The sequence below is a fragment of the Mytilus edulis genome, chromosome 4 (genome assembly GCF_963676685.1).
Source record: "Mytilus edulis chromosome 4, xbMytEdul2.2, whole genome shotgun sequence".
Lineage (NCBI taxonomy): Eukaryota > Metazoa > Mollusca > Bivalvia > Mytilida > Mytilidae > Mytilus > Mytilus edulis.
In genome coordinates, this window is record NC_092347.1 from 89919375 (window position 1) to 89991463 (window position 72089).

At 31.8% G+C, this 72089-nt stretch overlaps 4 protein-coding genes across 10 annotated transcripts; 1 reads left to right on the forward strand and 3 right to left on the reverse strand.

Annotated features, from left to right (window-relative positions):
• Nucleotides 1–397: 397 nt before the first annotated feature.
• LOC139520963 (long-chain fatty acid transport protein 2-like) lies at nucleotides 398–17233 on the reverse strand. Of its 6 annotated transcripts, none has more exons than XM_071314078.1 (11): nucleotides 17160–17233; nucleotides 14235–14663; nucleotides 12981–13091; nucleotides 12408–12620; nucleotides 11743–11898; nucleotides 7315–7439; nucleotides 6666–6857; nucleotides 5531–5630; nucleotides 3976–4174; nucleotides 3429–3526; nucleotides 398–2157 (listed from the first exon to the last, which is right to left on the reverse strand). In XM_071314078.1, exons 2-11 carry the CDS (start codon nucleotides 14605–14607, stop codon nucleotides 1847–1849), a joined length of 1878 nt encoding a protein of 625 aa, XP_071170179.1. In that variant the 5' UTR covers nucleotides 14608–14663; nucleotides 17160–17233; the 3' UTR covers nucleotides 398–1846. The 6 variants fall into 6 exon arrangements, with proteins under 6 accessions (XP_071170179.1, XP_071170176.1, XP_071170174.1 ...); XM_071314075.1 differs by having other exon boundaries at nucleotides 7315–7435; nucleotides 11739–11898; nucleotides 17160–17226; XM_071314073.1 differs by lacking the exon at nucleotides 17160–17233 and adding an exon at nucleotides 15576–15616 and having other exon boundaries at nucleotides 7315–7435; nucleotides 11739–11898.
• A 21-nt stretch (nucleotides 17234–17254) lies between these two features.
• On the forward strand, nucleotides 17255–26760 carry LOC139520965 (uncharacterized). Its single transcript, XM_071314081.1, has 3 exons — nucleotides 17255–17549; nucleotides 24396–24568; nucleotides 26512–26760. The coding sequence occupies exons 1-3, from the start codon at nucleotides 17353–17355 to the stop codon at nucleotides 26703–26705; spliced, it is 564 nt and encodes a 187-aa protein (XP_071170182.1). The 5' UTR covers nucleotides 17255–17352; the 3' UTR covers nucleotides 26706–26760.
• Nucleotides 26761–28058: 1298 nt separating this feature from the next.
• Nucleotides 28059–47843, reverse strand: LOC139520964 (sorting nexin-2-like). 2 transcript variants are annotated; one of them, XM_071314079.1, is made up of 13 exons: nucleotides 47729–47843; nucleotides 44780–44809; nucleotides 43162–43243; nucleotides 41824–42047; nucleotides 40040–40141; nucleotides 39336–39477; nucleotides 38881–38959; nucleotides 38328–38520; nucleotides 35458–35551; nucleotides 34139–34344; nucleotides 33457–33600; nucleotides 32714–32866; nucleotides 28059–31391 (listed from the first exon to the last, which is right to left on the reverse strand). In XM_071314079.1, the coding sequence occupies exons 1-13, from the start codon at nucleotides 47807–47809 to the stop codon at nucleotides 31341–31343; spliced, it is 1581 nt and encodes a 526-aa protein (XP_071170180.1). In that variant the 5' UTR covers nucleotides 47810–47843; the 3' UTR covers nucleotides 28059–31340. The 2 variants fall into 2 exon arrangements, with proteins under 2 accessions (XP_071170180.1, XP_071170181.1); XM_071314080.1 differs by lacking the exon at nucleotides 44780–44809.
• Nucleotides 47844–55290: 7447 nt separating this feature from the next.
• On the reverse strand, nucleotides 55291–62911 carry LOC139520967 (cAMP-regulated phosphoprotein 19-like). The gene is made up of 3 exons (XM_071314082.1): nucleotides 62750–62911; nucleotides 58420–58518; nucleotides 55291–58068 (listed from the first exon to the last, which is right to left on the reverse strand). The coding sequence occupies exons 1-3, from the start codon at nucleotides 62822–62824 to the stop codon at nucleotides 57877–57879; spliced, it is 366 nt and encodes a 121-aa protein (XP_071170183.1). The 5' UTR covers nucleotides 62825–62911; the 3' UTR covers nucleotides 55291–57876.
• Nucleotides 62912–72089: the final 9178 nt, after the last annotated feature.

The following is a 72089-nucleotide window of genomic DNA, read 5'->3' on the forward strand; positions in this document are numbered from 1 at the left end:
CAATGAGACAACTATCCACAAAAGACCAAAATGACACAGACATTAACAACTATAGGTCACCATGTGGCCTTCAACAATGAGCAAAGCCCATACCGCATGAATTGTCATTGATATGGTTATATTTATAAATTTACTGTTTACAATTTTTTTAATTTTTTGAAATACTAAGGCTTTTCTACCTCAGGCATAGATTACTTTAGCTGTATTTGGCAAAACTTTTAGGAATTTTGGTCCTCAATGCTCTTCAACTTCGTAATTTATTTGGCCTTTTTAACTTTTTTGGATTCGAGCGTCACTGATGAGTCTTTTGTAGACGAAACGCGCGTCTGGCGTATATACTAAATTTAGTCCTGGTATCTATGATGAGTTTATTTACACATGCTTCACTAACAAGACAAACATGACTATTTGTTTTAATTTATTCTAAATAATCTATAAAAATCAACGACTTACAAAATAACAACAATATAATTAGACCCTGCAATTAGTCATAAATTATACTGCTTTATACATAATATTGTTCATGCTTATAGAATGTAGAAGATAATATGGCACCATTTTATTCAAAGGTGTAAATCTGATTTAATCAAAGTTATTACCACACAAATAAGTGTATATTTTGTTCAATACACTTGTGTTTTCCCTCTGATCTTATTATCTCTCCTTGATTATAGTGAAGACCTATCACTTCCTTTTAAAGGTGTAAACTGGTCTAACAAGTGCCATGCTTTGTAAGAAGCAGGCAATTTTGGAGAAAAAAAATCAAAACATGATCGGAAAAATACCAGACCTATCTAACCATTCTATTTTGTAGTAAACATCATTCTGAGTTATCAATGGTGTTTTGTTTCTTTTCTGCTTGTCTGGTAATTGGAGAAATCTGTAGATTAATTTGGAAGGAATTAAATTGATCGTTCTAAGACTAAAGTAATACCTGTCCAACATGTTAAGTTGCTTATCTATTGATAAATGGGACTTTATACATGGTAATGATTTTCCCCATTTTAATTAAATAAAATGCCCATATTTTACATTTTAATAGAAGAAGATACTAATTAAACATATACAGAAAATATTGATTTTTATCATGGTAATAGCATAATTATGAGGTAAAAGTCGTTTTAACGTCATGCAGTGAGTCCTACTGATTAAAATAAAGGAATGTACCAATAGTATAAACATATACAACATACAAATATAAATTATCCAGCAATTTTTCACATGTTTTTTCTTCAATAAAAGTCATATATAATATTAAATAAATTTATAAAATATATTTCTAGAATGTTATAAAATTTAATTCTCATAACTTGCGTAAAAATTCTAGTCTTCTCCTAAATTGGAGTTATAGAAGACACAATCATAATGATATAATCATTACATCTGCATCTGATATATTGTTTTTAAATGACTGGCATATCCAAATTCGGATTTGTTGGTTAAAGGTTCATACAGATATATGTATCAGATACCATTATGCAATATATTATTGCGAGACTCGCCTGTAGTCATATCATAAACATTAATAAAAATATAATTCCTGAATTAATGGTACATCAATTAACAACACAATTGATTTATTTTTACAAAATACTCAAAACACAAGAACTTTCCCCTTACAATAGGACCATTCATTGTATAGTTTAAGATTTAAAATATAAAATATCTCAAAGAACTTATCCTTTACAAGAGGACCATTCATTATATAGCTTAACATTCAAAACATAAAATATCTTCAAGAACTTTCCCCTTACAACAGGACAATTCATTACATAGCTTAATATTCAATATGTTCTACTTCCTGATTAATAGCATTAAACAACCTTTTTGTTCAGTAAATTATATATCAAAGTCTTGATTTGAGCACACTTCCAAAACTGCTTGCATCTAATGGGACGTAAGTCTTAGCATCATTTGACAAATAATACAGAGGATCAGATATGATACTGGGGTCATATCCTTCCTTGACAAGGTCAACCTTGTGTTGTTTAAAGGTCACTGTGACTCTTGTTTGTTCCTCCAATCGTAGAAACAATGGTCTGGCATAACTGGGTAGATTTTTGAAACAATGATCATGAATTTGTTTCAGTCTTTCTTTGGTTAACTTCTCACTTTCATTTAAATGCAATGCTGCCATTCCTGCTCTTCCATCATGACCTACAAAATAAATCTTGATTTTAAAAATAAGCCTATATGTCTGATCTATTTCAGTAAAGTTAGATAGTCACACAGTTTTCCAAGTAGTAACAAAGTGATTTTGTGTATTGAGGTCACCAGAGTAAAATAAGACTTCAACTTAAGTCATCGACTGACCTCCATAACTGACCTCAATGAGGCATCCCAATAACTGACCTTCATGAGGCACCTCTGTTAGTGACTGATGAATCCAAATAACTGACAACAATAACTTAGATCACCAACTGACCTCATTAACTGACCATAATAGCTGACCTCAATGATGAACCTCAGTTTTTTTTTTTACTTCAATGACACATGTAAGTATTTGACCTCAATGACAAAATCAAATACAGACCACAGTTATCAACATGAAAAACTGATCAAAGTAAACAATCTCAATAACTAACATCAAGAATGGACCTCAACAACTGGACATAAACAACATAAATGATCCACATTAAAATTCACCATCAATTGCCATAATATTGAGCTTAGAATTTACACGAATCTCCTCCGCTTAGTTGCTTACATGTTACCATTTCCTCTAGTTAGACTCCAATCCTAGGTATTCATTTATCATTTTGGATATATTTTTACAATTTCTGCACTTATCAAGGTTAATATTTAGTAATTTATAGCTATGTTCTTGACAGATTTACCTCAATATAAAAATAAGAAGGGGGCGTTTGATTGCCAAGGAGACAACTCCCCATCAGAAACTAAATGAATTGAAAGGTTAGCAACTATTGGTCACTGTACAGCTTAAACAATGAGCAAGCTATTGAGGGCAACATTTGATCTACTATCTGTAGTTAATAAAGTGGCATATGGTATAGATAGACAATAATTATAAAAACTGATTCAACCATATCACATTACGAGTTTGTAGTATTGTATGTGACTGTCAATTAAGTGAGAGGTTAGATAGCAGTTTAAATTAGGTTTAATCCAACATTTAATACATAAGCAAATGCCTGTACCCTGCAAGGAAAATGACAGTTGTTTTCCATGTGTTTGGTGTGTTTGAGCTTCTATTTGGCTTTCCTTGGAGTTTGTGTTTTTTGTTTTTTATTGTACAAAATCAGGCTATATTGTTTGTTTGTGGGTTTTTTTCATAGGAGTTACTAGTTGGTTTGTATGGTCTGTTATAACATATGTATTTTTGACTACTGTATTCCATTTTGTGTATTATCATTATGCATTTAACCCTGAACTTATCAATTTATGACATCAGAATAACTGACAGTTACCTGGAACAGTTACACCATAAACATTAGCATCATGAACGAAGTCCATGGAAGTTAAAATATTGGCTACTTCATTAGTGGACACGTTCTCTCCTTTCCATCTGAAATGTAAAACATAAACTGAAGAAGGATTGAAAAACCATGTACTCTATTTACAGATTTAAGAAACTGACCAGGGTAAAATAATTCCCTCCCCCCCCCCTTTAAAATTTTGATTTTTTTTTAGCACAAAAAAAAATTAATCCTGAAAAATGAAGGGGCATCAAAATAACCTAGCAAACTTTTATTATTTGACATCTACTGTCTTATAATATAAATGGATTTTGTGCAAAAACTAAAGCCAAATCTGTGTTGAAGACTGTACCTTGACCAATAATGGTTTACTTTTATAAATTGTGACTTTGATGGAGAGTTGTCTCATTGACATACATACCACATCTTCCTATATCTAAATTAAATCAATATTTACTGGATACAGATCATGTATCACTTACAACTTATCTACTTGGTGTTAAAACAGACATTGACATCTTTGCTTGTAACAAAGTACCTGAATGTATCCCCCACTCTGTCTTGAAAGTAAATAAAGTAATCTTTGTCCATGTACATCAAATCACCAAAGTTAAAGAATGAGTCACCGTCTTTGAACACATTTCTCAGGACTTTCTTCTCATTCACTTCTTGAGGACCTTTGTAAAATTTATCTTTATAATATTCTGGTATTCCTGCTATAAACAATCCTGGTTCACCTAGTAAAAAATATATATATATATATATACCTTGTCAATACAAATAATAAATATAAAATAGCCATCTGGGAAATACTTAATATAAAATGTTCATATATAATATCTAAATCATCATAATTATGTTCGACACAACATCTACTCATTCCAGTAACTGAATATTTGGATAATGGCATGTCAACAGTCAAAACAAAATATTGTCACAAAATATCTTGGGAGTTTGTCATATCAGCAAAAAAAACCAACACAAAACCCTGTATTACAATCACTTGCTTTATGACATGTCAAAAGACAAGGCAACAAATAACCTGCACCACAATATTTGGATTATGATACCTCAAAAGACAAAACAAGACAAAAAATTGTAACCAATTTTGGCTCATTGAAGACTCATTGGTGGCCTTGGGCTGTTTGTACTGTTTGGTTGGGTTGTTGTCTTTTTGACACATTCCCTGTTTCAATTCTCAATTTTATAATAACATGTCAACAGACATAAATCCAAACAATACAATGTCACACAATAATTTGCTCTATTATTACTCAATGTGTACTTTTTCAATAAAATTATAGACTATAAGATAACATTTTTTTATTTTTGTTTTGGACAAGATGTTATTGAGTTGTAAAACTTGTGTCTGATCCATTTGTCATTTTGACAATAAAATATGGGCTGCGTACGATAGAAATCGACCTTATACAAGTGCATGTATAATGCACATGTATAAGACTTTGATAGATTTTGGAACTTTCATATACGAACTAAAAGATGAATTATGTTGGTTTTTTTTAGATTTTCTTAAAACAATAAAATTTGAAACAGTTACATATTTTCAATAGTGATTTTTCCACCCGAAATAGATTAATAAGAGATGTATATGATGTTTTGATATTCATTTGAATAACGTTGATTTCTATCCCACACAGCTCATATTTTTAAAACAAATATTTTCAAAAACTATTTGTACTGGAAACAGACAGTTTCCTGTACTATCTCTATAATTTATTGGCTTTTACGAACTATTTAAAGTTTATTTTCCCCTTGACACCCACTACTTTCCTCCACCAGTTAGTGTCTATGGAACAAAAAACTTGATATTGTCCTCATTGCCAGCAAAAAAGTGTATATTATGAGATATCAACAGACAAAACAACACAATAACATATAACATAATAGCTTGCTTTATGACATGTCAATAGAAAAAGCAAAACCAAATTCTTATAACCAAATACCTTGTTTTGTTACAAGTCAAAAGGTAGAACAACACAAACCTATATTTGTTTTTTATATGTGAAATTAAAATTCACATTAAACAAAATACAGATTTTGGACTACTATATGTGAGTTATGATAATTCTTACCAAATTCTACAGGAAGACATCTGTTATTCTTATCCCTGTATGGAGCATCCTTCAAACGATCATATTTGATAATAGCCATTCCTGAGGGATGTAGTTTTGACTAAAAAAAAATTGAACAAGAAAAAAGTTTATTAAACTATAAGGGAAAATATTTTCTTGCTGCATTGACGACCCACTGATGGCCTTTTGGCTGTTATATACTCTTTGGTTGGATGTTGTTTCTTTGACATATTCCCCATTTCCATTCTCAATTTGATGGTATTAAGCTGAATGATCTTTCATACAGAACTATAATTACTGAGGTTTGCAGGGTAAAAAGATAACATTAATAACAGTTTGCTTTAAAACAGCATTACACATGCACAGTCTTAACTCACATTCATGTGAGATCATTATTACTAAATATGAAGAGCATGCAATATAACAGAAACATATGTAAGTAAAGTGTTGCTCATCAAGATAAGCTATGTAATTTTAAGTTAGAACATGCATACTTATGTCAGTGTCTAAAATTAATTTTAAAGTCAATTTAAATTCATATTATACATGTATAAGAAAAATGTGACTTTTTGGGTTGCCATAACTACTTTGATTCTGATGCCAAAGATTATATGCTTACTGGTTTTTTTTTATTATTTACCTCTAAATTAGAAATATACACAAATAGAAATCCAATTTTCAAGTACAATTAGTTTTTTATGGCTGTTAGTCCTTTTAACTTATGAATTAAGATATCCAGTACTAGCTAAGTCTGACTGAAAGTTGTGACAATAAAAAAAAGCTGAATGTCAAAAACTCAATAAATCATATTATATACAGAAAGTATGACAGCACAGAACATTCATGTCAGTCAGTTTTATACTGAAAACTACATTTTTTTAAATGGTTTTTAAACACACAAACATTGAGAACAAGTCTCAATCCAGTACATACTTCACAAAATGATATTTCTATAGTTTGCATATCAATCAAAGATTTGCAATCTGATATTTGAAAGCTTTTATAATAGATAAAAACAAAAACCAAAAAACATTGCACGTGAGTTCTGTGTACAAACAATAGTCCTCTATAGTGCATGAAATTACAAGTTGATGGGGTAATGATTATTCTATTGTCCTATTTGGGTCATACTTACAAGAAGTGGAGAAAGTCTTCCACAAGCACCAACCCTACCATTAACGTTGAATGTGGCAGCTGTCCCTTCTGATGCACCAAAAAATTCTACAATTTGAGGTATATTAAATCTATCCCTAAACTTCTCCCATATGTCTTTCCTAAGTCCATTACCCAAAGCTACCTTTATCTTATGGACTCTATCTTTTGGATGCTGAAAATAGAAAAAGAAGTTAATTTATGCAATTTTGCAAATATTTTCTGATCAAGTATATGAGGTATATGATATTGTGATCATTATCTATCTCCAAAATTTTTGAGACTATGATTACAATAAGAAAATTACTTTAATTGATCTAAATTAACTGCAGACACCATATATCACTGACTGTGTTAACCTTAATGCAACAACTAAACAGTTTTTACCACCTGAAAGGAAACAAAAAATATCTTCATCAATCTAAAAACTATGTTCACTTGTACAAACATACAGTTTGAACTTCAATTTTATCATAAATTAAAAAAAAATTAAAATGGATCTTCTTTAAAACCCTTAATACTGGAAGTATAACAAACTATACTGGATACCTTGATACAAAAACTTTCTGATTTTGGGGTCATGCTCAAAGTTATTTACTCTAAAAACTGTACAAAACTACATCAAAACATACCTCAGGTACAGCTAACAAATATCTACAAAGTTCTCCAATATACTGAATGACTGTGACATTGTGTCTCCTGCAGTCCTCAAAATAATGATGAGCAGAAAATTTTGTCCGCAGTAACATTGTACTACCTAAAAAGACATGACAGAACTTTACATAAAATCCAGCTGAAGCATTCAATGTCACCATATACCTGGTGATCCATTAGAAATAGTCAATGGCACAAAATACCTTGGGATTACATTCACTATAAATCTTCACATACAAAGATCAATAATACCAAATATCAGATAAACATCCACAAATCTTAGCATACAATGTCAAAAATACCAATAATCTCATCAGTCAATTAACATGATTTATACCAAATAGCAGTTTTCAATGGCAATTCACATTGAACAGTCAAAAACATTTTAGTATCACCTTTACCATTGTGTGATCTCATCGAACAGTACTAAACACCAAATATCACCTTTAAATTGTATTATCTCATGGAACAACAGTCAAACACCAAATTTCACCCTTATATTGTCTGATCTCATTGAACAACAGTCAAACACCAAATGTCTCCTTTATATTGCCTGATCTCATTTAACAACAGTCAAACACCAAATATCACCCTTATATTGTCTGATCTCATTTAATAACAGTCAAACACCAAATTTCACCCTTATATTGTCTGATCTCATTGAACAACAGTCAAACACCAAATATCGCCCTTATATTGTATGATCTCATTGAACAACAGTCAAACACCAAATATCACCCTTATATTGTCTGATCTCATTGAACAACATTCAAACACCAAATGTCCCCTTTATATTGTCTGATCTCATTGAACAACAGTCAAACACCAAATGTCCCCTTTATATTGTCTGATCTCATTGAACAACAGTCAAACACCAAATATCACCCTTATATTGTCTGATCTCATTTAACAAAAGTCAAACACCAAATGTCTCCTTTATATTGCCTGATCTCATTTAACAACAGTCAAACACCAAATATCACCCTTATATTGTCTGATCTCATTTAATAACAGTCAAACACCAAATGTCCCCTGTATATTGTCTGATCTCATTTAACAACAGTCAAACACCAAATATCACCCTTATATTGTCTGATCTCATTGAACAACAGTCAAACACCAAATATCACCCTTATATTGTCTGATCTCATTGAACAACAGTCAAACACCAAATATCACCCTTATATTGTATGATCTCATTGAACAATAGTCAAACACCAAATATCACCCTTATATTGTAAGATCTCATTGAACAACAGTCAAACACCAAATATCACCCTTATATTGTCTGATCTCATTGAACAACATTCAAACACCAAATGTCCCCTTTATATTGTCTGATCTCATTGAACAACAGTCAAACACCAAATGTCCCCTTTATATTGTCTGATCTCATTGAACAACAGTCAAACACCAAATATCCCCTTTGGATTGTCTGATCTCATTTAACAACAGTCAAACACCAAATATCACCCTTATATTGTCTGATCTCATTGAACAACAGTCAAACACCAAATATCACCCTTATATTGTATGATATCATTGAACAACAGTCAAACACCAAATATCACCCTTATATTGTCTGATCTCATTAAACAACAGTCAAACACCAAATGTCCCCTTTATATTGTCTGATCTCATTTAACAACAGTCAAACACCAAATATCACCCTTATATTGTTTGATCTCATTTAACAACAGTCATACACCAAATATCACCCTTATATTGTATGATCTCATTGAACAACAGTCAAACACCAAATATCACCCTTATATTGTCTGATCTCATTGAACAACATTCAAACATCAAATGTCCCCTTTATATTGTCTGATCTCATTGAACAACAGTCAAACACCAAATGTCCCCTTTATATTGTCTGATCTCATTGAACAACAGTCAAACACCAAATATCCCCTTTGGATTGTCTGATCTCATTTAACAACAGTCAAACACCAAATATCACCCTTATATTGTCTGATCTCATTGAACAACAGTCAAACACCAAATATCACCCTTATATTGTATGATATCATTGAACAACAGTCAAACACCAAATATCACCCTTATATTGTCTGATCTCATTAAACAACAGTCAAACACCAAATGTCCCCTTTATATTGTCTGATCTCATTTAACAACAGTCAAACACCAAATATCACCCTTATATTGTTTGATCTCATTTAACAACAGTCAAACACCAAATATCACCCTCATATTGTCTGATCTCATTGAACAACAGTCAAACACCAAATATCACCCTTGTATTGTCTGATCTCATTTAACAACAGTCAAACACCAAATATCACTCTTTCTATTGTCTGATCTCATTGAAAAAAAGGCAAAACAAAATATCCCCTTTATATTGTCTGATCTCATTAAACAAAAGTTTAAACAAAATATCCACTTTATATTGTCTGATCTCATTGAACAACAGTCAAACACCAAATATCCCCTTTATATTGCCTGATCTCATTGAACAACCATGACAACAGTCAAAACCAAATATCACCCTTATATTGTCTGATCTCAGTAAACAACACAAACACAAACAGTTGTCCTGGATGGAGAGTCATCAGACGTTGCTCCAGTTACTTCTGGTGTCCCACAGGGAACAGTTCTGGGTCCAGTTCTATTTCTGGTTTACATAAACGACCTACCAAAATATTTGAAATCCAGTAAACTCAGACTGTTCACCGACGGCAGCATCATTTACAAAAGCAACAAATCTAAAAAAGATTGTGATAGCCTTCAGGAAGATCTTGATGCTGCTGCAAAGTGGGAAGAAGACTGGCTGATGGCTTTCCATCCAGACAAATGCAAAGTTCTCACTGCCTCAAACAAGAAAAATACAATTAAACACAACTGCATCCTTCACAGTCATACCCTAGAATCAGTCACCTCCGCTAAATATCTTGGTATAACACTGAAATCTGACTTAAAATAGACCCAGCATACAAACAACATCATTGGCAATGCAGATAAAAGTCTAGGCTTTCTAAAAAGAAATCTATTAAAAACATCAATCACAAACATTAAGTCTCAGGCATACCTAGCACTTGTCCGACCAAAACTAGAATATGCTTGTTCAATTTGGAATCCTAATGCTGCTGAACAATGCAATAAACTTGAGATGGTTCAACGTTGGGCAGCTAGGTATGTCTGTTATCGTTATCACAACACCAGTAGCGTTACAGACATGCTCAATACTTTAAATTGGCCTACCTTACAACAAAACTAGACTTATAATGCTCTATAAAGTTGTTCACCCGATGATATTGTCGCCGTACCATCAGATTTACTCATACCAACTGACAATAGAACCTGACAATAAATTCATCCACAAACTAACAGACACTTACTGACATTTAAAGACTGTTACAAATATTCATTTTTTCCGTTTACTATTACACAATGGAATGTACTACCTCCAAAGGTAGTACTTTCTCCGACCTTAAATTGTTATGTAAATAGTTTTAACCACATGTCATGTTAGTATCTGTTTATTTTTGACACTACTCTTTTGTAAATATTTATTAATTATTATCCTAAGCATGCGCAGCAGTTAGTAATCATCAAAAATCTGATGGATAACTGGATACCATAAGAAGAAGAAAAACAGTCAAAACCAAATAACTGCTTTCTATTGTCTGATCTCATTGAACAACAGTCAAACACCAAATATCCCCTTTTTATTGTCTGATCTCATTGAACAACAGTCAAACACCAAATATCCCCTTTGTATTGTCTGATCTCATTGAACAACAGTCAAACACCAAATCTCCCCTTTTTATTGTCTGATCTCATTGAACAACCATGACAACAGTCAAAACCAAATATCACTCTTATATTGTCTGATCTCATTAAACAACAGTCAAAACCGAATATCACCTTTATATTGTCTAATCTCATCAAATAATATTCATTAACAGCAAATAAGAATTACCTTGATAATCACCTGCAGGTATCAGGGGCGGATCCAGCCATTTTAAAAAGGGGGGTTCCTAACCCAGGACAAAGTGGGGTTCCAAATACATGTCCCCATTCAAATGCATTGATCGTCCAAAAAAAGGGGGGGTTCCAACCCCCAGTACCCCCCCTCTGGATCCGCGCCTGGGTATCATCAGACATCAGGCTCAGGGAAACACGCACAGATATCAGCTGATATCATCAGAAAAACCGTGAATAACACCAAATATCAGCTAGTATCAACAGTTAAATTAGAACAACATCAGACATCAGACACTGTGAATTAAACATCAAACATGGGCTTGTTTTATAGGACAACAGCGAAGAAAAATATCAAACGTCAGCTGGTATCAGTAAATCACTTGATGATAGTGGTATATATAATGTCAAACATCACTCTGGAAGAGTGTGATAACAATTTAATCGAATGGGATACCTACCACAATCCATAGTTGTAAACAAGGCTAGTATAGCAGCACTGTGATAGAGAGGGGTAACAGTATACACTATATCATCATGTTCCAGTCCACCAAGGTATAGAAATTTGCTCATTCCTAAAGCTTTCGTTTGGCTTATAATAGCTGGCTTTGGTAGACCTTAAAGACAAACACATTTACAATTTATGAACAACAATTAATTGACTTTTAATTGTCAGAATTATATGTTTACCACTAGATTTGTGGCTTTTTTTTTCTTTTTTTTTTACGGCTCAGAGTTGTTTACTCAATTATGCATATCTTTACATACATGAATGTTTTAATTTATACAAAAATCAAGAGTTTCTTCTTGTTTTGTGGACAAAGTAAGATAACTCAAATTTTTAAAGATGATTTTAACACTGACATCACTGAAATTTTATATTCCTGCACTTTGCAAAAGTAATATAGTTTTCTTGACAAGTACCAAAATATTATTTTTTGACTTGAAAATCTGATATTTCAATGATGAATATCTGGAATGATCATGGATAGTAGAATGTCTACACTATTATGATCAATTTTCTGTAATTCAAAAGTAGTGATAAGCCTAATAGATGATTTTGATATCAAGTCAGTCCCATAGGATTTTGATTGCATTTAATGCAATCTTTACCCCAAAAACCTACCAGTAGTTCCTGAGGTGTAGATGTAACAGCAGGGAGTCATAAGATTCATCTCTGATCTCATAGTACGGCTTATCTCTGCATGAGGAGCAGATAACATCAACTGATCCCATGACTGGTATCCCACTGGTGCTTCTCCTATACCTGTTCCCATTAGGTAGACAGGGATGGGCAGTTCCTGTTTTATATCCTCAACATTATGAAACAGATCACTTCCTGAGGAGAAAAGTATTAGTATTTTTTAAATATTTGTCAAAAATATGGTTAAATTTCTGTACTTCTTGAACCGTTTCAAAATAACATATTGCTGAAAAAGATCTGAACCACCATAAAAGTATACTTCTGAAAAGATCATTTATATTGATGTAATTTCTAATGGAGTTATTTTCCTTGTCTACTTTGTTAGAGGGCAACCATTTTGATTTTTATATGTGACTTAAACCACATTTTTAACCATGTAGCACTTGGTCCTTTTTGGTAATAAATTAGCTCCTCAACTGTTTCTGTTCTTATATACTCCCTTAGCTTTTAAAAATAGTACCTTAGCTAAAACTGATGTCATTGTAAAGACATTACCTTGACCAACAATCAGTACTTTTGCTTCACTGATTTCTATGGAATGTAGTAGTGGCTTATGTTTGTTATTTGTGTTCAGCAAAGCAACTGCAACTCCAATTTTCTGCAAACCTGTGGAAAGACAATAATATATCATAGAGATAAGCTTTGCTTTCACTTGTACATGTTGACATGACGATAGCAACATAATAATGAAAATATCTGCATACACGGAACCTGTGAAATTTAATGATAAGTATAAAATTGAGAAAGGAAATGGGGAATGTGTCAAAGCGACAACAACCCAACCATAGAGCAGACAACAGCCGAAGGCCACCATTATGGGTCTTCAATGTAGCAAGAATTCCCACACCTGTAGGTGATCTTCAGCTGGCCCGGCCGCCCCTAAAAATATGTATACTAGTACAGGGATAATGGACGTCATACTAAACTCTGAATTATACACAAGAAACTAAAATTAAAAATCATACAAGACTAACAAAGGCCAGAGGCTCCTGACTTGGGACAGGCGCAAAATTGTGGCGGGGTTAAACATGTTTATGAGATCTCAACCCTTGTCCTATACCTCTAGCCAATGTAGAATATGTATCTAATATAGATAGCACATCTGACATCAATGCATCAAACATGCTAAAAAATGGATAAAATATAAATGCTCTGAAAGACAAACACTTCTTGGTGTAATGACCAGACACTATTACTACATTGTACAAACATTTCCATAGTGTGCTGTCAGATAAATATTAAATTGAAAATCAATAATCAATTATTCTGGGGTTTTTTTACGTCTACATAGTTAATCATGATTTATAAGTCAACGAAAAAGGTCCAAACAACATCTTTGGTTCACATTAAAAGACCCACAAAATGAATGACAATGTTTTGCTTTATAACAGACATAAACATATATCTTAATTAAGCTTTCTTCATTGTTTCTTGAGTCAATACAAAATAGCATCATACTAAGGCAGCAACCATTTGATTTTCTGGGGGGGGGCTATGGTTTTTTTTGGAAAAAAAAGTTTGTTTCCAGGTTTTGGTGAAAAAAATAATTTGTTTTGGACCCTGAGAAAAAAAAATTGTTTGTTTCACCCTCAGCTGCCACCATATGTAATGCTAAAATTGAAAGAAAAAAAATTGTTTTCGGTTTGTCGCTAAAAAAATAGATTGTTCTTCGCCGAAGGCGAAAAAAAAAGTTTGCACAGAAAAAAAAACCATAGCCCCCCCCAGAAAATCAAATGGTTGCTGCCTAACCTAGAAAAGTCCAAACAAATGATGGTTCATTTGATACAAGAATAGCAACAGTATCTCCTAGCTTCAATCCCATCTGTACGGCTATATTGGCTACTCTACATGCTTGTTCATTCATAAACTCATAGGTAAAAATTCTATCTTGAAATATTATAAATGGCTTTTTAGGATTATTTTTCGCAGAGATTTCAAAAAGATCAACAAGAAAGTTTCCACTAAGTGCATCTGCCATTGTTTTCTTTCCATATTTTCTTCCTAGTTTCAATATTGGTAAATCATAGCCAATCCATGGGAACAGAGTTCTCCAAGCCGCCAATGATACACCTACTGCCCCTCCAACTCCTAACAAAGCTGCCTCTTTTCCTGATGGCGGCATAGTGAATCTTAAGCTGTCCCTGTCTTTATTTTACCATATGCAATATACTATGATATCTACAAATTGAAAAGAAATTTTACAGGTATAACCATAACAAGTTAAGAATCAGTATATTTAGGAAAAAAAAACTTTCAAAAAAAAAATCATTATTTTGCTTCCTATGCCATCTGAAGCCAGTACTTATGGTTATGTGGCAGCTAGCTACCTAGCATGTAGACATCAACTGGTAAAGCTTTCTCTCTGGCAATGTTATTCCTCGCTGTGTAGATTTAATAAGCAGTGAGCACCAAGTTAACAAACATTCACTAATAGGTGAAGCAAATCATAGCATAGACTTGCAGGGGACATTTTTTTAAAGCATTTTGGTATAATTATTATAATAAAAGAAAAACAGAAATATCTGATTTATCTGAGACATATATAAGACGTCATAATTATTTGAACTACACAAATATCTGTTTGTAATTGAAATCGTACCTTATAAAAACGTACTGGACTGTTAGCCTAAATGTCCTTATTAATGACTATATGAGAGACATGTTGACTTACGATATGAACGTGCACTGGGCAGGTGTAGTATACATGTAGGTCTACATTGTGACCGCATAATACCTGTGTTTAATTTGTTAACCTATATTTAGTCGAATAAAAAGCAGAATTGATATCTTAGAGTAACAATACAGATACTAATTTCGGAGTCAAATCATATTTTAATCTACTAGTTTGATATTTTAGACAATAAAACACTCGTTTTTATGTCAATTAAAACCTATCAAAAAAATCTTTGTTTACATTTTGGAAAACAATGACCTATCACGTCCTACATTATGACCTCATCTCATGATTTACTGTAGAATAGTTATATGATATCTAGGTAACTATAATATATATTGTTTTTGTATTAACGCCTTTGTGCCTTGCCCTCAGTGGTTGGAACTCTATGTGACTGGAATTTTAATATTTATTACTTTTTGAAAGCACGCCCCTTTTTCTAGGACCGGAAGTCAATAAATATTAATTACAAAATTTGTCCTAGTCGGAACAACTTAAATTTCCGTACATTTTCAGATTACGTTTCAATCAACATTTTCTCTTGATGTATAAAAAAGGGTAAAACTTCACTAGAAATAGAAGGGTATACAATACTTTTTTGTAGTATTTAAGCAAATTTCATAACTTTTTCATTGTCTAGGAGATTTGGTTCGTTAGTTTCCCCAACAATTACCTTAAATAATTTGTGATTATTTTCCAAGGTACAGAACAAAAGCTCAAAAATAAATGATAAAATTTTAATAGTTTGCTACGTATAACTTAAATAACTAATCATTGATAATACCCAGTAATTCACTTGAGACAATAACTGGGGAATATGCAATTACACTAGTACTGGTTAACGTTATGCCGTTGAGTTGAGTTTTATTTGGTAGTATTTGCATGATGCTGCATGTTTTTTATGTGATAGTCGGTTAAAGAGCTCACCAGAGCTCATGTTTTTCTCTGTTATTGTGTATATATATGCCGACTCTAAATAAAATTTACTTACTTACTTACTTACTTACTTATATATTTAATAACTTTACAGAGAAAAAGTACTTAAAATTAAGGTATTGACATTTGTTTTATAAATAACGTAAACATAACATTGTAGATATATTTCATATATCAGAATCAATATATTTTTTTAATAAAAAAAAGTGCATTTATCTAATGATTTAAAAAACTTTTTTATATACTTTTTTAAAATTCATATTAAATGTACAATAATTTAGTTCTTGTTTATTTAGCAAAACAAACAATAGTAACCTTGTTTATCTAAGAACATTTTACTTCATAAAATAATGTGGGACAATCAGAACTTTTCATGTGGGACAATCAGAACTCTAAAATTTTAAAAAGTGGGACAATCGGGATTAAACCGAGATCTTTCTATATGCTTTTTTGAATATCTGTCTGTCTCAATTTTTAAAGAGTGAGCACTTATTGTTAATTTACAAATTGACTGTCTTTTTTTGAAGTCCTGCAATTCTAAATATTTTTCTTTTTTAAAACAATTTTTTATAGAAAAATAAGTACCAAGCTTCCCTTTTTGGGAGAAAAGAATGCGAACGGTGTAGATATAATATACCCAACATTCCAAGAGAAGACGTTTTTTACCTATTCTGCACTGATGTAGAGATAGAAGAACAGTTTTTGATATCTTGTCATAAATATAAAGATATAAGGCAAACCTTTTTTGGAACGGCAGCACTTTGATATATCGATTAACACATCAAAATAAGAGTCTAGAGGTTACCATTCAATGTACGGACGCGGTAAGTTAACAAGTTATAACTGTTTTTCATGTTTGAAATGGGTCGATCATGTCTAACATAGAACATGTGTTACAACAAAATAAAATATTAGAATGAATGCATATAGAAGTGTTCCTGTTTAGCAGTCACGTTTTTGTGATGAATTTTAATACAAACTTCAAATAAGGTATATATACTAGTATTAAGATAAGTCAGAAAGCAAATAGTTGTGCAAAGCAATACACACGAACAATGATTTACCTGTTAAACATGGATTCTATAAACCTGTGTCATAAAGTTGAAATCTAAGAGAGCTTCGTACAAAGGTATATATATAATACTGTTATCAAACATGATAATTAGGTTCAAAGTTCACATAGTACGGACGATAATATAGTAAACACGAGAGAACGACTTAAAATGATATCAATTATTATAAAAAGGACTATGAAATATGCCAAAAAGTCATAAACGATCGCCAATTATAACACGGAAAAGTCTTTATTGGATTCTTAGTGTATCTGTTGTGTGTTATTTATTTCATCTATCTGTTGATGTCCAGAATTTGTCCAGATTCGTTGAAGCTGATCCCAACGATGTTTTCTACCTCCTCAAAGATCCAGTCAACCTTCTCATTCTGCATCCTAAAGTGTAAGTATTTCATTATACATGTATATATCGCCACGACTAGCGGAAAGCTGTGGAAAGTTTACAGAACCTACCTTTGACCGACCGTGCAAGGGCTGTATAGCCAGTAAAGGTCGTTAAAAACTTCCATTTGCTGAACCCACCTTGTAGGCACCCTCTTCTTAAGCATGTTAAGTCTATCTAAGTTATTTAAAGTTTTTAAATTGACAACGACCTATAACTTCCTTGTTCATAACCCACCGTGTAGAACGCCACTTGCGGGGTGTAGGCTATGTTTGACATGGGGTGGCAATTTTGAAGCGACGAAAAAGTAAGAAGGTAAGTTCAAGCATCAAAATTTCTTATTTCTAGAACTCTCAGTACCATATAATGTATTGCACGGAAGGAACCGCAACATAATCTATTTCCTGAAAGCAGAAGCAGTTGTTTTCAGTGCTCAGTTTTCTCAAACACCTCGCCCTAGGTTTCCGTGTTGCAGTTTTTTAGGCTTTATATGCAAATTTCGGTATAAAAAACTACTTCACACAGCCATCCCCCGTATCATTTATATAGAATTGTATTCCTCACATTGACTAATACCAAATACCAGTTTCTTAGTTAAAATTAATTGGTTTTAAAACTGTTATTCATCAAAATATAAAGTGTCGTTCGGGGTGTCAGATTTTGCGTCGCAAGGGGTAGAGGCTTTTTCATAAAAAAAAATACGTATTTGCTTGTAAATTAGTCTTCATATGATACATTTTATTTCAAACACATCTACTTTACCATGACAAAATAAGGGTTTTTCATTTTGCCTGTTTTTGGTCTTATAAAACATGTGCTTTTGATTTCATTCATAGTAAAAAAAATGGCTTAAAATATTTATTTTTCAAGCATGTAAACGATTTCTTTTCCTGTTCAGTCACTATCATGGTAACAAAAAGTCAAGGCTATGGCTCAATAAACCAAAACATCACAAAATAGTCTTCAATACAAGATATGCCCGAAGCCTCCACCAGCCAAAATGCATTACTCCTAAAAGAATTAGAACACTCTCTCCAATGAAACACTCACCGGCATCTTTTTCAGCGAATGACAACACAACTTCAAGCAATCCTGAAGACGATGATACTACAATTGTCAATGAGAAAACAACGACTTGTACACAATATACAACGGAACAGGTTTACAAGAAAAAATGATTCAAGACAGTTATTTCGTTCGTAATCGCCCAGCTAGAACTATCCGTTTTCTGTTACACATCTATCATATCATATCTACTTTGAAGCTCTACGCTGACTATATACATATCTCTGAACGAACCGGAACTGAATAAAATTTGAAGAATTTGATGTAACCTGTGTTTTTCTAGGTTGAATTTCTGTTACATTTATGTTCCTATTTGTGTAGGTGTGTTTGAATTAAAAAGTATCAGATAGAGATCGATTTATACGAAAATGTATTCTTTTTTTATGACAAGCCACTACTAGTACTGCAACTGACATCGAAAAAGACGCTTAGTTAACGAGTTTAATGGTCCGGAATAACACACGGCTGCAAATTGTTTTAAATGATAGAATAATATCTATATTTTAATTTCCGTCGGGTCGTAAAAAGTTTCTATGGTCACATTTTTGTATTTTATCCCTTTAATGGGGGTACCCCACAATTTACGGTTTTGGGTAGTTACCTTAAAATCCAAAAATATATTTTTTGGTTAAATTTCCCGCTATTTTCGTAAATATTTTCTATGCACATATCATAAAGGATAATCGGAATGATGAAGACATAAATATAATACCATCTCCAAGTAAAACTTTCAAACTTAAAGTTAGCTGTTTTTTAGGTAGAAATTTAACGCGTTTTTCTTTGAAAACGAGAAAATATATGATTCAAAAATAGTATTTGACATTTGAGAGGACAAAACATATTATTGCGATACTGCATGCAAATTTTGTTGGGCAAATTCCAAACAATTTTGTCAAAAACTCAAAAATAAAAACATCATTTGTACCTTTTTTAATTACGGAAATTTCCTATCCGTCAATCAGCTCCACCATTTATTTTTCCCTTCATCATCAATTTGATAGTTTCGATGTGATTATGTAGATTTTGTAGGAGAAGTTAATTTATTTTTGAGTGATTTGAATATATATATAGTAGTTCTTTCGTGTATTTTCTGTAAATAAGTTATATTTTTTTTAATAAAATTTTGACTTTATATAAAAGTTAACCAAATCCTTCGGATAAGAGGTTTTTCCGGATAATGACTATAGTTGACATTGTGTGAAAATACATTGTATGTCAATGTTGAACCTCAGAGCAATTAATATGCATGCAAGTGGTCGGGGGAAAAGTACTATTGAAGATCCGCAGAGATTTGGTGTGTGACAAGGTGATGCTAAAACCAACTTCTCTTAATATTCTGCTTTCCGTGGGCGAATCATCAGTGATGTTATGAGACTTGCACCAGAAGGCAAAATTGGTGCGTCTTTAAATTATATTGATTGATTGATTGTTGGTTGCTTAACGTCAAATGACAAATAGTTCATGCATGTTCAGGACGAGAACAAGTTAACAATAAAAACAATATCGGGAAAATTTAGACTGCCACTGGAAAATGATGGTATATTGGATTGGGACAGACATTTTCCATTGTAACAGGCCACCTTCGGACTCCTCAAAGAGTTGATGCAAGGGTTTTAACATGCAAAGAACGTGACACTCCCTTTACACGAGGCATCGGACTTAACGTCCCCATTCTGACCGGACGTGACTGCGAACTTGATACATCCCGCACAGCCAAACGGACGCCCCACTTCGTTTTACTGCCGGTCGGGAGAAGACCAAGTGACCACATTTCGTTTCCCAAGTCACCCTTGGGGAACTTTAGATTAGAAACAACAGAAATCCATACATGTGATCAAACTGATCGACATGTATCCTCACAACCTGACACTTTTATACGATCTCGCGCTCAGTTTCTTCCTTGTAGTTTGGATATGAAAACAGGGTTTTTGTGTAAAAGACAAACCTTTAAAAAAAAACCAAGAAAACTACGCAAAACTGAGTCCTCTAAACGTGTTGACAGTCTTTTAAGTTGTGCTTATTAATGTGAGTAATCATTTATCCATGCATAACCAAGTACTTATTGAAGTCAACACCTGTGCAATTAAGTAAAACAGTTACTGAAAAATTAGAATTTGAACTTGCTGTCAGTTCATTAATAACGATTGTTAGTGATGTGATTTGTTCTTCCATGAAAAAAAAAGCCTTTCTCGTGTAGCACATCCTCTATATATACCGATCAATTTTACCCAATATTGTCTCAGCTGATGCTTACCAAACTGCCAAACTCCAGAACTACATGTAACTAGATATTGTGACACCTTACAATTCAGACACAGTGGGGCCAAGGGATAGGAAATAAAGAGTTTAGCTCTGAACTCAATCTAGGGGATGCCATATCTGCTGCAGGAAAATTGAAGTCTATGTTAAGACCTTCAGAATTACACCAAGGTGTGTCTGAAAATATTAAGGATACATTAAAAGAAGAACAATTACTTCATCCTGCCACCAGTGCTCTTATGAGCTATGTCCTCGTTTTGATATTTCTATGGAAATGCATAGCTTGTTAATAGATATCGGAAGATGTGGTATGAGTGCCAATGATACAACACACCATCCAAGTCACAATTTATAAAAGTAAACCATTATAGGTAACGGTCCGGTCTTCGACACGGAGTCTAGGCTCAAAAGTTCATTTGTTAGTTAATTGATAAAAATAACACAAAGGAGCTTCTGAACCGTATATTGTCTCTAAAGATAACAAAAATTCGTAAATGGATGGCTATTACAAAATCAATCGTTTCTGTAGCAACATTCGCCCCATTACATTTTGGATTGGCAGTGCAGATACATCATGCATATGCATATGGGAATATGGGTCACTAACATTGATCGAAACTTTGTACTCACATTTCTTTTGTGTTTCCTATGCAAAGGTAAGACTATATCTGACGAGTTTGACCGAATCATGACGGTATTTACGCTCCAGATAGCATTTGTACTCAAAAACTGTGTTTGCTTTGAACAAACTCTGTCCTACGCCGAACTTGTTCTTATAAAAAAGGGAAGTGTCTTGTAATGCTAATACGCGTACTGAATCCGCATATGATGACTAAGAGATTGATTCATGTCCCTATTTTATGAATACTTGAGCTATTGTGTGTCACTTTTAAAAGTTATATAAGGACCATGACTGATTTTGAATTACAACATTAGAAAATTGGCATATCATTGTATAATTTTTCATCCTTCCCTTAAAAAATTAATGAGTTAACTTTTTTACCAGGATTATCCCACTAAAAAAATGTTCATGCACCAAACTGACCTTGTTTTACACTCATTTTTTTAAACCTCGCATTCGCCTCGTGTGACTATAGTATAGTTTGTGTTATAACTGCCCTGTCTAGACTTTGCAAATACACAATATGTGTTTATCTATTATAACTAGATACTAATTTTCACAAAATACACAACCTTTAAGATGCAAAATTAAAAACACTGTTTCAGCGCTTGAATTTAGTTTTTTTCAAAGATAGAAAAAATATTGAAATAATTTGATAAACTGGTGTTTTATACTTTAGAAAATAATTCTGTAATATACTATAGTGAAATACTATACACAATATGAAAGTTAATGGATGTGAAAAGTTCAAGGCCACTTCTTCTTTTGCTATGTTTTAAATGGAAAAAAATCAGAAGGTTCCAAATCAACGCCATTTTTTAATGGCAGCTTTTCATATAAGTAGTCAAATTTGTCGTTTTAACATCGTTTATACCATATGCTTATGATTGAATCGTTTTTGTAGCATTCTATTGAATAAATATCAGAATATTTCTCCTTTTTGTCCTTGTGGTTGAAATGTTGATATTTTTAGGTCTGACCTTTGACCTCAATTTCACAAAATTGTGACCACTCTAGATTTTTACGACCCAACTTTTCTTGTTATACACGTTTTCCTCTTTCCATCGATATATAATTTAGGTGTGTGTTCTTCCGGACCATTAAAGTTTTAAAAAATGAACTCTGGTTGCAGTACTATACCCCTTGCGACGCAAAATCTGACACCCCGGGCGACACTTTATATTTTGATGAATAACAGTTTTAAAACCAATTAATTTTAACTAAGAAACTGGTATTTGGTATAAGTCAATGAGAGGAATACAATTCTATATAAATGATACGGAAGGTAGCTGTGTAAAGTAGTTTTTTTATACCGAAATTTGAATATAAAGCCTCAAAATCTGCAACACGGAAAACTAGTGCGAGGTGTTTGAGAAAACTGAGCACTGAAAACGACTTCTTCTGCTTTCAGGAAATAGATTATGTTGCGGTTCCTTCCGTGCAATACATTATATGGTACTGAGAGTTCTAGAAATAAGAAATTTTGATGCTTGAACTTACCTTCTTACTTTTTCGTCGCTTCAAAATTGCCACCCCATGTCAAACATAGCCGACACCCCGCAAGTGGCGTACTACACGGTGTAACCACTCCAATGATCCTATAGCTGGGGAACATTTAAAGAATCTAAACTATCTTCTATAGGTTACATGTATTCTTATATAAACTCTAATGATCCTATAGCTGGGGAACATTCAATGTATCTGAATTATCCGCTATATAGGTTACATGGATTCTTATATATAAACTCTAAAATGATCCTATAGCTGTGGAACAGTCTATGATGCTGAACTATTCTCCACAACCGTAGCCAGGGGGTCGGGTGTTCGTTCTAGGCCCCCTCCTTTTGGAAACAAATTAGCACTGTTAAATTCGACGTTCTGTTTGAATTGTAACTGTAAACATGGTAAAAGTTGAGTATGATTGTATCCAACGCCCCCCCCCCCCCCCCCCTTTTGGAAATTCCTGGCTACGGGCCGCCTGCCCTCTATAGGTTATATGTATCTTAAGTTATTATATCCATAATGATGATTGCGCTACGGAATGTTTTGAATTTGGATATTTAACACCCTTCCCATGTTTTATCATATATATGCTGGATTTTGTCAACGGTAGCCACATGATCGGACAACCGCAAGTGGACAAACTCTTTTTTGTCCTGAAGTCTACGATATGGTGTTGATAAATAGTCGCACATTTTACCAAAAGATTTAAACTTAGGGCTGCATTGAATCAATCTCGCTTCTCTACAACTATACACCATAGATTTTGAATTCGGAGTTTTCTGGACTGCCATGACTTGCTGTATCATCTGTTTGTCCATCTTATTTCTTTATTTCAATCCCAACGAAAACAAACTTTGGATGGAGAGTTGTCTCATTGGCACTCATACCACATCTTCCTATATCTATTTAACATGTTTAATAGGAGGATTTACATCAGTTCCATAGTAGAAAAATTCTTAAAGGTGTTGATTTGATAATGAATAATTTATCGTACTCTAATCATTTTTCATCTTATCAAGTCAGGAATGTGGCAGTTGTTTTCCATTCGTTTGATGTTTTTGAGACTTTGATTTTGCCATTTCACAGATGCTAGATTACAGACTGTCCGTTTTGAATTTTCCTCGGAGTTCGGAATTTTCGCTATTTTACTTTCTACTTGTATGACCATAAGGGACTATTTAAAAATGCATCTCCGTATATTCATGAGGATTTTATTTATTAAATCACAGAATAAGAGAGTTGTTTTGTTAGACCGAAATCAAAATTCGAATAAATTCGTCTGAATAAAACTATTGTATGCAATTTAAAGATAATTGAACTATCTATTTTATAAGTGCTTTCGATTGATGGGATTGAATTTCTTAATGTATAATATGCACTTTACTGTTTATTTTTAGGGTTGAAATACAAATACTAGACAGACATTCCCAGATGACTCTGGACTTTGCAGAATTTTACATGACAGAACAGTTATCCTTCGGAAATTCGACAACACTAGTTAATATGGTGGCAAATCCTGTCGATCGATCCGTGTCTCTCAAAGTCAATACATTCCTCGATCTATTACACAGTTAGTATTCTTAACATTAAAATTGAGAATGGCAATGGGGAATATGTCAAAGAGAGAACAACCCGACCAAAGAGCAGACAACAGCCGAAGGTCACCGATGGGTCTTCAATGCAGCGAGAAAATCCCGCACCCGGAGGTGGTCCTCAGCTGGCCTCTAATCTGACATCACACTAATTAAACTCCAAAACATATAAATGAACTAAAAATCAAAAACATTAACAAATATTGTTATTTTGATAACACTAGTTGAATCCAGTTGACCGGCTGTTATTCATGTTCAAAAACAATTTCTAAATCTATTACACAGTAAATGTAATATAAATGTGGAATTCGTTGATTGCTAAGCAAAAAGATCACTGAACTGCTCCTGAGTGCCGAGTAGGAATAACAAGAATTGCTCAGTCGTTTCCAGTAAAAATTCGTAAAGAGAAATTCGTAAAGAGAATTGCTCAGTCGTTTCCAGAATGATTCGTAAAGAAAATTGCCCAGTCGTTTCCACTAAAAATTCGTAAAGAGAATTGCCCATTCGTTTCCAAAGCAATATATAAAAATTTCTAAAGAGAATTGCCCAGTCGTTTCCAAAGAAATGTAAACATTTATAAAGAGAATTGCCCAGTCGTTTCCAAAGCAATGTAAAAATTCGAAAAGAGAATTGCCCAGTCGTTTCCAAAGAAATGTAAAAATTTGTAAAGAGAATTGCACAGTCGTTTCCAAAGCAATGTAAAAATACGTAAAGAGAATTGCTCAGTGGTTTCCAGTAAAAGACTGTAAAGAGAATTGCTCAGTTGTTTCCAAATCAATGTAAAAGTCAGTAAAGAGAATTGCTCAGTCGTTTCCAAATCAATATAATAGATTGTAAAGAGAATTGCCCAGTCGTTTCCAAAGCAATGTAAAAATTCTTATGAAAATTGACAAGTCGTTTTCGAAGCAATGTAAAAATTCGTTAAGAGAATTGCTCAGTCGTTTCAAAAGCAATGTAAAAATTCGTAAAGAGAATTGCTCTGGAAAAGTTCGTAAAGAAAATTACCCAGTCGTTTCCAAAGCAATGTAAACATTCGTAAAGAGAATTGCCCAGTCGTTTCCAAAGCAATGTAAAAATACGTAAATAGAATTGCTCAGTGCACGTGGTTTCCAGTAAAAAGACTGTAAAGAGAATTGCTCAGTTGTTTCCAAATCAATGTAAAAGTCAGTAAAGAGAATTGCTCAGTCGTTTCCAAATCAATATAACAGATTGTAAAGAGAATTGCTCAGTTGTTTCTAAATCAATGTAAAAGTTAGTAAATAGAATTGCTTAGTCGTGCCTGAGTCCTTTTAACAGTTAGTGAATTGTAAAGGTCATTGCTCAGTTGTTCAAAAATAAATTTACAGGCAGATATAGCGAATTGTTCAGTCGCTTCATATAACAATAAGGATAGAGGATTGCGCGGTCGTTCCTGAATACATTAAAGATTTAGTATAGAGGATTGCTCAGTTATTACTAAATCCATTAATTAGTAAGTAAAGAGGATTGCTCGGTCGTTCCTAAATCCACCAAAGAGTGAGTTAAGATAATTGCTCATTCGTTCATGAATTCATTAAATAGTAAGTAAAGATGATTGCTCAGTCATTCGTGAATTCATTAAACGTTAAGTAAGGATGAACGTTAAGTTATTTCTGAACCCATTAAACAGTTATTATAGAGGATTCTACGTTCGTTCCTTTATCAATTTAACAATAAGTGTATAGTATTGCTCCGTCGTTCCTGAATTAACTAAACAATAAGTATAGAAGATACCTCAGTTGTTCAAGAACCCATTAAACAGTAGGTATAGTGAATTTCTCAGATGTTTTTTAATCCATTAAACAGAAAGTATAAAGTGACATACTAAAACATGTAAATTAATATTATCTAGCACTTTACAATGATAAACTATAACTCATAATTATATCGTTTTTATTTTTAGTATCTATTGATTGGAAAATCCACAGTAAGAACAAAGGAACAAAGACATACACTCAAATAGAGGAAGAAATCAGAATCAAATGTCCACTGTTATTCAAATACGTCATTGGAGATCTGCTGTATGAGTACCATCATATTCTCATGGACAGGATTCAACTGAAATACTCATCTGAACCTAGTATTGCTCTCATGTGATCTAGCATAATCTGTGATATTTTATTAAATTTTTTATTAAATGAAAGAATTAAAATGTTGTGTTTGTGGCTATGTCAATCAGCATAGAAGGCAGATTGGCTTCATTGTTTTGTTTGGTTAGTACATAAATGTAGGATTCAATATCAGATTCTGAACAGAAGTCTGGGACTATTATAATAGAGATATACAATTTGTGCTTATTTTCTGAAATAATTCTTACAATTGATAATTTGATCATTTGATTTTAATATTACATTTCTAAATTATACAAACAAATAAGATGATGTGGAATGACTACCAATGGGACACCTCTATACAAGAGACCAAATGACACAGAAATTAACATAATATGTCTCCCCCTATTGTTAGTATGGTTTTTAGTGCTCAGGCTGTTCTACATAGTGTTTAGTGCACTGTTTGTCTTTTCATGGTTAGTTTTTCTTCAAGTTTATATGAGTCTTGAATATTTCCATGGCACTTGAAGGAGTGCCTCATTCTACAAAATAAAGATCTCCTTTCAGGAGCCAATATGTGTCCTGTTTCAAGGCAACATTTTTTCGCCCCTATTCAATATACCCTTACTATGGGTAGTCGAAATTTCAGCCTTTTATTATAGTAGATTTCTTTTTGGGCAGATGAAGCCATATAGTCTGAGAGAAAACCACAGACCTTTTGATAAAACAGACAATCTTAGTCAATTATGATTGGAGTCAAGTGCACCTAAGTTGTGTGGGATTCAAACTCACAACCTCAGTGTTGACAGGCTACTGAAACAGCAGTTCAACCACTTAGACCCCTCTGACACCGAGGGTCACTAGTTGCCATTGGGCAATAAGCAAACTACAATCAATCAACTGATATATCTTATAACCCTTAATCCATGTATATAATCACTGATGTGTTATATTTTTCAAAGTAGCAATCCTTCTTACTTTGTTTGTGACATCACATAATTTAACCTACACGATTTCATCATGTCACTAGTCATATGTATTACAGATAAAGCTTGTCATATAGAGGACTCCTTATTTTAAGTAGGATGATGCTGTTTTGTACTCTAGTTTTCTGTATATTTCGAAAAATATTTCTTTCTATATTCCTTTTTTTAAACACTTAGTCAGAATATTGTCAGTTTTCATCATTAAATAACCATTTATATAATTGCCCTGTTTGGTTTTCCATTCTTCTACAGCATCTTATCCCTTAATCATGCTCATTGAAGCATGAACTGTAACTTATGCCTGCTTTTGAAGCACTCATTTAATGTTATACCTATTTTAATGTAATAAAGATTGAAATATACACATCTTATATATGCAATTTTAAAACATACAAAAAGTACAAAGATTGGGATAAATAAAATAATCAATTTATTTGCAAAGTTCTTGTTATTGTAAATTGTTGAATACACATATAAATGAACACTTTACATTTCTTAAATAAACAGCCATATTAAACACAATCTAGTGATGATTTATAATCTATCAATTCTGTCTGAATACAACACTTTAATGAATTTTGTATATATTCTGTTTAAATATGATAAAAGTTGGAATTCGATATTTCTGGTAAACTTTTAGCAGATGTGGTTAAAATTGCCAAAAATTATCAAATTTTATATTAATGGCATAGTGTATTGGCAGATATTTATATATATGGTATGTAAGCTTATAACATTGGAATAAGACACAGTCACAACTCAACATGTATAAAATGAAAATCAATCAATCTCATAGTGAGGTTTCCATATTATGGAGATGTGGTTACTATAATCTCAAACTGATTGTTCTACATTGAAATACTAGTATTTTTATGAGGGAAAAATCTTTGTTTCATTACAATGTTGTTTAAATATCAAAGGCAATTAATTATACACTGGTAAAGATTTTTCTTATCAAAAGTTGGGATGCTTTTTACACCATATCTGCATTAAACTAAAAAACTTAAAAGGAAAAAAATCTTTCACTGAAATGTAATGTATGCTTAAAGAGATGACAATCAGAGGCTGGGTATTTTGACTCAAATCTCAAGTGTGAGTTATGTACATACAACCTACTTTTATTTATTATATTGCAGAGCTTCTTGTTTATCTTGTGCACTTAAAACAAAAACAAATCAATAAACACCAAAAAATGTGCATGGTTAAAATATACAGCACCTAAGCTGACTATATATTTTACTCAGAGTAAGGCTGAGTCTGGCATATATTGTATTCACCTTGCCTGTCCGTACGTGTGTCCAACTAATAATTATCAGGTACTAAATAGAAAGTTTTTGGTCAGCAGCTTGGCAGTAAAAATTTGTATCTTGTGAGCACTTTAAATATATGTTGAACATCAATTTCTTGTTTATGTGTGCTTTCTAATGCAATTATATACAATTAAATTAATGACAACTAAATCAACATTTAAACTTGTCTTTACCACAGTTAAGATACTTAAAACAAAATAAAAGTCAGATTTCCTCATTTAATGAATGTATGTTTAATCTAACTATTTCTCCTTTACTGTAAAATTGAGAATGGATATGGGAAATGTGACAAAAAGACAACAACCCAACTTATTTTCGTGGATACTTTATTTCGTGTTTAGCCTTTTCTATCAAAATTTCAATTTAATTTCGCTATATTTATATTCACTTGATGTTGTTAGACGAGGAAAGATCCAGGTTTTAAATTTTCAAGACCATTTATATTTGTGTTATTTTTCTTCAAACGAAAGTAGCGAAAATAAATTGCACTTGTAAGTTAGTTGGTTTACAGTATTCACATGTGCCTTATTATACTACAAAATTATGAAACATCTGTTTAACGACAAAATGTTAATCTAATCTGAGTCTACATACAATTTTTAGCTGAAAAAATAACAATGCAAGTTAAAAAATTGTATTGGTTAAAAATGGGAATATTGGATATCTAGTGTTTTTAATGAGAAAGAAAAAATGATACTTTCAAATTTGTTTTGCCTTATATTTCTTTGCCGTGGTCTAACATAGCTAGTTTTTATGCTTAACTAGTTTTTTGTTCATAGTTGGAAAATAATAAGGTATCCATTAATGAAGAAGAGTATTATAAAGGATAATTATGGCAGTACACATTTAGGCAAAAATGATTCAAATAATCAGTTAGTCTTAGGCCTATGCTTATATAATTTTGTCTTTCATTCAAATCAAGTATGAAATATAAAATATAATAAATTAATAATAAATTTTGAAATATTCAATGTCTACTTCTATCTATTTATGTTGTCACACATTTACATAGGGAACCAAAATCTATAATTTCTACATGTTTTTAGACATACAGTTAATAATCCTTACATACAATGCATTTCCTTGACAATATTTTGTATTATTCAGAACAAAGTCAACATTACTTAACAAACAGTAAACATAAAAACAATCTCCCTAAATAATGTAACAAAATATTCTTCACATCAATTCAAATCCATTACAGTCAGAAATAAATGGTCTAGTTCATTCAAATCCATAAAATATGCAAATTTTACACATGCTTAACTTAGTCCCATTTTGTTTTCCTATTTTCCAAAAAAATATTAAAACATAACGGAATGCTTAATTATACAGAAATAGTTAAAACTTAAATTGTAGAATATCTTCAGTATAACTCATGTCCCAATTGCATGCCTCAAGCAGTTCTTCAAAATGAGTTGCTATTTCACAGAAATATTTTTGGGTATGATTTCTTGATCACACTATTTACTCATCTAACTGAATTCATACCTTTTTCTCTTTATTCATTTCTGTCAATTTAATATATATTATATATGATGATTTTGGCTTTTATTTGCTCTAATTCTATAGCTCTAAATAACACAGCTTTAAGAAAATAATGACATTTATAATCACAGTTTTTTGTGTAATTTCTTTTTTAAATTACTGCTTTGAAAAGTGCTTATTAATGCTGACAAAATATTTCTACAACTAAAGCAATATGTATTATTCAAGGTCACCCATTCTGTATCATAAATATTGTACTATGTATAATAAATCTTATGGAAGATTACAATATTTAACCAGGAATTCTGTAAAGAATATTATAAATAAGGTATACTGCATGCAATAGTCTCTGAAGTAAGGAAATATACAGTTAAAAGAGTCAGTCTTTCATATATTTTCCTCTTCTGGACTTCAATGTGACAAAATTTCTTCAAAAATGGAAATATGCGAATTTAGATATAATTATCTAGTGACATCAGATGGGTTACTGTACAAATTGACAAATCCTTACATCTTGGTCCATTATTGTTCCATCTGTGGTTAAACACATGAAATGTTAACAGTAATACATGTACATGTATCTAATTATTTTAATATAGTGTTTTAGGAGAACTATTTGAATGCAAATTTCATGATTCAAACATATTTTTTCAACTAGTTTATTAAGACTAACATATATATTATATATCACAATATCTTTTATTCAGAAATATTAGCTTTTTCATCTTTCCCAAATGTACCCATAATTTACAGTTCATGCCCATAATTATTGAGACGGGTTCATCTATGAACTAATTGAAAAACTAAATTATAAAAAAAGTTTATCATTGTTTTTTGTTCACAATAGTTCATGACCTGCATGAGTGACCTTTGCACTTCCCATCGCCTTGGTTACTATCATGCTATGGCTTTTGCTTCAGGTAAAAAGGCTTCCCAACATTTGATTAACTGTAAAATAAAGCAAAAGTAAACTAGAAGATATTTTTTTCTTCATACAGTATTTTATGAAGTTAACTATTTACTCTCCATTTGAGTATATATAAAACAGGTTTTAAGATATTAATTAAATCTTTGGTCTAAAATAAATGTAATAAAAACCTGTTGGCTGTAAATAAATGGCTTGTTTTACATATATACAGAATACCAACCGCGCAAGGGCTGTACAGCCAGTCAAGGTCGTTAAAAACTTCCAATTGTTGTATACAGAGTTAAAAAAAGTTTACCAAAAAATATTCAATAAAATATTTCAAATATTTTAATCTTTAGTATTAACCCTTGTCATGCGGGGGCCGTAATATTACGGCCTTGAAACTTCTCCGGTCTCGTGCGGGGGCCGTAATATTACGGCCTCAATGAAAAATGGCGCTTCACATTTTTGGTGTCAGAATTAACAAGTATGAAGACAAATTACTCCAATTTCAAATACTGTCTTTTGTAGAAAAGAGTTAAATCTTTCATCACGATACAAATTTTTAATTTGTGTTGACAAATAAATGAAAGAAACGAAAGAATGTGGGTGGGAATTACCTTGCAGGGTTTCATACGAATAAATCGGGAATCCCCATTTCCAAATAGACGTCATGTAAAAATTGCAAATTAAGATATAATTTAAAATTATCTGTTGCTAAACTTTTTTTTACTCAGTATAAATCTTGTAAATTACATTAATATTCTTCTGTGTGTCTCTGATGTTGTTCATTAGTTTTATAATGTGTACTAAGCTATGTTATCCCTTTTCAGACATTGATAAGAGAATCAAATCTAACATGGTAAACTTCACACTTTCAGTTATAATTGAGACAAGTTTGATTTTGTTACCGCGGTACTTGTTTTTTATTGAAGAGAGAGTGTTGACCTCTTGATGTCTTTCAGCATTTTTGAGTCATTGGGTTGCTGTCTCATTGACATATATTCGTCATTTCCTTTTATTCATATTTAAAAAGGAATTTATGAATTAATTAATTCTAATTTACTCAAATATAAGAAAAATGTATTCATTCATTTATATTTGAGAATGTCTTGAATGAATCTAAAAACTTTGCAGGAGATGCTAAACCAAGAATTCAGTCATGTATACTTGATTTGTATAGGTAATCATTTGCTATATAATTCAGATCAAGTTTTGTAAATAGTTGCTACCTGATCTATATATGTCTCTATTCACATAAAATCTCCAGATCTAAAGAAATAATTTTTTTTTGTCTAACTTATAATAGAACCAATTTCATTGTCATATTTTTAGAAACCCTAACATTTGATAGGCCAGTTACCTTTTGTTGATTTTCCATTAGCTGCTCTAGATATCTAACTACAGTTGTTTTAAAGTCTTCTACTCTGTGTCTATCAAATCTTCCCATTTCTTTCCTTATTGTCTGTGAAATCTTTTCAAAATCTTCCTTTCCTTTCTCAACCTTTTCAGACCACTAAATATAACAAGAGAAATCTTTAGAGTAAGGCATTTTATGACTGCAGTTTTTTGTTCGTTATACTACATTTATGCACTGATATAAACATTTCAAAGTAGCAGTTACTTCCTGTTAAAATTTTCCTCAGAGTTCGGTATTTTTGTTATTTTGTTTTTGACTACCGTAAGTAATATTTCCCTCCTCAATTTGTAGTCTAGTCACCACACCCGCCTTTTGACTGTTGCGTAGTAACCACACCAATTCATTAGCTGTTGTCACAACCGTCAACTAACCTGTACCATGTCAATACTTCCACCCACTTACTGTTGTGAAATTATCACTGCAACCCAGTAGCTATTGCATAGTTATTATTGACATCCTCACAATGTTTGATCTCTTTATTTGTTGTGCAGTTATCCATTTTGATGTCCAATGAACAGACAGGTACATTAGCATGTTACCTCCCCTTCCCTACAACTTCTAAATTGGTTTATTTTTCCTGCTCTTACCTATATTATTTCATTCTGTTTCTGAGGTACTTTATAATTTCTAATGGTTAACTAGAGAGTTAGTATTATTTTCATTTTTTTTTTGGTTTATGGTCTTACCTCTGTAATTTCATTCTGTGCCTGCGGTACTTTATCATTTTTACCGGCCAACTCTAACTTGGCTTTATTTTCTCTTTTCTTGGTTAATGTTGCTTCCGCTTCCTTCCACACTTTGTAAGTCTTAAATCGTTCATGAAAAACTTCCTATAAATAGAACACAAAATAAAGTAAGACCTTAATTGGATTTCTTAATGAGAAAAATGTTGCTATTACATGTATGTGTTCATTTCAACAACTGGTCTGAATTCTGTCTAGAATCTTCTATGTGAGATTGGTTCTTAACCATATTGCTTATAGTGAAATCTAGATACCTTACTTGGTGAACAATTTTGTTGGGTTGCTTTATCACTGACTTTTACCCAACATCAACATTTTCTATACCTATATTATATTTTCTATTTATAATTATATTATGTAAAAAGTTTAATATTTTGACTGTCTTCACAGTATTTGTATCACTTTTCAGAAAAGTTCTGATGTATATTGTTTGTATATTGTTTGTATCCCTTTTTAAAATCTTTTAACTAACAACATATATGTTATTAGACATTGTTCTCATCCTGAATATTCATGTAATAATGAACAATCTAACTATCGCTCATTTATTATTAAGAATAATTTTAAAATATGACTAAGATGAGTTAACAGTATGCATATGTCAGTCACACTTAATTATACCTACTTTTACTGAACCTAACAAAGAAATATAATCTTTCAGTAACTCTGCCATTTGGTAGAAATCATTATCGGCCTGGTCGTGTTGTATTATTTCTATCCTTTCCTCTGTCTCAGCTAGTTGTGATAAGGCTCGTGATAATGCAGTATGCTCCTCAGCGTTCCCTAGCATGGCTGCACTCTTGGAGAAGTGCATTGTGGTTAGGCTTAACTCTGTCAAAAAATAAAATAAATTGTTAGTTGTTGTTTTTGGCACTAACCGTTAAATAGTTTTATCCCAGGGCTTCGGATTTCCCTTTTCCTGTTTCCTGGAGAAAAAAAGAAAAAGGTTTGGTAAGCTAAAACATAAGTACAACTTTCCCATCGGGTCAGTACATTGTCTGTATGTGGTACTTTCTGGTGTGTTGTATTCTTGTTTGACAAAGTCAGTTATTGTACAAAATCTAGTTTAGAAACTTGTTCCCTGGAGTAATCACTTGTTTCCTTGGGATTTCAGCAATGGTAAGTTATTACCAGTAAACAGTAATAGAGGTCATGAAGCTATGAGTTTGCATATAAATATTTAATCTCGGCTGATTCATCAAAGAAAGGTAAATTGTTTGACTTTAACAGTAATTTAGGTTTTCAAATAAAGTTGTTTGTTTTTCAATTGTTCATATTTCAAGCTTTTTTTCACACTTTAAAAAAAACTAAGAATGGCAAAGTGAAAACTGCTGCTGGAAAGTAAAATTGTAACATAAAAACAAACCCATTTATGTCAGTATTTGTGATGTTAAAAATAAATAATATATGTACTAAAAGATATCATTATTAAAATCTAAAAGGTAAATTCTAAACTATAAAATTATAAAGTGATTTTATTGGGTCTAAGCTTTCTATGTTCTTTCCATTTTTTAAAGTGAGAGACAAATTGATTAGTCTGTTTCAAAGAATACAATACACTTCTATATTTCATTATGACCAACGTTGAATGCACTATTCAAGACATATTAAAACGTTTAAACCCGTTACATTTGTTTGCACCTTTCCTAAGTCAGGAACCTGATGTTCAGTAGTTGTTTGACGATGTGGTTCATCAGTGTTTCTCGTTTTTTTTTTATATATATTAGACAATTGGTTTTCACGTTTCAATGGTTTCACACTGGGGCCCTTTGTAGCTAAACTGTTCAGTGTGAGCCAAGGCTCAGTGTTGAAGAATGTACCTTGACCTATAATGGTTTTTCTTTTACAAATTATGACTTGGATTGAGAGTTGTCTCATTGGCACTCATAACACATCTTCTTATATCTATAAGATGAATCCAAGTATATATCTTAGTTTTCTTACCTTTCCGATGATGCACTAAAGTCTCCATACTGGAATGTAATTTTCTTAACTGTACATCTAAGTTTTCTACTTGTTGGTGTCTCTCATCAAACCACTATAAAAAAGGAAACATCTGATGCTTTCAGTACATATACATTTTTTACATTTCAATTTGATATATTATAAGAAAGTTAATTTTATGGTGACTTTTATGGCCTTCTAATTTTACACCAGTACCATGATATCATTATGGATTTATTGTAGTAAATACACAATAGCAAAATTGTCTATTACTGAGGCTACATAAACACAAAGACATGTGGTATGATTGAGAAAGAGACACTATCTACCAGAAACCAAAAGATGAATGATAAGGCCATAAGGCAGTCAATTAAAGTTACCAGAAAAGCAGTTAAAAACAAAAATTAATGCAAAATGGTGATAAAGCAACATGAACTCTATGAAATGACTGTATTATTTCTGTAAAAAAAACGTTTTTAACCAAAATCCACATCTACCATTTCAGGCAATGACCTTTCAAGTATCAGCAAATATCCCCCTTTCAGGACCCTTGGTCCTAATCTCCCAATAAGATTAAAATTGAGAAAGGGAATGGGAAATGTGTTAAAGCAACAACAACAACCCGACCATAGAGAATTAGTATTCAGTAACAATTACAACCAAAGTTCATACCTAGTTTACAGAATTAAGAATAATAGACATTTACTTATAATAATTACAATAACTTTTATTTAAGTTCTTGTTAATTAAGACCTTAATATGTTAGAAATACAAGTATACTAACTTATCTATTGAAGGAACTGTTGGTCAAGTAATGATAAATATACTACCAAATAAATGGGGAACATTAAATGAAAAGAAAAAAAATGTATATAACAAAATAAACAAATACAGTTAGGAAAAGACTAAATACATGTACTAGTACACATAAGATACTAAATATTGATTGATGTGAATTGCAAAGGTTAATGTCATAGGGAACATAGACCACTCTGGCACCAAGGCCTTATAAATTGAAATTTGACATTGTGATCAGATAGTCCCTGAATCGTAAGACTACAGAAGACCACTCTGGCACCAAGGCCTTATAAATTGACATTTGACAGTGTGATCAGATAGTCCCAGAATCGTAGGACTACAGAAGACCACTCTGGCACCAAGGCCTTATAAATTGACATTTGACATTGTGATCACTTAGTCCCATAATCAAAGGACTATAATTCAATCCTCTGGGTGCAGGCTTCACTATATGTTTTATTCTATCATGCACTATAAACCATGTGGTCATGGATAATGTACATATATATTTACAGACTGTAACAACATATAATGTGCAAACTAGGAAATAAATAAAATATATGTAGATTCTACTGTTAATTTGATAATAACTATCACTTCATTGGCTATAATTAGACATGTATCCTTCTTTCTGGTGTAAAAAAGTTATAAATATCTGATAATCAGCATACCTACTTAAGTTTCTTAAGTTTTGTCAAAACAAAGACTAGTTTCACAAATAATAACATGATTTACAAAAAAAATAATAAAAAATGAATTAAAAAAAACAAAGGGAGTGCACACGCTAAAACGGCTCGCCTGCTTTATCGTCAAATTGAAAAAGCCTTCCTACAGGTATAACAGAAACTTAACCTCAACAATGATCCATTAAAATAAGGTCATGGTCAGATAAATGTGTACAACTGAAAAATTACACTATATACAAATAGGTAAATTCCCTAGGGTTGCAAGATGAGTATCCCCATGTAGCCGTTCTGCAACAGGCGAGACAAAAAAAACTACTTAATTCTATATAAAAAAGAGTGTTGACTAAAAATGCAACATAAGTATGGTTACAGCAAACACATAAAACAACAGGTAGGTTTACCTCCATATCCTTATAACACTGGTCATCCATGGGCAGAAATGGACAGAAATATGTCTTAGACAAATACGTTAACATATTCATCATCTATGGAATGGACAGAAGTATGTCATGGGAGAAAAAGTTATATCTTTTTTCTTAACCTTCTCAAGCTACTGGAACAAGAATGGTTCATCTGGTTCAAGTAGATTGAGAATATGATGACAGCATAAGACAACATCATTGAAGTTGCCCAAGAAAAAAAGTGATAAACAGATTGTCCATTTTAGACTGATTTACACTGTTTTTTCTTGTGTGGGTTGTTAGCCTTGTTCATGTTAGGGGAGGCACACACAAATTACTTGTTTAAATTGTTTCAAATTTTTTCAATGAAGAGCCTTTTACAGCTAACTTTACAATATGGATGTTGCTCATTGTTGAAGGACACACAGTGAACTATAGTTGCTAACATGCATGTCTTTTGGATTTTAGTGGATAGTTGTCTCATTAGCAATCATGCTACATCTCTTTTATTTTTATTTAATATATATATATATAAATAAAAATCAGGACATTTTCTCTAAATTGAAAATTGAAAATAAAAAGATTTTATCAAAGAAAATTTAGTTCAGTTACCGTAAAAAAAGTATGTCACCATAACCAAGTTAAATGATTAAAAAGCCTTTTCCGGCTCCAAGTCAAAATAAAGTACCAGTTTTCCTGAATTCAATGCAGAATTATAAGTTTAGTTCAACCAGGAATACTACAGGGCTAGCACAGCACATAAGTAACTATCAACTCTTTATCAATAATGATAGCTTGAGTCACTTTTACTATATTAAATCTCTATCGAATAGATAACAGATTTCAGTGTTTAGATGAAAGGTTTATAGAGAGAACAGTGTAAAAATGTTATTAAAATGTAGCAGAAAAAAGTTGTCTCCCCTATGATGATACATACAAACATGTCCGCCTTTCACTATCTTGTAGAGGTTGTGACTATCCTTACCTCATCTGACTCGTCCATTTTAAATGATATTTTATCGACTGCATCTCCTACTTTATGGAACAATCTCATCACGCCTGCACCACTTAAAGCTGATGTATTAGTAGACTTGGGTAAATCTCCCTCACGTTCTAAGAAATCACGGAAATCTGGATCCATTCTCAATAAAGGATGGGATGCTGTTCTGGTTAGGAATCTATTTTCCAATAAAACATACAATGTATTGATCAATATTAAACATATATTATTTAACAACAGTGAACACACTTTAATGACTTGCCTGCTTTACCATGATGAAATTTATATTGAAAGTTTTTAGATAAATGTTTTTACATGAACTAAGCATAATAAATGATCTATGTAAATAATGTCAAGTTCAAATGAACCTTACCAGATAGACATGTCTCTCTTAAAATCATTCCAAATCTAAACGTAGTTGACATATATTGCTTATAGTATCTGAGAAACAGACCAATGCAATGAACCATGAAAATGAAGTCAATTATACAGAACACTATCCGCCTTGACAATAGAGGATATTTCAGTGAATACTAACCTTTCAAGAGCAGCTCTTCTCTTTTCTATAAAATCTGATGATCCTGAATCATCTTTAGACACCTTTATTTTGGTCATACCTTGAAATAAATAAATAAAATAGTATGTCTTAACAAATAAATTTAGTGCACTGAGAGCTTTTCTAGATTTACATTCATCCAGAATGCCTAAATGATTGAAAGCAAGAGATGTATGAATATGTATGTAGAAATGTTAGCAGCTAAATGACCAGAATGAAACTAAAAAAGATTAGCAAAATTCAGCTAAGATCAGCTTTGCCTGAGGGAGTTTGGAACCTTAGCAATTTTTACTAAAGCTATTGAACAAAATAACATTCCTTAAATGATTTTTTTTCATTCTATATTTTATTTTACATGTTCAAGTTTCATATCTCTTTTCCTAATAACTTATATTTTACATCTGATTCTGTATACTCAATTTTTGTCATGTTCTTACCTATAACACTTTTTTCTGGAGCAGGAGGTACTATAACACCTTTTGAAACATGTTTTTCTGCTAACTTTGAATGCAGTCCTAAAAAGTCACTAAATCTACGTAACACACTCAACTCAGCTTTACGGAAGGCAGGTACTGAAGTCTGAATTGTATAAATTGTTAAGTGTTTATAAGCTTTTTATGTCATACAAAGAAAGAGGTTTTTTTTCTCAATAAATTACATAATGATTTAATTCTTAAAAATAAACTTACTGTTGCCTATAATTGCTTTTATCCACTTTGACTAATATATAAAGAAGCTATGACTTGTAGTTACTGATAAATATATGAAGTAAAGTGCATGTTTGTGCATTTTAATAGAATAAATTTTCACAAGAAACTGAATACTGTCTCAGAGTATGACATATCCATATAAGCTTGGTGTCTTACATAGAGAAGATATGACTTGTAGTTGCTGAAAATGTGTCTAACAGATTTAGGAAAACTTTTAAACTCCCTCCTTTTAAGCTGGTGTATAAATATTGTTGCTTAGAATGTATAGGAATAGCAATATATAATGTGCATTGTTTAATCAAATATTAAAAAAAAAAGTATGAAATAAACTGGATTAAGAAACTATCCCCATCTCAAAACCAAATGGGAAAAGTACCCAGTAAGCACAAATCAAGATAAAATGTTTCTTATATATTAAATGACTATCATACCTTAGTTCTAACTCTGTACACCATATAAGCACCCATACCATCTCCCATTTTCTGGGGATCTGATACTTTTATATCTATTGTGAATTCATCTTCTTCCTCCTCCTAAAAATATAGAAAACAAAATATTTGTCAATGCTTGCCTTTGGTTGTCGCTCTTAGGTTAGTAGGTTGATACATCCCACATTTCCATTCTCAATTTTATGTTATTTTCAATAAAACTTTTATTTAATTTTTCTCAAACAAATGTAAGTGTAACATACTTTTCATGGCTATTTCAGAATGTTGGCTTATAAGTTGTGGATTGCTTATACGGATTAGACTTTCAAAATATGAAACCTCTATACTTATTATACTACCAATTATTCAAAATTATTTTAGCAACTATGATTTTTTTACTTTTTTTTGAAAAAAATATAAAAATTCTAGAGATTACGATATTGAATAACCTGACTGTGAAGGATTTAACACTTGAAGGAAACTTGAATGTTTCAGATAAATCATATAAGTTGTTACTGGTTAGAGGCTGTAACCTTAAATATCCAGATTCTTCTTTGTGATACATTGTATTAAAAGATAAAGGCATACATGTGCAAGCAGTATAAAGTGTTGGTTTTTAAAGCCAGTTTTGACCTACATGTATATTATAAAATTCTATGGTTTTTTTTAGGCCTTGGTTACACCTTACCGGATAGCACAAACGGACGCCTAACGGATGAAAATAAGAGTTGTCCGTTGACAAAATTGTTATCCGTTGGGAGTCCGTTGATGTACTGACCGAATAAAACGGAGGTGTAACGGATGTATAACGGACAGAACGGATGTCGAACGTACATCCAACGGACGAGTACAGCATAAAACGGACACATAACGAAAGCAAAAGGGATGAACAAGATATACGGAAAAATCAAAGGCGACAATAATAATACATGTAAATCGCAGAAATATTCAAAACGTTTCTGTGTAACTGGTTTTGGTTTGTTCTTCAAAATTCCACCAAAGGGCAGTGTCTGGCCTGAATAAGAACTGCTTGATTGTGTTGAAGTGCCTATACTCTAAGATTGATTATGGATAAAAAGTATTCATGAACATTAAGAAATCTGAAATACCAATAATTGGCACTTCTGACATGAAATTTTCAATTGGCATTTATCTGTTTTAGATCCGTTCATCATCCGTTTTATCCTTTATCACCCGTAGAAGTCTGTTTCTCATCCGTTTTATTCGTTAAACGTCCGGTAGAAGTCCGTTGGTGAATTTATCTTCCAGACCTCCAACGGATGTATAACGGACACTTTATGGAAACGAAACAGATGAGTACCATACAAAAGAGACGCCTAATGGACGTTCAATTTTATCCGTTGGACGTCCGTTCAAAGTTTTGAACATGCTCAAAATTTTCCACCGGACAGAACGGACGTCGACGGATAAAACGTACGCTTAACGGACATGCAACAGATATGGACGGACGTCTAAAGGATAAGAACGGACGTCTAACGGACATGAACGGATTGAAAAAAAGTTATCTGTTAGGCATCCGTTCGAGCTATCCGGTAAGGTGTTACCTAGGCTTTAGATCTTCCTAGTTGTAGTATAAATCTTTGATATGCCTTTATGAGCTAAAAGGTTTTGATTGGTATAACACTAAGATTCAGCGGATATCCGGAATAAGTGTTATAACTGATATGGTAGAAATTGAAAAACTATGCTGGCAAAAGAAATTGTTTGTTTTTATAACATGTGGATCAGTTTTCATTGTATATTTTATATATCTATACAACACTCACCTCTTCCTTTGAAGGTTTAGAAGCTGTTACTTTAACAGCTGACGAGGAGCTATGTGAGGACACAGATATTTGTGGAGTAGGTGTTGGTTCCTCTGTAGGCTTTGGAGGTTCTACAGAATTAAAAGGGTTGGACTCATCCTTTTTTGAAGGTTCTGGTTCAGGGACTTCCTCCTCCTCCTCCTCTTCTTCCTCCTCAGAATCAAGTTTGACCTCATCACCTTCACCTGTTTTATAAATAAATACATGTAAAAAAATATGTCAATGCATGTATACCGACTTTAAGGAGGCTCGAGGGTACAAAAATTTCAGAAAAATTTTAAATACTTTTTTTTAATTATAAATTCTAGTTTTTACACTATTAATTGTTACTTTATGATATGGTCAATAATCTACCCAGAAAATCAATTTGTTTTGGCCCCAGGTGACTTTTAAAATATACATATCATTGAAAAAGCTGCAAATTATAATTATCTCCCTTTGATGCAAAAAATGCCATTTTTTGGCATTAATATGAAATATCGTTTTTAACTCATCGATGACCTATATTTCTTAATATTTTTTTCAAATAAGTTGTGCTTGGACTTAACTATTGAAAAATTTAAGCGATTTCTATAATTTAGTTCTTCTTTTATTTCAATATTACCTCTTTTTCTCCTATTAGTTCAACAGAAAAAAAGGACCTTAACACAAATGTATCCTTCTTTCGGAGGCAGATTGTAAGCTTAAATGAATGGTGACCCCATTTTTTTATTTCATTTTTCTATTAAGTATATATGATAAAGTTCATTTATAGAAAAATAAAGCGAAATCCTATATTAAAAAAAAAAGATTTATACCCGCAAGCCCCCTTAAGCAGCTGAGACGGGATTGCTTCACTTGATTGTAAATATTTAGCCAGCCTTAAGCAGTTGAGCTAGGGAAGTACATGTACAATATCTGTAATCATTAACAACTAGCATTACATATGGAGTGAAGCAGATTACAACTGAATGAATCATCAACTCTATATCATTTCCCTCTAAAAATTACCTTTACACTACAGAACTTACCAACAAACAAAGCACAAATAGGCATCATAACATCCATATTTTTTATAAACTTTACTTTCAGTCTTTTGTCAATAACTTGGACAGATTGTAAAATACAATGTTCATGATGTTCAATGTGATAGATTAATTGAGTAAAAACTATGTAAAGCTGCTTCACATTTGTTTATTGATATTTATCATTGTTTATGTCTTATAGCATGTATGGTTCCTTTAAAAGTTGTTTCAGTGACACATATCAAGACTTATTACTTTGTAGTTTGTAAAATATCTTAATAATGTAACAATTTACCACTAAACAAATCATCAGTGTTTATATCTGCTTTAATTGGTACTCTTGTTGGTTCTTGTTTTGAATCTTCATCTGGTTGTTCCTGTAAGAATAAAACCCTAGCCTAAGTATGTTAAGTACCTAATCATGTTAATAGTATAAACTAAAAGGTGTGCTTCCTCCTTTCTATATTTTAATAGCTAACATCTTATTGTCAGTTTGTGAAGTTATTTTTTACAAATTACTTCTAAATCTGTCATATTTTGTCACAATGAATTAGTTAAGTCAAATGTCTAAATTGAATAAACCATATAATACTGTAAAACTAGTATCTACTTATATAATATTTGCATTATGTGTCTTTATGCAATCAGCATGGATCTCTTGTTCCATTCAACCCCAAGTTTAATGAAATGCACACTGAAAGTCTGATTTGTTTCTTTCTCAATCCCAAAGACTTGAAGAAAAGCAAATAATTCAGAATACTTTTAATCATGTTAATTGAACCTATAACTTATATAAAACCATGAAACTTGCATGTATAATTCACAAGTCAGTATTAATAATATTATATTAAATATATCACAAATGAAAAGAAATAACATGAAAATGACTTCTGGTGGTATGTATGGGCAAAGCAATGTCAGGATATCATGGTAACAACAATTGAGTAGAAATTATAATGTAGAATGTGTGTGTCAAAGTGACAACTAACACAAGTCAATTAACAGTAGCTGCATATTGGAGAAACATATACATATAGTCAGATTTTTTATTGTAAAGTAAAACTGTGTACATGTAAAGGAAATACAATATTTTACAATTCTAAAAACTTTAAAATTGTAAAACATACATGTATAGTCAATATATATATGTATATTAATACCAACCAGGCTTTAAAAGCATTATATGACTGATGTTTATAGATATAGGAAGGTGTGGTTACTGTGGTATGTGTGCCAATGAGACAATGTTTGTTATATTATATATTAAATTTAAAAATCATATCAAATCTTGTATACATCTGAGGCTTTAACCTTCTATAGATAGTTTCAATATATCAGTAATTAATAAGTTGTGTTTAATAATGTGAAAATAAACTTTTAAAAAGTGAAAGTATCTAAATAATTTTAGGTTTGATCATGTACATGATGTAAGGGATTTTGTACATGTTGTTAATATAAAATTTGGATTCCTAAAATCAAAGTAATTGTTGGTGATAAATGTAACATATATGCTTTAATGGTTTACCTGTATAAATTGTGACTTGGATGGAGAGTTGTCTCATTGACACTCATACCACATATTCTTTTATCTATTTCCTTGTCACATGTACATTTTTGTGCATGTGTATATGTCATTGTACGTATAGCAATGGGATTTATGATTTTTACCTGCATCTTAGTTAAATCATGATTAAATACCTGCAGCTGTAATTTAGCATGCTGTTATTTATTTAATTATACACTTGTATATTTATAGGAATATAGTTTATAAGTTTCACCAATGAAATCAAATAAATAAATTAGATCTCATATACATGTATAGATCAAGTAATTAAAAATTTGCATCGACTATTATATACATGATAGGAATGTTGGTATTGAGAGGAATATTTGATAGTGCATATTTTTCATACCTCAGTTTTTGATTCATCAGTAGTTTTCTTCTGAAATCAAAGCTTAAAATCAGTATATTTCATGTTTTATTGGCTAAAATAACAAAGGGAAGAATAGTGAACTATAATTAAGTACTCCACTACTTCAGGAAAGTGACATCATATCATAACTTGGTCTAGTGTAATATATATAGCTTGTTGATATTTATATGTCAAATTTATCAATACCATACCTGTCAACTGACCCGTATTCTGTGGGTATGACCTGAGATTTTCAAAATTCTAAGGCATCACCCGGGACACCCGCCAGGTCACTGAATAACCAGTGAATTCCGAAAATGACCCTTTTTCACCTGGATTTCTTAGCCTTGAGATCCATTTCATAAGAGATTTTCCTTAGAAACACTGGCAAATTCTTTCATCAACAGAAGTACAGTTGCTGTGTAAACTGTCAAATTAAGTTACACATTAAGTGCATGGGTTCACTTGACAGCTTTGGTGTCAAACACACTTTTAATTAACACCAATTATCTTAGCTTTAGGTCGTAAATAAATTTCACTGTTGTTTTACAAACATTTTTCAACTTGAGTTAATGTTACTTCCCCTTTTTTGTCTCCATTCAAAATTTTTCCTTACATTTACGTTTTTTGGGGTAAAACAGATTAAATCTATAATAAATACTAAGAATTCTTTTCATCTATACTTCCTTTAACCATGTTAACTGTTGTTAACTTTATTTCACTATACTCTAAAGTCTAATTCCAATCGCACAATGGAATAGATGATTAGCAAAGGCTACATAGCCACTCACAACTTGAGGGTGAAATACTTAGCTTGTAGAAATTTGAATAATATAAATAACAGAAGAAGATAAGGTACTTCTACTTCTACTTCTACCATATAGTGACCGCCTTCAACAAATTGAAGATTATGTCACAGGAGGAAACTTACAACAAGACATAGATTGAAAAAATGTACAAGTTTTTTTTTTTTTTTTTTTTTAAAATACGAAAAATTAAAAATATAAAATGTTTTGTATAATAAAGTAAGATGTTGTAATTAATATTGATGCTTTGAGATTGAGGATTTGAAAGAGTCTACTGAAGTGCAATTTACAATGTTATCTGGTAGTTTGTTCCAGTCGGTAATAGTTCTTGGAAAATATGATTCTTTTCTGTACTGTGTTTTGCAGGATGGAATTTGGAAGCTGTTCGAATTAGAATGTCTTGTTTGTCTTTTTTGAGGAATTAATTTATTATTTTTAGGAATTGCAACCTTTTCGTGTTCAATTTTGTAAAGCATTACCAATCTGGAGTCTTTTCTTCTGTCAGAGAGACTGCGCCATTCAAGATGTTGTAACATGTTACCAACGCTTGAGGTGTTTCTGTATTTGTTGGTAACAAAACGGGCAGCCCTCCTTTGAACTTTTTCAATGCTATCTATGTCTTGTTGTAAGTATGGATCCCAAACAGAGCAAGCATACTCTAGTGATGGTCTTACTAGGGACTTATATGCTTGCTCTTTAATGGATGTTGAACTTATGTTCAGGTTCCTCCTTAGAAAGCCTAGTGTGCTATTAGCTTTCTTGCATATGTTGTTAATATGCACATCCCATTTAAGGTTGGAACTGATGGTGACCCCCAGATATTTTGCTGTTGTTACATGTTCTAATGAATGATTGTGTAATGTGTAGTCAAATGTGATTGGTTTTTTATTTCTGGTGACTGAAATTACATTACACTTATCTGGGTGGAATGCCATTTTCCAAGTAGTTTCCCACGATGCAAGTTTGTCTAGGTCTTTTTGTAATGTTAATGCATCGGAGTTTGATTTTATTGCCAAATAAACTATTGTGTCGTCTGCAAATAAACGTACTGTAGATGTTAGACCAGATGGAATGTCATTAATATAGTACAAGAAGAGACTTGGTCCAAGAACTGACCCCTGTGGAACCCCTGACTCAACTGCAACATACTCAGATTTTTCCCCCTCTAGAACTACTGCCTGTTTGCGATTGCTTAGAAAATTTTGTATCCAGTAATTTAATTCCCCCTGTATCCTGTAATGATGAAGCTTATTAGTTAAAAAAGAATGTGAAACCTTATCGAATGTACATAGTGTGACACAAATTTATCAAAAGCTTTTCAAAGTGCAATGAAATAATGATTAATAAAACTTTAAATTACTTAACCAAGTGAACATGTTTTGGAAACTTTGATTTAAATTATAAAAAAATGTCCCCTAAATACTGAAATTCAGCTTTTACTTCCTTCTTCTGGTCTCGTTGTCAAATAAGTCTGAGACATTAACTGATTAAGTAGTCTGGTAAATATAGGAACTCAAGGAACACAATACCAATTTCATTTTTAATAATTTTTTGTCTTTGATATGAATAAACGTTACCTGATGATCGTGTTTATTTGTTTACATTGAATATGACGTCATAACTTAAATAACGCAACAACTAAAATCCTCATTAAACAACAAAACCAAAATCGAAAAAGTTACAGTATTTCTGGTTTTTTTCTAACAAATTTTGAAGTTAAAATATGTCTGAATTAAAAAAAAAAATAAAAAAAATATAATATATAATTTATCGAGAAAACCTCACAAAAAATACAGACTTCGTCCCCTTTCACAGGTAATGCCTGCCTCATATTATTTTGATACCAGGAACTTGAGAAACAACCTTGCCAATTATTGTCATTCCAAACAAACAACTGTGTCATGGTAATAAATGGTAACTAATATGATTTTTTTTCTTATATAGATAAATATATGTCTTTAAAGCATGATGTGCTTATGAGTAACACCCTAAAATAGTATAAACGTCAGTTTGTCAAAGGAGCCGGTTTGACTATGAGGAAAACATTCGGGTGTTATTTCCTGTTTTTAGATGTCAATTAGAAGTTAAAGTAAGATTTCGTTCTCATGATTAAAAGGGTTAAGATTTGCATCAGTTAAATAACCTCTATAGCTTCAGAAAAAATGTCATCTTCGTTGTTTTCGTTCGATTCCTCCATCGGGGGTGGTTCTCGTTCGTCTGCCATCTTTATTGTCACGTGATATAATCATTTAAAATCCATACAATTTTCGGAATGATAATGCGATACGAACAAGGATGGATTATTATACGGATTAGTTTTAACAAAACGATCATTTAGACGTATTTACAATTTGTATATTAAGCTGACTTTGCACAGAATGACTTTATGTTTTGCAGAAACCTAAAATAGGAGATAATAAAAAAAAAATAAAAACGAATTCTAATTATTCAGTTGTCCGTCTCCGGAAACAAAGCGTGCAGGTGTAACGGTTTATTTCTTCCTCTGTGATATTTTATCCTGAGGATAATTTGTGAAATTATTTCCCATTATAATATATATATTTTTTTAACAATTTCGCTTTATTTCAAATACACTATTATTATTTCATTGTATTTTTAAAGGATAATTTTTTTTCTAATAACTCTTCAATAAGTTAACTACCCAGATAGAATTTCACGGCAAAGGACAAAATATCGCAGGGAAATAGTTTCCTCCAGATAAAAGAATAATAACAACTACTGTGAAATTTTTTCTTCCGGATCAAATTTCACCCGGATATAATTTTGCTTTACACAGGCACTTCAAGTGTTTCTATCCATGTCATCCAGTCAGATACTAAACGAAGTTCCAAACGTTCAGAGTCCGAACATCAGTGATGGTCATGGTAATCTAGTAGGTGAACATTTCTCTGTTCATGTAATGTTAGTATGCCAGAAACCAAAGAGTATGCGCAAAGATATTTCTTTGCCGAAGTGTAAAGAGATCGATATGACGGAACTTAAGAAGAACATTGTAGATTCTTTTTCATGTTCTGGAATAGATAGTTCTGTACAGCAACTAGTCGAACGTTATAAAGATAATTTAACCAATATCTTTGGTAAACACCCCAGTCACGATCAAATCAGTTATTTTAATACCTAATACAGAATGGTATTCAGACGATCTTAAGGCTGCCAAAAGAGATAAGCGAAAAGCGGAGAGAAAATGGCGAGATTCGAAATCATGGAAGTTCATCATCAAATTTTAAAGGAAAAGTGTAAAACTGTTGGTAAACTGTTGTATATCGCCTAGGAAACATATTACGTACTCTTCCAAAATTGAGAATTGTGGAAATGACCACAAACAGTTATTTAAACTAACAAAACATATAATGGGTAAACAACAACAAACCCCGTTGCCAATTCATCTTCGGATTTAGAACTGTCAAACTCATTTGCTGATTTTTTCGTCAATAAGGTCGTCACATGATAAGAGATGGGCTAAGGGACCAAAACGTTGTGAAGGGTGACAACATTGCATTTCTACAGGCTGATGTTGAATTCACTGGTACACCTTTGTTGTCGACATTTAAACACACAACCAATGACGAGATTCGAACTATCATACAAAAAGCACCTAACAAGTCCCGCGAGCTTGATCCTATTCCGTCCAACCTCTTGAAACAGTGTTCCGAAGTTGTCCATGTTGTCGTGCTACTAATTTCAGATATCGTGAATGCATCATTTGACGAGAAAATCGTGCTGTCATACTTCAAACAGGTTCTTGTGAGACCTCGTCTGAAAAAACCGGGACTTGATTCTGAAATTTACAAAAACTGCTATACAGACCGGTGTCCAATTTACCTTTTATTTCAAAAACTCTAGAAAAGGTAGTTGATAAGAGACTAAATGTTCATTTGGACTCTAACTCATTGTGTGATCCAATTGAACAGTCAGCATACATACCACGCTATTCAATCGAAACAGTATTAGCTAGAGTACATCATGATATAAATGCAGCTTTAGACAAACATTCATCAGTGGACTGGTATTAGTATTTTTGGAACTTTCCGCTGCATTCGATGTCATAGATCACAGAATTCTCCTGGAACATCTGTCGTTTGCGTATGGCATAACTGGTTGCGCTCTCGAATGGATTAAGTCGTATTTGACAGATAGACATCAGCGTGTTGTAATTGGAACAACTACATCGAAGAAATGTCATCTTACATTCGGTGTTCCACAAGGTTCCGTGGTAGGCCCGAAATTGTACTGTCTTTTCTCGAAGCCAATAGGTGAAATATGCCGTCGTCATTGCATGACATACCACTGCTATGCGGACGATACACTAGTTTACATGATTATCAAGCCGCAAGACAACTGGGTGAATTATTTTTCAAAACTTGAATTGTGTCTTTCCGACATTAGTTCATGGATGTCAACAAATATGCTAAAACTTTTCAAGATAAAACTGAACTTATCATATTCACACCGAAACACCTGAAGGCAAGTGTACCAAATCTCCAACTCAAAGTCGGCAATACAGTGATAAGTAGTATATCCTGTGTGAAAAACCTAGGTGTATACTTTGATCAACACCTTACGATGGAACGGTAAGTTTCTGCTATAGTAAAATCTTGTCATTTTCACATCAGTAGCATTGGACGTATTCGCAACTATATAACAACATCCTCTTGCAAGACACTAGTGAACAGTATAGTAACATCCAGAATTGATTATGGGAATATTCTTCTGAACGGTATTAACAAGACTACGATGAACAGATTACAAAAAGTATAAAATACAGCAGCTCGTCTTATCACCAGGACAAGAATACATGAGCATATATTACGCCGATACTTGCCTATTTACATTGGTTACCCGTCAAATACAGACCACAATTTAAAATACTTACTTATGTATACTGCGCTTTGAATGGCATTGGTCCTGCAGTTACATTCGGAAACTGGTCAATTTGCAAGTACCAAAGCAATCTCTGTGTTCACGCTCAACTAAAAAACTTACCGTTCCAAAAGTGCGGACAAAGACGTACGGTGAAAGACAATTCGATTTGGCAGCGGCATCTCTTTGGAATAATCTCCCAAACAGTTTAAGACAATGCAAGTCCTTAGAGTGTTTTAAATCTTAGCTAAAAACTCATTTTTATCGCATTGCTTTTTTATCAGACTTTTTCCTTTCTCTTTTACGGGTTTTTACTAGTTCATGTAGTTTTTAAACTTTTAATGCATTTTGTTTGTATACCTTTTTAGGATGATTGCTTGTTATGCATACTTTTAACCTAGATTGCTATTTATTTTTTAATTTGTTGTTTTACAATGTTTTTTTTTGTATCGACCTTTTATGGTAGGCATTTTTGTTTTATATTTTAAGTTAGTATTTTTATGTTTTTGTCTTTGATTTGTTTTAATTACCATGCTGAATGTACAGCGCCTTAGAGTAATTTTTATTTTTTATATAGGGCGCTCTATAAATTTCTTATATTTTTTTTATTATATCCATGGGAAGACCCACTATCATCATATATTTACGAGTGGGTCCTCCCATGGATAGAAACAAGTGCCTGTGTTCGGAAAGCCGAAAAAACCTTCAAGACGACTTCATTACTAGGACTATCTTATGATATGCAGCAAATAAAAAAAATCAAGTAAAAAGGACCTTATTTGAGTAAAATATAATTTATCGAGAAAACCTCACAAACCGTGAGGTAAAAAAAGGGGGGAATATACCATGGCGGCGTCACTTACAACAGTTTTGTTTGTTTTTCTGCTTGGTTATGGCGGTGTCTGTTTTTAATGTACTTCTAATTCTTGTTTGTTCGGCATTAGATAACGTCGGATATTTCCATTCTCTTTAGTTGGAATTAACATAGTAAACGAAATGTCCAACACTTTCTTTACCCTCGTACAATTAATAGTGTACAATTTACTGTGTGAAACTGGCTACTGAAAATGTTCAAATGAAATTCAGGCGAACCTTTAAAAAAATAATTGTATTATATGTCTCTGGTTGTAGATTCAATATTATAAAACATATACACCACATCATATCTTTTATTCAAGATAAAATTGAGAATGGAAATGGGGAATGTGTCAAAGAGACAACAACCCGACCAAATAAAAAACAACAGCAGAGGGTCACCAACAGGTCTTCAATGTAGCGAGAAATTCCCGCACCCGGAGTAGTATGCATGGTAGACGTCAAAATGATAAATAAGACGCAAATAAAAGAAAAGTATCAACTACAATCATGATATCTTATTTTTTTTATTTTTTCAAGCAAAGTGAAAAAGTAGGTTATTTTTTTACATGTATCAGTGTCAATGACTGGTGAAAAGAGAAACGGCGACATGAAGTGATCTGACACGACCCTTAATAGAAACTCTTGTAAGACGTAAGGACATACTTTCAGTCCTCTTCTTGTATGCTTGACGTATCTTTGTTCAAGTCTCTTATATGAGAAGCTAAACACCGACCTCTCCCCACACTGTACTGTGTGAATGATACATACAACTCTTTTTCTATCAAGTTAACTAATTATAAACGTTCACACGTAGTTCGTATTTGGGTTAGTTTAAATCACCTTTCAATTGAAAACTTCTTTTTACGTCCGAACGTAAATTTTAAAACGAACTGCACTGCTCGAAAATTCAACTGTCCAAAACGACAAACGATGTTAACTTTTCATTCGCAGTATCAATAAATTAATCATAATCTAATTCAAATTACATTTTAGAAAGTGTCACAAAAACTTAATTTCACACCAGCCATTGCAGAATATTGTTTTCAACTGCATACCTTTTTAGTTTGATCCAACATTGTTCTTTACTGATTACTAGTATTCAAAGTCAATTTAGAATGCTGTTAAAACAGCACTTATGTTAAGATTGAAGTACACATTGATATTATTATGTTTTGGCAAAACTTTTAGGAACTTTGGTCCTCAATGCTCTTCAACTTCGTACTTTATTTGGTCTTTTAACTTTTTTGGATTCGAGCGTCACTGATGAGTCTTTTGTAGACGAAACGCGCGTCTGGCGTATATACTAAATTTAGTCCTGGTATCCATGATGAGTTTATGTAAACAAAACAAAGATTTTGTTACAACAAAATTGTGATAATGAGGTCAAGTACAAAGAATATGCAGTGGCGGATCCAAAAGGGGGGGGGGGACGATCAATGCATTCGAATGGGGACATGTAGTTGAAATCCCCTTTTGTCCTGGGTTAGGAACCTCCCTTTGTAAAATGGCTGGATTCGCCCCTGACATCTGACAGACGGAGACTTCGTAACATAAGGCATCTAAATACCAAGTTTGAAGCATTCGGACAGTTTTTATCCTTCTAACATTTAAAGCTTTCAAATGGTTAGCTAACACCGCCGCCGCCGTATCACTATCCCTATGTCGAGCTTTCTGCAATAAAAGTGGCAGGCTCGAAAAAATGAAAACACAATTCGTTTCTCTTGTCAAGAATTTCAGTTCCGAGTTTCCCATGAAATATCTGATTACAAAAGTACAATAATTATATTCATGTTAGATTCTAATTCAATTACAAAGGCTTGAAGTCCGCATTATGATAATAGATATAATGTTGTTGGATTCAAAACCTTTACTTTTTCGTTAATTAATCTCTCATGTCTTTTTAATCTGAACCTCTTGCTTTTTCTCGGGGGGATTAGCTGTCAAATTAATGTTCACCAATTAGACTAAAGTTCTCATATTTGATTTATAACATACTAAAATGTATATCGAAATTATAAAGTCAAGTTCTCTATAATTTAATGTCAGTTTTTCTTACATATTGTTTTCTAGAGGTGACCTCTGAAGAAAGCTGATTGTCACAGAACCAGATTTAAACATAGATAGATAGATAGTGAGCACATGCAATTAGATTTCTATAAGTAAGTTTGATTTCATATTAAAGCTTAAACAAGAATGTGTCCATAGTATACGGATACCCCACTCGAACCATCATTTTCTATGTTCAGTGGACTGTGAAATTGGAGTAAAAAAAGTTTCATGTTGATTGGACTTCAATTTCATTAAAAACTACATTGACCAAAAACTTTAACCTGAAAATCACACAATCATTTTCTATGCTCAGTGGACCATGAAATTGGGGTTAAAAATCTAATTTAGCATTTAAATTAGAAAGATCATATCATAGGGAACATGTTTACTAAGTTTTAAGTTGATTGTACCAAAGACTTTAACTTAAAGCGGGACAGACGGACGCAGAGACCAGAAAACAAAATGCCCCTGTACTATCGTAGGTGAGGCATAAAAATATGTTAGTTATGGTTTTTGCCTGTATAAGAATGAGTTTTTGTCAATCACATAGTTTACCTTTGTTTCACTTTCAATGCTGACATTTTTCTCTTTTAATATGACTTCTGTGACCTTGATGCTTTTGGTTTTTGATTCCTAGCATTTTCTTTCTTGTTTCTTGATTCTATAATTTGTTACTGCAACTTTTACTCTCCTCCTGTTACATATACAGTTGATCCTGTGCCTGTTATTCCTTTGTTTAATTTATTTGGCCCTTTTACTTTTTGACCATAAGCCTTTTGATCTTTCAGTCTAATGTGGAGTGTTTGCTTTTTTGTTGTCTTATTCGGAGCCCATTTGTGTTTATATTGTGAGTTTCATAACCTTTTGCTTTTCTGTTTGGCCCTTTTACTTTTTGACCATAAGCCTTTTGATCTTTCAGTCTAATGTGGAGTTTTTGCTTTTTTGTTGTCTTATTCGGAGCCCATTTGTGTTTATATTGTAAGTTTCATAACCTTTTGCTTTTCTGTTTGGCCCTTTTACTTTTTGACCATAAGCCTTTTGATCTTTCAGTCTAATGTGGAGTTTTTGCTTTTTTGTTGTCTTATTCGGAGCCCATTTGTGTTTATATTGTAAGTTTCATAACCTTTTGCTTTTTTGTTTGGCCCTTTTACTTTTTTACCATAAGCCTTTTGATCTTTCAGTCGTCTAATTTGGAGTTTTTGCTTTTTTGTTGTCTTATTGGAGCCCATTTGTGTTTATATTGTAAGTTTCATAACCTTTTGCTTTTCTGTTTGGCCCTTTTACTTTTTGACCATAAGCCTTTTGATCTTTCAGTCTAATGTGGAGTTTTTGCTTTTTTGTTGTCTTATTCGGAGCCCTTTTGTGTTTATATTGTAAGTTTCATAACCTTTTGCTTTTCTGTTCTTTTATTTGGAGCCTACAACATTCTTGTTGTTCAATTCTGAATCTGAGCAGCATTTTCCATGTTTGATTCTGCATGCTTTTGTTTCATTCAATGTTTGATTTGGAGTTTATTGCTTTTATGTTGTTTATAAGCCTTTTGCTCTTCCTTAATGCTGATTGCTTAGTAAAGAAGCAGCAAAATATCAATTTTGAAGTATTAGGGTTTACCAGGCCGGTAATCAAACCTAGAACCTGCAGCACTTGAAGCAAGCGCAAAATCATAAGCTACCTGAGGCAGTTGACGTTACATTGACCATGAAAATGAGGTCTAAATAAGAAGAATTCTGACAAACAGACATCAACACTTTACATATATTACATTAATCAATTGGAGTTAACCTATTGATATCGTTTGTAGTATAAAACAGAATTTCCCAGGAAAAACAAGTAAGCATATCATTTGTGGACAATATAAGGAACTTATGTGCTCCTTTCTATGACTATGAACATGGCCGTTAGCAAAGAAAACTAAAATTAGTTTCATATTTATAATTACAATATGATTCTGTATGTACATAAACAAACATGACTTTTAAATTTAACAAATATATATATAATGTTTGTAAATAAACACAATAAGCAATGGTCTTTGCAAAAATGGCCTCTTTTAAGAATAGAAATAATAGCACTTACACTAACCAATTACTCAGAAATTTCTACCAGAACAAATTTGATAAATGGCAAATGCAATTCATACATCAAAAAATTGTATTAGTCTTCAATATCTAGAAACCTTCACCTTGGTTTTTTTCGGATCCTTTGCAAAATAGTTACATCATTACCATTAATGTATAAAAAGATTACTGTAGTTCACAAATACATTTTATCTCATCCAGGAAATGTCATTGCAAGTAAAACATTTGCTTGGTAAATCTATAAATAGTCTAAGAAATGATCAATCAATTTACAACATAACCATGCATACTCTAAATACATACAAACATAAATAACAAGAGAACAAGGTCATATAAATAATATTCTCTGCTTCCGAGCCGAAAGGTATTGATCTATTATATAGACACAAAACATTCAAAAAATTATTTTTTGTTTTTGTTTTCTTCCCTGCTTAGAGTCAAAAACATAAATCTTGAATAAGGTCATTGAAGTAATAGTTTTACTGATTGATTTTGAGTTTTCTGTGTCATGGTTTGAGGAATGTTTTTATCCTTTTCAATTTTGTTTTGTATATCAACAGAGAATTTGAATAATACTTGGAATACCAAATATACACACTACAGGACTTTGAAAAAAAATAATAATCTTGATTTATTTGCCAACTTCATTTACTCAACTCTTTATCTGTTTTAGTGTTTATATAATTGTGATTTCAAAGCAAATTATAAAAAAACAATTTTTGCAGTAGAAATCTTTTCAATTAATGAAATTTTAATGTGATTACATGTGTTCTGAAATCTCTTAAAAAGCAATAATTATTAGTATAAAAAGTATGAAAGCTTTCGTTTATCTCTGTTATTCAGTTCACAACAAACAGTTACACATTTACTTTGTATAAGTAGTATCCCATAATCTTGATTATGACAAATAATTACAACTGTCCGTCATGTCTATACAAAATTAAAAACAAAAACAAATGATCTCTTTGAAAAAAATGAAATCAGAAAACTTAAGAATTCTTACCAAAAAATAAAGAAAAATTCCCAATACAAAAGTATTGTTTGAAACACAATCCCTATAAATACATGTACAAACAGTACAAAATACCAATATTTAATGTTTTATTAATTGATATATAGTAACTTAGCAATTGACTTTTTGATTGGGAAAAATGACTTCTGGAAATATAATTGACTGCGAGCCTCAGATTCAAAAGCTTATTAATTTAAAGCAAAACTACATGTAACAGCAAAAACAATCATTTTTTTTTATAAAAATATGAAATACTTTTGTGCACTTCAACATTCACCCATTTCATATCTCGATTTTAATTAGATGTTATTGTTAGTTACAATATCATAATTTGGGGACAATTTTATCTTCAATAAATATTGCACTATTCTGTCAATTATTAGTCAATGTCAGAGAAACAACATCACTACAATGATGGTCTTTTCTAACTTGTTCTGTTACCATGGTCACATGAACAAAACAATGGCAGATTCTCTCAATTTGTTCAGCTACCTTGGTAACATGAAAAAAACAAATGGCAGATTTTCTAACTTGTTCTGTTACCATGGTAACATGAACAAAGCATTGGTAAATTCTCAAATTGGCTAGTTACCATGGAAACAGGAACACAATGATGGTAGATAAATTAACTTGTTCAGTTACAGTTTCAATTACATTTCATTTCATTCAATCAGTTCTCAATTAAATATGGTAGTGGTACATGTATGTGTAGCATTCAAATATATATTTTTTGTCTTCTTAACCTAAACAAATGTTAAGAACCTGTGCCTTCTTAATTCATTTTTTTTTCAAATTGTATCCTGTTATCTTGGTTTCATTTTACAAATTTACTCTTCAACTAACAACTTTTTCCTACATTGAATCTACCAGCCTGAAGTTTCAAGATTAAAAATAACAGTAATTATTTACTCTCTTAAATGTTCTCATAGTATTCATATAAAATAATAAATTATTGTTAAACTCAAGCCAGAATATGACTCAGTAAAAGAATCCAAAAGTAATGGCAATCAAGAAACCAGTTTCTGATTAGAAAATTTAAAGAACTGTGGACCAATCATACTTTTGTACAGGCCTGACACCACTTTTTTTCCTTATTTAAACCATCTATCATGATCATTGACATACTATTTCTCTGAAAATGAATAACTTAAATTGATCAAAAATGTACATGTTTATATACCATGAAAATTCATTTTACTTCTCAAAAAATAATTGAACATGTGTTTATAATTTTTGTTTTACACTTGAAATACTGTATATGGACCTTAAAGAAATGTGATGCTCTTGAACAACTTGGCAAGCATACAGTGGAAGCAGACAGACAATACACTTTGTGTGTCCTTACTGTCAATCACTTAAATCTACCAATATTGTGGCATCCCTGATTTCTATGACTCTGGATGAATGTAACATCTATGACAATTCTCCTTCTGCTAATCTACTCTGTATGATGGAGGGTTTTCTAGGAGGTAAGGATTCTGGTGTCGGGATAGCATCTCCAATTGATTCCTGTAATATCATCTTTTCTGTGGGCGCCAAAGGGGTCTTTGGGTTGTTCATCTTAGCTTTGGCCATATTGTAATCTCCGGAATCAAAATACTTTTGCTAAAAAAGAATTAAAATAATCTTATTAAATATATATACATACATACATGTATCCATCATTTTCTATAGCAGATTAGTTATAATTTTGCATGATTAAAGACAGGCAGATAGACAAGAGTGCAAACCTTAAGTCCTCTTTGTCTTCGTTGGTAGGGATATCTACTTTTTTCACACTCAAGTTTTTGCCCATCTCTTTCAGTCTTTGTAAGGAATGTCTTATCCATCTTGTTTTGTACAGCACTATGCAATTTAATTAGAGTTGTTCTTGATCAATGCTACAGTTTCTTTGTATAATTTTTGGCAATAGTCCTTACAGTCCATCTTAGTTTGAATACCGGTATTTCTACTTACCCCTCTCTGTAATCTCTTGGCCAATAGTCCTGATGGTCCACCTGGTTTCACATTGGGATATTTAGCTTTTAATTTGGCTTCTTCCATCATCATTTTCTCCTATCAAAATTAAATACTTTATATGTTAGTTAATCATGTTTCTCTGTTTGATATGTAATTATAAGCTGATTTCGAAGAGATTAAATGTGATGGTCAAGAAAATGGAAGTCCTCACTTAATCATGTTAATGCAAGTAAATGTAAAAGTCAGGTAAAGTTAGTTTTCTTGTTTGAATTGTTTTGCATTTGTCATTTCAAGGCCTTTTATAGCTGACTGTTCATTATGCAGTATGGGCTTTGCTCATTTTTGTATGCTGAGCATTGACCTATAGCTGTTTATTTCTGTACGTGTGGCACTTGTCTCTTGTGAAGAGTTGTCTCATTTGCAATCATACATTGTCATATGCATACTACATCTTATTTTTTTATATGTGTTCCAGACCGTATGAGTATTTGCACCGTATGCGTACTTTTTCAAAATACTCATACGGTCTGACTAATATTAAGAAGTTGGTGAAGTTTATTAAATACAAATGCATATAACAAATCAACATAACGTAACTCTCAAATTGTTATAAAAAAGTGCAACTGTAATTGAAAAAAAAACTTTATATTTTAACTATTTAACAGATTCATGCTTTTTAAATCTGTTAATCTCTTGTATAAAGTATGTCGATCAGTAATAGTTAACATGAATTGAATAAGATCACTGAAATTGAAGATATATCGGAAGTAAACATAATGTAAGAGAACAACTGTTTTCGAATATTTAGCAACTTTATCAAAAAATGTAAAATGCATAAACTGCAAACATTTAAATGTAAAAAATTTACGTTACTTGTGGAAGCAAGCGTCACCTTGGGTGAGAGTCCCAAAATATATAGGATTCAGATATACAATTAAAAAACTATTTAATTTCAATAGTTCGTTTGTTCATTTAATCCATCTAATTGTAATAATAACAATTTGTAAAACTAAAAAAAAAAAGATTGTGATAAATGTTTGTTTAAATTTAACCCATATGATGACATGTATGGTTAGCTCGTACTGGACCATACGCGTATACTCATACGGTCCGACCGTACGAGTATACGTATATGGTCCAAATACTCATATGGTCTCATATACTAAGAGATGATCTAGTTTTACAATAAATGGATAATATTAAAAATTAGTAAAACTGTTTGATCTTTTAATATTTTTTTCTTTAGAGTGGGGTGCTAATTTTCGCCACATCTTTCCATGTTTTCTACAGTTTATGTTCAGGTCTAAATGTTTTTGAAGTATACTGATATTTCTATATGAACATTGAAGATAACTTAAAATGCAAAATATACTTAAGGCCACACCAATTTAATTCCTTGTTCAACGGACCCACCCGCACTTATTTTTTTCAAAACAGATTTTTTAAAATTTTTATTATATTCCCTCTTCCTGCATCCGGAAATGTAATCATGTCCATTTCCCGCACCGTTTTTTTGTAAATATTAGAAAAAGATCTCAACATTTGTTTTTAAAATCACAGTATATTCTTTATATAACGATTTAAAACCTATAAGCAACCCACAACACTGTAAATATCTGTGAGAATATTTGTTTCAGCATGAAACAAATTTGTTCAAAGTGGGAGTGCCACGATATAAATATATAACACCGGAAATACCTGTACAGAACAAAACATTGGTTTCTTTCCCCCTGACTTATGTTCCCTATCAAAAAAGTTCGTTGTTAAAATAAAATACATGTACAAAGAATTTCTGAAGGATTTGCCTTCAACTGCAATTATAATGTATTCTGACGGTCATACCCGCTGCAGGTTTGTACACCTGTCCTGATTGATTAGGGACCTGTCGTTCAGCAGTTATCGTTTGTTAATGTGGTTCATTGGTATTTTCCCGTTTGGAAATATAAATTAGATCGTTGGTTTTCCTGTTCGAATTGTGTACAATTCTAAGTTGTGGTCCCTTATAGCTTGCTGTTTGGTCTGGATCAAATCTCTGTGTAAAAGGCCGTACTTTGACCTATGTTTGTTATTATCAGGTTATTCCTCAGACAAGGGCCTTGAACATGTTGAAGGGGTCATTTTTCCATGTTTACTGTTGAGTGTTGTAGAAAAGAAAAAAGAAATACTAAGGATTTGTATAGTGCTACTATACAAAACCTTTGAAAACTTTTTTTACTCAAAAAGAGGAGAAATACATTATATTTAAATTACACTACTTTTCTAAAAGAGGTGTTCACTTATTTTGAATAATATTAAACTGTTAAAGTAAATGTGTTAACATGGTTAAAGTCCAGGAATATTACAAATTTCTTGGACATGTTTTGACCATTAAATACCATATAGATATTATAGTTTTTTGAGAAAATATTAGCCCTTTTGTACTAAAAGGCTTTTTACAATTTTTTTTTTATTACAACTTATATTAACCCCTCATAAAAGGGATATTCATAACATTAACAGATTAAGGGGTTGTTCTGTACCTGATTATGACTTGGATGGAGAATTGTCTCATTGTCAGTCACACATACATATAGACCAGATTTAATTATTCAATTATTTCTTGTTGAACAGGGAAAAATACTTCATACCATAAATTAAAGAAATGTCAAGGTACAAGTGATAAATTAAGTTTTAATATAGTCAAAACATACTTTTTTATGTTTACAAAAAAAAATTAGAATCGCTCGCCTTTCATGCCTTTACTTTTTAAGCTTCGCCTCAAGAATTTGCAAATTAAATATTTTTTTATTTAAATTTTCAAATCGCTCGCTCGCCCCAATTTTTGGAGTCCAAAAATCCGTAGAACAAGAAATTAAATTGGTGTGGCTTAAGCTTGAAAACCGGTTTGTTTTAAGAAAATCATCTGAAAAGTTAGATTAAAGGGTGTTTGAAATTTCCGGATGTTTTGTCAATGGGGGACACATATTCGCCGTTTTTACACATCTATTTAAAACCAAATAACCACAAATTTTTATCAAATCAATTGCATTATAGATGAATAGCAGACATTTCAAAGGTATAATGAATTCAAAATTAGGGCATTCAGTCAAATATTTTCTTAGAAATACTTCTTTGAAATCGTGTTTTTTATTCAGGAAATTGTCCGAAAATCGTTGTCCGTTTTTCGGTCATTTTCGGTAGGAGCCGCAATTTTGTTTCAGTTTAAAAAAATATTATATTTGTTATAAAAATATAATTTTACGGGTACATTTCTTCCATTTCAGCCATCCTTTGAAGTTTTTACACCTCAAAATCCTTAAACGGCGAAATTGTGTCCCCGGCGAAAATGAGCACCCCATTCTATCATGAATTTATAGCAGGTATTCATAATCACATATATTTATCTTGTGGCACAATAATCAAGTGAGTGAAATATATAACATGAATGAACTTAAGTGTAAAAAACAAGTTTCATTGCATGATAAAACTAGTAATCATGGTAATAATTATGATAATAGTGCTAGAACAAATAAACACATACAGATATGTATACATTTACAACATTGAAATTTGGAAGCCCAACTTTTTCCTACAATCATGACAATGGTCAGTGTTCCAGCTAGGATTTCAAAAGGGCAGGGTGTCAATCCTGAAAAAAGGGCATTTAACACGTGATATGATAATATGAAAAGGGCATGTTTTAAAAAAGATATTAATCACACATTGTGTTTATTCGTTGAAATCACCGTTCATACAAGAACTGACAAACTTGTCAAGCAGCTTGTCACACAAGTTTTTAAATCATTGCTTGGCACAGTTAAGCTTTATAGGCAGCATGTTTTGAAAGGTGTCCTGCATCATTCTGTTTCTATGGTCTGACACTCTTTACAATTTTCACCTTTCTACCTCTGCTGTGCTTAATCCTCAATCCTCAATCTTATGGCCTTATGGCACAACTCTTCTCATTGGTGCATATTACGCCCTATGTGTATCTTCCTCCATGTATTTTCCTCCATGTATTTTCCTCCTTAATGGCAATACAGCACAAAACAGCTGTGCTCAGAAAATGTACAATGTTAAGCAGTGATGTAAAACCTTTTCCAAATAATCCACAATATTGACTTGAAAAAAAATTGTTGATACACTACAAAATGATGATCAGAATAACCTCAACCTAAAATATTACTTACTTACTCTTTAAACCTCATAGCTTGTGTGGAAAGAAATAACTCTAACATGAAAATTATTCATTAAGAAATGAAAAATAAAACAAAACAAAAATGATGAAAAAAAGATCTCTTTTTGCACCGAAACTACTCATAGAACGAAACAAATGTTAATGTTTAACCTTTATCGTCATTGTTGTGGGTTCAGGTGCAACAAATTCTGGCTCTTTTCGATCTATTGTTCCTTCCGATGACATGTTTATCTTGTTTTGAAAGGCTCTCACTAATTTTACAATTGGAGATGGAGGCGCTCACACGGTATTGTAATATCAACCAATCAACAGCAAAGATTTAATTATCCTCTTTTAGTATGTGGTTTAGCCCAAAACCTAAAAGACATCACGAGTAGAAAGGAACTAATCTAAAATTTTAACATTTTTAAAGTGCACTTATAAATGCAGCATAATTACAATTCAATTATCGCTACAAGACAAAGCACACAATACTTTATGGATGTACTTAAGGATGTACAGAATATTTTTTTTATTTCCCAAATTGCAGGGCCCTTAAAGGGCATAAAATCAGATAACATTACATAATTGGTAACAACAACAATAATAGAGGCATATACATATATATTTGGAATATAAGCATTGGTCAGAATCAAGCTAAAAAACACATATATATATTGTGAATAAAAGAATAATAAAATTACATTATACATGTACATGTATTTATTCTCAAATTATTTACTTGACTTAGTGTCAGTGTTCATACCTGATCTCATTAATTCAAAACAGTCACATATATAACAGCCCAGTTTTTCCATAAGAGTAACATTTTCTTGGGTCAAGAGCCATACAAATTTAGAAGATTTATTTAAATTTATAAAATTATAACAATTGTTAGAAATGTCTTGAAAAAAATCGTCCCTTTGAATATCATAAAGAGGGCATTCTAATAAAAAAAATGAAGCTCATCTTCAACTTTACCAAGTAAGCAATTAGAACAAAGACGCTCAGATCTTTCTAAATGCTTTTTTGAATATCTGTCTGTCTCAGTTTTTAGAGTGAGCACTTATTCTTAATTTACAAATTGACTGTCTTTTTTTGAAGTCCTGCAATTCTAAATATTTTTCTTTTTTAAAACAATTTTTTTATAAAAAAATAAGTACCAAGCTTTCCTTTTTCGGAGTTAATTGTTTGATACTTAAGTTTATTGCAAAATGTGAAATAACTTTTACATAGTTTATTTTTAACATACTGACATAAAGAACCAATTGCATGATTGGTCAAAATTTGGTAATTCAATCTATCTCTGAATATAATCTATACTAGAACACCATGTATTTACATTAGAGCTATGTAACTGTTTACAACATATAAATGCATCAAATAATAATCCTTCTTTCAAATGCTCCAGTCTATGACAATATTTTAACATTGATAAAATTATAGTAAAATACATAGGAAATCTACCAAGCTCTGACATTACAGCTATATTACTTGACTTTCTGTTTACACCAAGAATATATTTCATAAATTTGGTATGAGCTTTTTCAGAAGAATCCTGACCAAAGACTTTTTCTAATATATAATCATTATCTTTTTTACAAGCAGCTGAATCCGTTCTAAACATTCCCCATATTTCACTGCCATATAATAAATAGTATGGGTTTAATTGTATGATCATAAAGATGTAAAAAAGTGGCAATACTAGGGTTACACCTCTAAGGAGCAAAATATTTCTAGAATTAAGCTTTTTTTCTTAACCTGATTTTTGGGTTTAAAAGACTGTAAAAAAATAATTGCGACATATCAGAAACAGGAGCAATGAGAGATCGGTTTTTAATTAGATTACGCGACATATCAGAAACAGGAGCGATGAGAGATCGGTTTTTAATTAGATTGATTTTGATGCTGTATTTCATTTTTTTGGGGTTAAATATGATTGAAAAAATACATATCTAAGAAATTTGAAAAACAACATGATTCTTATAAAATCATTTTTTTGTACCCCTCACTTATTTTCACAAAATTTTGGCTAAAAAGACTGACTTGTTTGGTCTTAAAATTCGAAAACTGTATTATTGAAAAACTTTTCATTGTAAATACACAATTTTTTTGCACAGAGTTATGTTTGATTATAACGTAACGGTACCAAATTGCACCTATTTAGCAAAACTAGCCGCGAAAATCTTACAATTTGTATTTTTATGATTTGATACTTATAGCACATCTTTCAACATAGTTAAAACTATTTAGATATGCACAAAACGTTCACCGTATTTATCAACAGATGAAGTGTTTACTGAAAAAGCAAAATGTACTGAAACGTCGCCATGCGACGTCACCAAAACGCGGTCATCTGTTTAAAATGAGCAAATGCAATGTATGTTGCAAGTACCCATTTAAAAAAAATGAAGAGTAATATCCAATTGTTTAAAATATTTGTTGAAATTAAACAAAAGCTCTGTTATTAGACTTTTGACGATGTGAATTAAAGCATGAATGCAATTTGGGTACTCCTCATTTCAGAATAATTGATGGTTTGGAGGTCAGTTTAGACCAATTTTTCTATGATTCCATATGGAATAAAAATCAAATTGGTGTACCTTTATAATAAAGAAGGATACGGCTACGAAATAAACACAGACATTTTTGTCTTTATCATAAAAAAAACGTAGATGAAAAAACTGTCAAAATAGGTGCAATTTGGGTACAGTCACGTTAACATTTTTAAAATTTATTGATATTTTCCACTTGTATCACATGTTTTGGAAATAATTCCAGAACGAGATTTCAACGAGACTGAAAGTGAAATGTTAAAAAATACATTAAGAATTTAAAATTGATACTTTACATCCGGAAGAGCATTAGATATACATGGATAAAAATAAGCTAAAAATATTGATATGTCATGGAACTCCTTTTCGAGATATTTGATTTTTATTAAAATATGTCGGGAAAAGGCTGACTCGGACTTTCACCTTATATTTGCATTATCATTATTTGGGTCTCAAACCTGAAGAAAGAAAATCTGTTTAAAATTCTGGTAAATGACCGTTATGAGGATCCCGCTTTTTTGTTGCTTTCACATATGTGTTGTGTTTATTGAAACAGATAAAGTCCGAAATTACAAAAGAAAATCATTGATTACTGATTCCATGGATTCGTTTCAACCTTTCATTACATGACGGCGAATTGTTATATACTGAATTAAAGAATACAGAATTCACTGTACAACGTTTTTAATCCGTATGACCATCCGAAGCAGTCAAATAATTGTTCTCATTGGTGAATAACATTTTATCCTTACAAGTGTAATGACTCATGAGCCTTTCAAAACAACTCGATGAGGAAACGCTGGTTCAGGAAATATTATCAGCTTGGAACTTAAATATACACCACATGTGCAGTTATTGACCGAATGTTGCTACACAACTATATATAGAAAGTTCTGACATAAATCATCTTCAAATGCGTATGTTCCTTATTTCTACCTGAAAGTCAATGATATTTCGAAACAAAGTGACCTTATAGTCAGTAAAATATATCTCTCAATGAACCCCCACTGACACTATCTTGGTGTATTAACTGTTGATCAGTTAAGGTAGAAATAGTACACAAATGTGAGTTTTAAGATTAACGCCCATATCAAACTATAATTGATAAATATGTTAATCTTACAGAAATTTATATTGCAGCCCTGAATACTACATTGGACCATTCCAGTTAATATCTGCTAAAGGGGATGGATGGTCCTTTCTGAGGGGTGTAAAATTTATACATCTTAGGGTTGAAATTTGGTGTTTTTTTCATCTGACACGTACACTTATACGCAAAAATTTCTGAGGGTCTTGTAGCAGTAAATAATTAAAAATAATTACATCTTAGGGGTTTCAAAAATTACCTATTTCAGATCTTAGGGGTGTTTGGAATGCAGACAGTTTCGTATCATGCATTATCTGGTATTGTATTTAAAATTCTGATGGGTACAATCCTTGCAGTAAAATATTCTGATAGGTCAATTTTTCCCATGAAAGCCCATCCCCTAATATGAACTGAAACTCTACATCTGATAGGTCTTAATTTATAGATCTGATAGGTAGATTTTCATGATGTTTTTTTCTGATAGGTATGAAAAAAAATTCTCCCCATCCATCCCCACCTGTCAGAAATTAACTGGAATGGCCCATTGTATTAGTGTCAAGTTTAAATAGAGTTGTCGCGCTTCTTCTATATATATCATCATTTGCTAAAATATAGTTACCATAGCTCTAAGAACAGAGACAAGACAAAAATTGAAAAGAATTTTCTTTAAAGGTACAACGTAACACACGTTTTTAACCAATAAGTAACAGGGTATCAGTCGAGCGCAAAAACGAGTACATTCGCGCTCAAAGTGTAATTTCACCTCTACAAATCAATTACCATAGATAAATATTAAAGAAAGTAAAGCACGAAATAAGTAACGAATAGGTAATATAACGAATAAGGAAAAAGGAAAAAGTAACGAATAGGTAACAAATAAGGAATAAGGAATAAGTAACGAATAAGGAATAAGTAACGAATAAGGAATAAGGAATAAGTAACCAACTTGAGGACCCTCACCATATATATATACATATAACTCATCTCCAATTCAGCCCAACAATATTAGTACTTCTGCAAATTTGCTTTCGCGATGTGTCCTCGATCATTTATTCCAATATCAGTGCAATAACTTTATAGTGCATGACTGGGTGTTTTAGTTTGATCTGTAGTAGAGAATCATGGAAAGTAAGTAGTTTACTATTGGAATGTTACTTTTTTGTACATTATTGTACGTAGTATAAAATTTACTCCGTTGACCGTTTGAAATCGAAAGAAAAACCAAATAGGTCTGCTTCAGTGGTTGTCGTTATGTTGTGTTATTATACATAATTATTTGTAATCATACATTTGTGTTTTTACATTATTTAATTAGGCAGGTATTTTTTCTCGATTGACTTGCTTTACATTTGTCATTCCGAGATCTGTTATAGCTGACTATGCGGTATGGGCTTTGCCCATTGTTGAAGGTCGTACGGTGACCCATATAGTTGTTTATGTCTGTGTTATTTAGTATCTTATGAAGAGTTGTCTCATTGACAATCATACCACATCTTCTTTTTTTATATTTTTATGCCCGAACACCATCCAGCTAATCAGAAAAACGAATTAGTAATACGTTTTAAGTTTCAATTTTCAATGAAACAATTTTGTTATTGAAATTCTTATTTTATATATTCCACTTTTGCTGGGGTTCGTGTTGTTCAGTCGTTGTTGGGTATTGCAGACTGTTATTTGTCTTTCGGATGTTAGCTGGGGTTCGTGTTGCTCAGTCGTTGTTGGGTATTGTAGACTGTTATTTGTCTTTCGGATGTTTTTCGTATGTTTGCCATTACAGTATGTTCGTTTTCGACTGATGGGTTTGGCTATTCCATTGGTATCTCCCACCTCGCTTTTATATTGTTCTTTAAAGGTGAAATGCTATGACTGGTGTCTAACAGTCATGATCGACTGATTTAACAAATAAAGCATAAAGCATAATGTTTTCATTGCTTCTATTAAGATGTTAACTCCTTATATATTGCCAGTAACATTTCTATGTTATGAACTTGAAAGGCCATTTTCAAGTCTTGAATGTCTCAAACTTAGGCGTCGGATAAAAACAAGTTATCTCGCTATGATGTGGGAACAAAAAACAAAGACATTTTAATATAGTTGTAGGGCGTGAGAATAGAAAAATTATTCGAATACTAGCTGGTTTTTCGGTTATTCAGTGTATGATCGATTATTGATTGCTTCATGGCATCCCTCAGTGTATTGAGTAAAGCTAAAACAAAAGTTGCCTTTCAATTTACATTACTTTATAAGGTACAAAGTCTGGTGTGTTTGCCATTCTCTAACCTAATAAGATACAAATTCTGGTGTGTTTGTCATTCTCTAACATAATAAGATACAAAGTCTGATGTGTTTGTCATTCTCTAACCTAATGAGATACAAAGTCTGGTGTGTTTGTCATTCTCTAACCTAATGAGATACAAAGTCTGGTGTGTTTGTCATTCTCTAACCTTATAAGATAGAAAGTCTGGTGTGTTTGTCATTCTCTAACCTAATAAGATACAAAGTCTGGTGTGTTTGTCATTTTCTAACCTAATAAGATACAAAGTCTGGTGTGTTTGTCATTCTCTAATCTTACAAGATACAAAGTCTGGTGTGTTTGTCATTCTCTAACCTTATAAGATACAAAGTCTGGTGTGTTTGTCATTCTCTAATCTAATAATATACAAAGTCTGGTGTGTTTGTCATTCTCTAACCTAATAAGATACAAAGTCTGGTGTGTTTGTCATTCTCTAATCTTATAAGATACAAAGTCTGGTGTGTTTGTCATTCTCTAACCTAATAAGATACAAAGTCTGGTGTGTTTGCCATTCTCTAATCTTATAAGATACAGAGTCTGGTGTGTTTGTCATTCTCTAATCTAATAAGATACAAAGTCTGGTGTGTTTGTCATTTCTTGATTTCCGTTGAAGGACATAGGAGAGAACAACAGAAACAAACAATAGCATTGTGGGCAACAACAGAATCAGGAAGTCTATATATTTCATTTTATATGCTGTAGAAATCGTTCTTTAATATTTTGATATCTGAGCTTGGCAGCTTACACTGTTTCGGTCATGGGTCTCATATAGGAATTGTGTACCCGTATGGCACACCGTTATTATATTTATTCAATTTCCAGATATCTTATTTAGTTAAATAAGATATCTTATAAACTAATTGAGATATCTTAATAACAAAATGAGATATCTTATATATTAATTGAGATATCTGATTTATTAAATAAGATATCTTCTATATTAAATAAGATATCTTATTAAAATGTTTATAAAGATATCTTATTAAATATATAAGATATCTTATTTAAAATATAAGATAACTCTATTAATGTATAAGATATCTTATTAACTATATAAGATATCTTTTATATAGTTAATAATAGAGATATCTTATTTACTTAATAAGATATCTCCATAAGTTAATAAGATATCTCTAGTAGATTATAAGATATCTCTATTAATTAATAAGATATCTCTATTAGTTTATAAGATATCTCTATTAATTAATAAGATATCTTATAAAGTATGTATTTAAAAGATATCTTTATAAAGAAGTAAGATATCTTATATAATTTATAAGATATCTTATTAATTAATAGAGATATCTTATTAACTTATAGAGATATCTTATAAACTAATAGAGATATCTTATAAACTTTTAGAGAGATCTTATTAACTTATAGAGATATCTTATTAACTTATAGAGATATCTTATAAACTAATAGAGATATCTTATAAACTTTTAGATATATCTTATTAACTTATAGAGATATCTTATTTAATTGATTATAAAGATATCTTATTTAATATATAAGATATCTCCATAAGTTAATAAGATATCTCTATTAGTTTATAAGATATCTCTATTAATTAATAAGATATCTTATAAAGTATGTATTTAAAAGATATCTTTATAAAGAAGTAAGATATCTTATATACTTTATAAGATATCTTATTAATTAATAGAGATATCTTATTAACTTATAGAGATATCTAATAAACAAATAGAGATATCTTATAAACTAATAGAGATATCTTATAAACTAATAGAGATATCTTATTTACTTTCAAATTAAATAAGATATCTTATAAAAATTAAAGATATCTAATACTTAATAAGATATCTTGTTAAATAAATAAGATATCTTCAAATTTGAATAAATATAAAAACGGCGTGCCATATATCCGTATCCTTGCAAAAGGCACATCCCATATAATTTCTTGCAACTAGTTGCTATCTAGACGGATGAAACTGAATCAAGAGTTTCTAGCGGTAAAGTTGAAGTGAATCAAGAGTTTCTAGCGGTAAAGTTGAAGTGAATCAAGAGTTTCTAGCGGTAAAGTTGAAGTGAATCAAAAGTTTCTCGCGGTAAAGTTGAAGTGAATCAAGAGTTTATAGCGGTAAAGTTGAAGTGAATCAAGAGTTTATAGCGGTAAAGTTGAAGTGAATCAAGTTTTAAGCGGTAAAGTTTAAGTGAATCAAGAGTTTCTAGCGGTAAAGTTGAAGTGAATCAAAAGTTTCTAGCGGTAAAGTTGAAGTGAATCAAGAGTTTCTCGCGGTAAAGTTGAAGTGAATCAAGAGTTTATAGCGGTAAAGTTGAAGTGAATCAAGAGTTTATAGCGGTAAAGTTGAAGTGAATCAAGTTTCTAGCGGTAAAGTTGAAGTGAATCAAGAGTTTCTAGTGGTAAAGTTGAAGTATAGTTTTTGAAATTGTTATGAACACCAACATTAAACTTTTTAGTTATCAAAGAATGTCTCTCTCTAATAGATACCACCCATAGATTTATTAATGGTGAGGGAACATATTGATGATATTGATATATATACCGATCATAGATTTATTATTTATCAGGGAAAATATTGATGATATTGATATAGTTTTATGAAAGCTCATCATACAAAAGAGCGAAAAGAAAATTGTTATATCCTGTGGGATGTAATTTCAATAAGACAAATAGCAGCATTAATGTTCCTAATGTAAAACTCTAATATGGTTCTTTATTGTAGTATTTATAATCTTGTTTATGGCTTCGGTCGGCAACAGAAGATACTTTTATTAGCTGATATTAATCTCTGTCTAAGTAATGTATTCAAAACTTTTCCGTGAAGATCTAATTATAGCTAACTTCAGAGCATTCATTATTTTCAATTATAATCATTATTGATAGATAATATCACAACTTATTGACCAAGAAGAAATTTTATCATCCTCTGAAGTCAGACAGACGTCTTGGATCTGGAGAGAATCGTTAAAATATAGTAGCAATCATACGAGTTAAATAACCTCTGACTGTTATGTATCAGTTATATAAGACTATTACAACACAGCATAGGGATCCGTCTAAATGTCTGATGTTCTAGTCTGTTGTCGATACATAGAACACTGGAACACTAAGCCACCGGTATATCGACGTCGCGCTAAAAAAAAGTCCTACTATAGAGCAGTCTATAAGACTATTACAACACAGCATAGGGATCCGTCTAATTTAAAATGTCTGATGTTCTAGTCTGTTGTCGATACATAGAACACTGGAACACTAAGCCACCGGTATATCGACGTCGCTAAAAAAAGTCCTACGATAGAGCAGTCTATAAGACTATTACAACACAGCATAGGGATCCGTCTAATTTAAAATGTCTGATGTTCTAGTCTGTTGTCGATACATAGAACACTGGAACACTAAGCCACCGGTATATCGACGTCGCTAAAAAAAGTCCTACTATAGAGCAGTCTATAAGACTATTACAACACAGCATAGGGATCCGTCTAATTTAAAATGTCTGATGTTCTAGTCTGTTGTCGATACATAGAACACTGGAACACTAAGCCACCGGTATATCGACGTCGCTAAAAAAAGTCCTACTATAGAGCAGT

Bases quoted from the DNA above. Each gene is read 5' to 3' on its own strand.
- LOC139520965 (XM_071314081.1), top strand. From the start codon at position 17,353: ATGCCAAAAAGTCATAAACGATCGCCAATTATAACACGGAAAAGTCTT. The intron at 17,550-24,395 runs GTAAGTATTTCA...GTTTATTTTTAG, and splicing joins CTCATTCTGCATCCTAAAGT to GGTTGAAATACAAATACTAG. The intron at 24,569-26,511 runs GTTAGTATTCTT...TTTTATTTTTAG, and splicing joins ATTCCTCGATCTATTACACA to TATCTATTGATTGGAAAATC.
- LOC139520967 (XM_071314082.1), bottom strand. From the start codon at position 62,824: ATGTCATCGGAAGGAACAATAGATCGAAAAGAGCCAGAATTTGTTGCA. The intron at 58,519-62,749 runs GTTAAACATTAA...TAATTTTGATAG, and splicing joins CCACAACAATGACGATAAAG to GAGAAAATGATGATGGAAGA. The intron at 58,069-58,419 runs GTAAGTAGAAAT...ATTCTTTTTTAG, and splicing joins CCAAGAGATTACAGAGAGGG to CAAAAGTATTTTGATTCCGG.
- LOC139520964 (XM_071314079.1), bottom strand. From the start codon at position 47,809: ATGGCAGACGAACGAGAACCACCCCCGATGGAGGAATCGAACGAAAAC. The intron at 38,521-38,880 runs GTTAGTATTCAC...ATTGGAAAATAG, and splicing joins AGAAGAGCTGCTCTTGAAAG to ATTCCTAACCAGAACAGCAT. The intron at 31,392-32,713 runs GTAACTGGCCTA...TTTATTTTACAG, and splicing joins TAATGGAAAATCAACAAAAG to TTAATCAAATGTTGGGAAGC.
- LOC139520963 (XM_071314078.1), bottom strand. From the start codon at position 14,607: ATGCCGCCATCAGGAAAAGAGGCAGCTTTGTTAGGAGTTGGAGGGGCA. The intron at 13,092-14,234 runs GTTAGGCAGCAA...GTCTTTCCACAG, and splicing joins ATTTGTTTGGACTTTTCTAG to GTTTGCAGAAAATTGGAGTT. The intron at 5,631-6,665 runs GTAAGTATGACC...ATTTTTTTTTAG, and splicing joins GAAGACTTTCTCCACTTCTT to TCAAAACTACATCCCTCAGG.